We start from the raw sequence: 64,735 nt of genomic DNA on the forward strand, positions 1-64,735 counted from the left end.
TGTAACCATATATAAAGAAATACAGGCTGTTCACATTAGGCAATCCATTTTCATTTCCTTCCTGGGACCTTTTTCTCTCCTTGTTTTTTTCTCTTATGATTTCACTTAGTTTAGTTATTTTATTTCAGTTTTTAAAAATTGTTTAAAAATATTAATATACTAACATGATTTTACATTCAGTAAACACAAAATGTCTTTATGTTTTTAGTTATGTTTAATTCAAATAAAAATATGTATGAAGAAAACAGACTCTAAACATGCCATAGCTCAGGATCTAACTAATTGCCATATTTGGGATAGAGAAGGAATTTCCCCCCGTCACTTTGGCAGAGATCCTAGGGGTTTTTCACTTTCCTCTGCAGTGTGGTACATGGGTTACTTGCTGGTTTGAACTAGAGTAAATGGCAGATTCTCTGTAACTTGAAGTTTTAAATCAAAATTTGAGGACTTCAGTAACTCAGAGTTTGTGGGCCTATTACAGGAGGAGTGGCTGAGCTTCTGTGGCCTGCGATATGCAGGAGGTCAAACTAGATGATCATGATGGTGCCTTCTGGCCCTAAAGTCTATAAGTATAAATGTTAATATTGTTGTTGTAGTTTATGTGGGGGCAATGGGTGACAAAACACACTACTGAAAAACACAGTTTAAGATCAAAACAGCTCTCAGGCCTACAAACTCTTTTGCATTATAAATTAAATTGTGCTTCTTTCCTGAGCATGTATGGAGTTTATAGTGGCTCCAGGTTATTTACAAGCTTTCTTAATTGCCACAAGCGCTATGCATAGAGCAGCACATTGTTGCAGTGTTCCAGAACCAGCCCAGGAAGCAGGCTGTGACTGAGAGAGTCACAATCTGTCTCCTTGATTCTCCCTGCTGCTATAGGGGAACATGCACTTTGTCAGCCCTGTACCCAGTGCAGCATGTCCCTCAGCACACCAGTGCAGCTGCACTGTCCATCACACTGGGGGGCAGAGCCATGGCTCTTACCATTTCCCAACCCAACCCACCTACACAGGAGGGGGCAGCTCTGGGCAGAATGTTCCCCCCATCAGCTCACTGAGCACTTTACTCCCCTGTGTGGGTGCACAGGAGAGGCCATGATCTGGCCCTTTGTTGATATTCTGAAAACACACTGAAGATGTGAAGCATCTTATGAGTGCTAAGGATTTTTATTCAGGTAGCCATAGGAGTGTTCCCCTCTGAAGATGATGGTGTATTTTAGGGTGAGGTTGTGCATCTATGTCTAAACATGGCCTACGACAAAGAAGAAATGATCATTAAAGGCCCTTCTGCTTTAAAATCGACGCATCTCTGAAATAACATTTCCTTACAAACATGGACGTTTATGTATCCCCTCTACATTTCCCCTGCAGCTGTGGCTGGGAACCTTTGCGTAATCCTCATCATTACCTGCTAGCTCTTGTTTTGGCCAAGGCAGATATAATTATTCACATTCTGTTTCTGCATGGCTTGTAGCACATTGACACAATGCTGTGTGTGAATTGATATTCTCATTGTCCCCCTTTTTGAAGCTCCGCCTACTCTGACCAATGCTGCTTCTATTCATATGATAAACTGAAAGCTGCAGCCACTTTGTTTATTATTTAGCCTATTAGTTTTCAGACAGTGCCCTTGTTGACTGGAAGTGCTGTGGGAAAAGGAGCCTAGTTACAAAGAAGAGATTGAAGATTTTACATATTTAAAAAAAACCAAGCAACTAATTTGCAGCAAAAGGTAAAAAGAGTTTTAAATGAAGTTTTACAGTTGCTCTGGGCCACTGGAAATCTCAGCAGATAAATCTGACAGTTCAGAGTCTCCAGCCAGAGATTAGCAAAGAGCATGAAGTGGGATTAAGATGTGCAAAGCTTGTCACCTGCTGTGTTGCTGCAGGTTATGTCCAATATAATACCAGAACTTTGGGATATAAACAAACTACGTCTGATACTGTTAAAAAATGCAAAACAGAGACTCTCATCATGAGCGCTACTGCAGTCCTGCTTTCCTAAGCAGAAGGTGGCAAACTTTAGAAAGAGCCCCTAGAAAATGTCAGAACCATCTAGTTAATGAATCATTAATTTGTTTGCCGGTTGCAGTTTCTTAAGAAACTGCTGATGTGTTCAGGCTCCCTCTTTTTCCTCAGCAAAAGTGAAATTTGTTGATTATGAAGGCCTTTAATAGCATCATCCAAGCAGAAAACCAAAAGATTATATGTTAAATCAAGTCTCTGTATTGGCCTGTACTGCACTTTCCAATATTTGTATCTTATTTTCCCACACTTTGTATAGGAATGGGAAGGGGAATGTGTTTTCTTTTCATTTTATCTTTTCGTAGCAGGTGTCCTAGACATCGAATAACTGCTCTTCCTGTTCACCATGCAAGACCAATGAGCTCTCCCCTCACTAAGGCCTGTCCTACTGGAGTCATACATTTAACTTTTTATTCAAAAGCCATTACTTCCCCTTAAATCTCAGGATCCTGCTCACTAATGTAGCCTCCATCTTTCACTGTATGAAAGGAAACTTTCCCCCTCTCTCCACGGTAATGTCCCTTCTTCCTTTGCTTTTTCCTCTCCCCATTAATAGTGTCTAGATAAATGAGAAGGAAGAAGATTTGGAGTGAAACAAATATACTTTTAAGCTTGCCTCCATTTCTGGATGACACACCAAGATTCACTGGTGGATTCTGCTCATTCTGTATTATAAAAGATTTACTCTGAGACTATAAAGTTTAGGGTTTTGGGTGTGACCAGGTGAAACTTGTGCAATAGTATATATGTAACAGGCATACTCCCAAGGTGACTGTGTGTGGCATAAATAACTAGATGAGAAAGATAGCTCTATTGTCTGAGAGCACCAGATATACCATAGGTTGGTTGCTGGCTCCACGGTTGAATGTGATTTTTTAAAAAAACTCCTAACCAACATAGCTATGACAAAGAAAACATTAAAGTGTAGACGAGGCCTGAGTAAAGACGAAAAGAACTAAATATGACTAGCTTGGCTAGAGAGAAGTTGACAGATGTTAGAAGGATGAACCCACCAAGGACAGCGGGGAATTGTTTAGGGTGGTATTTTTGAATGGAATGAAAGTATGTAAGGGAAAATATAGGGGGAGAAATTTTTGATAGTGAGATTTATTAGGCTGTGGAGTAGTCTTGAGACATTACTTAAGATCTTTACAATAAGTCTGGACAGAACACTAGAAAATATACTGCTGGTGATCTCTGCATTGTGAGAGAGCTACACTTCTCATTTATGTGGGCCAAGCCTTGAGGTCTTTACTCAGTTTTTGTCAATGGGAATTTGTCTGAGTAAAAACCGAGTAAAAATTTTTGAATCTGACCCTAAGGGTTTATGATTTGCCAGCTCTTTATTGAATATACCTAACATTATGTATTGTTCAGTAGGGTCTCAGACATTCAAAGTGCTGAGCACTCCTGTGTGAGGTACTGCATGCCCTCAGCTCCCACCAAGGGCAGTGGGAATTAATGGCGCTCAGCACCTTACAAGCTCAAGCCATGTGGTAGATAATACTGTCCATGCTGCAATAATCATGAACACCAAAATAATGAATGGGAGATAAAGTAGGAGAAAGAAAAGAAGTTTCAGAAATGGTCAGCATAATTCTTCTGGCACTTTATGCAATTATTTCCAGCTGTGCAAAGTGCATGTAAAACTCTGTCATTCTGATTTGTTAGTATTTTATACACTGGAAAATATTACACAGGATGCAGGGCAGTAGAGAATCAGGCCCTGTATATTTACAATTGCAATAAATGCAACAAATTCCATTTCAAACCTTGTGTAATGGACTTTAAAGGAATACTATTGCTTTTCTGGGTTTCAGGATTTCTGATTAACAGTATAAGAATAAAACCTCCTGCCCAGAAGCTGCAGTACATTTCACCCTTGCTTATTAAAATTTTATTTCAGTCCATGTTATTGTGCTTTTGCTAGCCCCATAGCATTTATCTATTTTGTATCTTGTTGCTTTTATTCGATAACTGAGTGTTCCCCTGCTGTTAAAAATCCAGAAGAGTTCAGTTAATCCAGGGAAATGTTCCAAAAAGATTACTATTGTTTACTATTACAAGACTCATGATTAAATAAATTACCTGTTGAAATAGAGAGGAAAAATAGCCAATCCTTTTAAGCAAATCTCCTTTTAATAAAATTAAGATAAAATATACCCAGTGTGCCTATTTCTATGTAACAAGTTTGTCATGCTGTATATGGGCCTGATCCAGAGCACACTGATGTCATTGATTGTCTTCCTGTTGCCTTCAGTGGGCTTTTGATCAAGCCATATAATGCCTTTGAAATTTTCATCTGTTGTAAGTTGCCACAAAGAAAAATGTTCTCAATTTGGCCAGGGTCAACATGAAGGCATTTTAGGCATCTGTCTCCATTCAAGTAAATAAACTAATATGTTAGGTGAATAATATAGTATCTAATTCTCTGTAGAAACTTTTAAATGGTTGCCTGAAAAACATTAACCATTGTGCCAGACTGGGAAGACATTAAAAGAATTTGAATGAATAATGGTGGGAACCCAGTCCTTTAGGACCTGAATTATACAGATCTAGGGGAAGGGTGAGATAAGAGAGAATTACAAACACCACTTTAAAAGTTGTCTGAGAGACAATCAGAAAACCACTTAAACTATAAATAACAACAGCAAAGGTCTGTTGACTTTTCTTCTACTGAAAACCCTGTCATCAGCATCTGTTGACAGGGGCACATTTTCAGCTTTGAACTAGTAGACCATGAACTAAACTGTCTCTTACCTATGTATTATCACTGAGGTCCAATTCTGAGAATAGATTTTGGTCCAGTATTATAAAGGCTATTTGCTATCAGCACTAGAAAAAGGCTCTAAATTTAAAATCTGAACACGGCAAATTTGGAAAGTGTTTTGATCCAGATGCATCTTCTAGGTTTTGAATCTTAGATCCCAAATATGTGGGGTTGGATTCAAGCTTTTAGGGTTTGCACATACATTACCTTTTGCACACTGCATTTGCCCACCTCGTACCTTGCTCTCTTCCTTACACAGTCTATAATTCTCTCACCAAGAGCAGTCTTCAGGAAAGGAGTTTTAATAGGGTGACTTGGGCCTTATTGAGAAGTTCAGGCCCAACCCCTACCTATGCTTGGTTTTCCTCCCAGATCAGGTGACTATAGGCTACAACTAGGCCTGCTGGGAAGGAGGGAGTAGGATAAAAGATAGGCCCTGATGCTTGGTAACAGTGGGAGCTGGCAGCAGAAGCAGTCTGCTGGGAGGCTCTCTGCTAACTGAGGAAGGACTGGTTCTCTGCTGAGAAGAAGCTGGTGGAGAATAGCAGCTTGCTGAGGAGGTTCCTGAGTGACCAGCAGTGAATTTCTTTGTTTCATATTTCATGAACTGGACTCTGCCTGTAAAACTAACTGGGCTCTTGAGTAAGAGAGCTATTCACAGAGATAGCATTCAAACCATGTGCAGTCTCAGACTGACTTCCTGGTTCTTTCTCCAAATTATTCCCTTCTGCAACCTGTGTTCCTTCTTCCAAGCTCCATGCAGGTTGGTATATCTTTCCTTTTAACAATTGTTTGGCACTGTTGTGGCTTTGGTGCAGACATTTGTTGATCTGGGGTGGGGGGAAGGTGAGGTGGAGGTTGCGAGTGCAAAGCCCATCATAGAATCAGAAGATTAGGGTTAACTGTTGTCTGTTGAGTAACATCCTGTCAGTCCTCTGTCTTGCTCATATACCTTGTTTCTTCCAACTCTTCGTCAGGCCAGCTGATGGCTGAGGCTCTTCCTAAGTCCTGGCTTTGGCCCTGTGTGTGTGTGCTGTCTGTCTGTCCCTACTCCACAGTTCTTCAGTTTCATCTTCCCCCACTGTCCTGAGCCTGTAGCTATCTCATAAACCTGTGTCTCACTGCAACCTAGACTGTTGCCATTTGCCATTGCTTTTTGTGGCTATTTGATGGTTGGACCCAGACCTGTTCCCTTGGGAGTAGTGGTCTCTAATCTTCAGGATCCTTTGTTGTAGCAAGCTGCCTGCTTAGGTTCCTGTTCTCTCAACTGCTTCTGCACTCTGTCCATTGTTCCTTTGTTGGGTTTCAGTAGACTAGCCCTCATGTGAAGCAGAATCTTGCTTCTCTGACCCACCAGTCTCTATGCTGGGCTACTATCTAGGTTCTGGGAGGGTGTATTGCAATGGTCCAATATTGCCAGGTAGAAAATTCCTTCCAGTCTATTTTGTCTTTATTATCCGTCTCTTGGCTGACATTATGGCGAGCTCTGCATTATTGCTTTGTGGGTATTGAGGGGAAGACATGTGGTGCTTAAATTCCCATTTCGCACTAATTGTTTGGATTCTGCTGCAGTATACTGTGTCCCTTTGTCTGAGTATAACCCACACACCTTCTGGGTGTGTTGTTCTGTCCCATCTAGTGACACCGAGACCACCTCTCAAGAGAAAGAGTTAAATGAGTCTGATCTACAGCCTTAGCTAACAGCCAGTTGGCTTTTAGCTCATGCTTTAAGCTCCACAGGCCCCAGGTTTGATCCAACTGACAACTGGGGTCTGTCGGTGTTACAAGTGGGGGCTCGTCCGGGATTTCAACTGGGAAGTCTCTGAAGCTCGGGATGGGCTTCCTCAGCTGGCCAGTAGGTACACTCTTTGGTTCATCTCAGGCATGCCTGTATGCACAACTGTGAAGCATTTATCCATCTCAGGATATCAGCTATTAGATCTTCTGGGAATACTGCTTGGTCCCCTATAAACAAAATCTAGCGTTTCATGCACAACGTATCCTGCACCTGGTAGTAGGGGTAACTTCCAGTGGTGCTTGCTCCTTGCCATCTAGCCAGCCTTGGATTATGAGTTGTTTTACTGCTTTTAGCACCCCACTCTGTTTGATGTCTGTTGGATAGCCTAGAGCCTCCATCAGAGATGTGAAGATGTTGTAACATGTCGGTAGCTATTTCCTTTTCTACAGACATATATCAGAACATAAGAACTGCCGTATGAGGTCAGCCCAATCTGCTGTGCCTGAAGGTGACCTGATGGAATTGTTCCATGTCAAACAGCATAGCGGATAGCATCTTTTTCTATCTGAGTCCATCCCCTTTCTGAGTCTGTCAGGGCTCTACTATGCTATATAAATGCTGTGGGCTGCTGGCTTTGCATCAGTTCTATTCACAGACTTCCTTCTGACGCATCTCACTGTAGCTCTAGCTGCTCTGCAGGACTGTAGTACTTTAGGACTGGTGCCTTGCTTATGAGTGTTTTTTTTTTTTTTTACTATTTCAAATTTGTGTTCTTGGGTCTCTGACCAGACTGCATTATCATCTGTTAGCAGTCTCCTGTTAGGTAACTGACAGAACCATAACATGCTTCCAAGAGTGCGCAGAATCTGTAAAGATAGCCAGCAATATCTTTAAATCACTTAATTCCCTTCACATGCTAGTGGTCTGAGGATTTCTCTAATGGTGCTTAGTTTCTCAGGATCCAGCCAGAGTCCTTCAGAAGGCAGCAGCTCTCCTCAGCTTCAGCTTTTTTGTATTCTGCTTAATATTCCACTCCCAGCACCTGTCGAGGAGTTGTCATAGTTTGGTATCATAGTCCTGGATTCCCTCTTCCCTGACCTCTCTGTCTTCTACAATAAAAATGTCATCTACAGTCTTGATGCCTGGGAGTTCCTCTAGTACCTGATTCAGTTTACACTGAACACCTCTAGGGCTAGGCTGATGCCCAGAAGCACTGGTACCCAGTGGTGCAAGCCAAAAAGTGTTGCAATGGTGGTCAGGTGGCTGGATGGCTTATCTAACAGAATATGCTGGAACTCATCCTTGACATCATTAACAGTGAATGCTTTTTCCCTGGATAAATCAGGCAGTATGTCCTCAGTCATTGGTCATGGGTAGTGACTTCTTTTCAATGCCCCGTTAAGTGGCTTTGGACCAATGCAGAGCACAAGTTTCTCACCTCAATAGGCTGCTGATCTACTCTGTGCTAGTTTCAATAGGTGTAGTGATAACTCTTCTTTGCAGGTTTCCCAGTTCCTTCTTCAGTGGTTCACCAGGGCTAACAGTACTCTGCATTCAGTAGTCTCCTGGGCTGCACATGGGTGTGTGTGTGTAGGGGTCTATTTCTAACTTCAGTTTGCCCTCCAGATAGCCATCTCCTTGAAAAATGCCCTTATATTCTGTTAGAATGCTGGACAGTGACCGTTCTGCCTCTTCTCTCATGCTGAGGCATTCTCGTGTGTACTGCAACCAAATCCATGGCTTGCATTGCCCTGATACCTAGCAATGGATGGTACTGCTGTGTCAGCTGCTATAAACTCCAAGCAATAATGTCTCATGTTTTGTGGGTTTCTTATCAATAGCCTGCATGTGTCCTCTGGCCTCAGAATGGTTTCATTGTACATCACTAGCACTTGGTCACCTTTCTCCAGTCTAATAGAGCTATTTATCAGCGTTACTGGGATTACATTGCTGGTGGCTCTGCAGTCCATCTGGAATTAAATTGGTCATTGATCTAATAGCATAGTTGCAAATATGGCAGTTGAATGGCTGGCAGCCTTCTTCAATGTGTGTATATTGAGATTTTTTGGATCTGCTAAAATCACAGTGCAGATAGAGACTTTCAATGAAGAAGAGGTTAAATCCTCAGTCACTGCGTGTACTTCTGCTTTTTTCTTCCTGGGTAGCAGTGACATTGGGATATAAAATGGTTCTGTTTTTCACAGCCTTATATTGTTTCCCATAAGCTGGATTTTTTTTTCTTTTTGTCCTACGTGTCGCCTTTCACATGTGTGCCTGCATTTACAATCTGTCTCTGTCCTGCTTCCTGTGTTCCTTTAGCTTGAGCCTGTACCCTTGTTTTGCACTAGTCTCTGGCATTGTTTTGATCCTTCTCCTGGACAGTTCAGCTGTCCTTGCTATTTAGAGGCATTTCCTTAGGATTAGATCTGTTTTTCTCAACAACCTCCCCCATAAAATGGATTCATATGGCCCACAAACACTCCTGTCTGAATTAGAGAATTTTAATATCCCCAAAGTTATATATAATGCCAGAATTTTCAGCTCTGTGATGTTGGTATCTATTCCCTATTCTGCTTCTTTGTTTCAAGTAAAATAAAACAGTATCCCTCTACAGTCTCATTTTGTTTGGGGTCACAGTACTTGTCAAATATACTCAAACAGCTGATAAAGGTATTGGGCATTATTCCTGGCAAAAGTGTCCTACTCGCTTCTCATCCTTACCCCCCAATGAGATAGTATAAAAGCTTTAACTTCATATTTTCATCTTTATCCCTCATGGTCATTTCCGTATTGAGAACTGATTTTTTTCCCCCCACTGGTTCCATGTTTGTGCAAGGTTTTTTGTCTGGAAATCCAGCATTCCTGGTGGAACATAGCCCTCTATACTTGCTTGCTTGCTCTTTTTTTTTTTTTTTTTTATTAAGGTGCTGCTTTGTTTGCTATTTAGTCACACTTTCTTCCTTGCTGTGGGTATCACTAGATTGATTACTGTGACCATGTTTCATGTACCTCATGCTGGGTAATAAGATGAAAGGGCTCCATGCTTGTAAAACTAAATGGGCTCTTTATTAAGAGAACCATTTACAAAAATGCTGAAACTAGTATTCTAGCCATGTGCTTACAGAGTGACTTCCTCGTGCCTCTTCTTCTTCCCTCCTGGAACCTGTACTCTTCATTCCAAGTTTCATGCAGGTTGCTACACCCTGCAGAGAGGGAGCCAGGAAAGGGCTGCTTGGGAAAAGGTTGCGTGGGAAGGTGACCCTTGGACAGTACAGCAAGTTAATCTTGTGTTTAGGTCAGACCACTGGCCTATGATTTACATCCCAAGAACCTCTTAAGAGAAGGTGGACATGGGCCTCCTACAATGCTACCTAGAATGATGGAGTGGTGTTTGAATCGTAGTCAGTACCAGATGCTTTGAAGGAATGTGCAAGGAATGCCATTATGGACAATTATGTAATTACTTCCACATAGGAAGTTTCTTCCAAACCTCACAAGATAGTTATTTGCTTATGCCATGAAAACTGAGGGTTTATATCCCTTATAAAGCTTTATAGGTATGGATAGTCCCAATATCCATATAATTGTCTAATCTGCCTTTGAAGCTACTAAATGTTTGGCTTTAATTATGCCTTGTGGCAATAAACTCACCAGCTAATTATGCAATGTGTAAAATTATATTTCCCTTTATCACATTTAAATTTATTGTCTTTTAACTTCACCCAATGTCTCATTGTTGTTATTGTGTAATGAGAGAGTACATAGGAGTGCTCCCATTTACTTTCTCTATACCATTCATTTTTGTATGTCCCTGTATCATATCTTCTCTCTAAACTAAGCAATCTCTCCTTCTGCCACTAATCATTTTTGTTGCCCATCTTTGAACCCCTTTTATTTCTGCCATTCCTTTCTTGGGGGAAATGAGCAGAAATTAAGACACTTCAAAAGGAGCCTACATTGATATATAGGGTCAGATGAGTTCATGCTGTTTGCATGCTGCCCATAGTAAGGGCAGTGCATAGACACACTGAACCAGGAGGCATTGTGCCTCAGGCCTTGTCTTCACTTAAAATTTTAGTTTGACATCGCTACAGTGTTCAGGGGTGAAAAACTTCATCACAAGCATTTTAGCTATGCTGACCTAACCCCTGGTGTAGACACAGCTAAATCCATGGAAGAATGTTTCCGTCAACCTAGCTACCATTGCTTGGGAGGTGGTGTTCCTACAGCGACAGAAAAACGCCTTCCATTGCTGGAGGCTGCATCTACCCTATAGCTATGTCGCTACAGTCCCCATAGTCTAGATGTGGCCTCAAAATAAAAATCTGGTACTACTTCTGCTTTCAGAAAGAGAGCAAAGAAAGAGCACAGAAAATCACTTTCCTGTCTGTTTCACAGAGGGCCCATGAACTACAGTATCTCCCTCAGAGAAACCCAGTTACAGTGGGTTATATAACCCTTCTCACTATGAGCTAGATTGTGTTTTGTAGGCACCACACTGCCTGCGCCTCCTGTAGCTCCCTGCAATATCTCTTTAAGCATATTTCCCTCAGTGCAGCTTACCAGCTCTGCTGGTTGGTGTTTAGGAAGTGTGAGGCAGAGTGGTGATGGACAAGGGCACCAACTACTTTCTTCTTCTCCTCTCTCCCTTTGGATTTCTGGCAAGTACTTAGGGAGCAGTCCCTGTGCTGTTTGAACACAGTGACTGCAATTTGACTTTTCCACAGACCATCAAAGTGAGAAGACACCTTATTCTCCATCCCACCCCTTTGTGAACACACAGAAAGACAAGGCAGAATCTAGCTGAGGCAGTCAAGGAACAAGGATCAATTCCATATGAATAATGTGACCAGTCACAGCCAACCAAACCAGCTCAGTTTGAATATCTGCTATGCCAGTCATCCACAGAGAAGAAAATGTGATACGCAACTTCGGTAAAATTTCATGTTAAAAACTTTTTATTCACCTGTTTGTATGAATGACTATATAGAAAGTCATTAAAAGGGTATGTACTTCTTCACACTACTCTACATGCAACACAGAAACTAGGGGCTTGATTCTCCTTTTATTTAAGCTGGTTTTACAACAGTTTCCTTCATTTCAGAGGAGTTACTCCAGATTCATACCAGCAGGAATGGGATGAGAATCAAGCCCCTAAGCCTATTAGTGGCACAGGTACAACAGAACTGATTTTTAGAAGCTGGCTGCCTGTACAACATGACAGTCTGCTATTATAGGATAAACAAATAAAATTTCAAATAGTATTAAGTAGAGGAAAATGCAACAATGCTCTGGGTATATAGACTGGAGAGGTTTAAAAATGCAAAATAGCCTTGAGAAGTTCAGGTCTCCGATGTTCCTCTGTGGCTTGACTGCCTGTATTCCCTTTATCAAACTGTAAATCAATATCAATGGCAGTTTTCTGGCTTCTCCAACTTGAATCATTTCCCAGGTATACTATTACTAATAACATTTTCTAGCATGTATTAGTGTGACTAGGGAAAAGAGCAGAGTAATGATGATTTTTCTGACTAGCTCACAATAAGCAACTCAACTGCTATCTTTCCATCAGAGAGAGTCAAAATATCTTCTGCTATCCCTATTGAGCACATGTTCAGACAACCAGAGCCATGCCACATGACAGTAATGATGTGATCAGTCACAACCAAACAAGCTCAGTAGTACCTGAAAAGCTGCCACAACATTTCTGCAAGTATCCAGATGGTAACAATTCAACAATAACATTCACATTCAACAATAACTTTGCTTGCCTGAATTATTTTCCCCACAAAACTTTACTTTTTTTTCAGAAACATCATGAATTCAAAAGGATGCATTTTTTGTGTTCATGTTTTTGATAAATATTTTGCTCAGCTCACATAGCTGTACAACTTGAGTACTCTCTTATGGATAACATGAATCCGATACTATTCAACTTTCTAAATGTGAATTCCAAACTGAAAAAGTTGAAGTTGGTTCAGAATAACTAAAACGTGTTTGTCCTTCCCTAAGTTGCATTTCATGTATTTTTCTTCAGGAGGTGTTCCATAACTTGAGATATAAGACATGCAATGAAAAATAAACGTAATGATCCAGATTTATTTCTGGTGTAACTTAATCGAGTCCCATCAGGAATGAAATTAGACCTTAGTTTTCTCTGCTTCTAACCCTTAGGAAGGTGATTTAATTGTTTAATATTAAAGGTGTAAGCCTAAACCCCCACCCCCAAAATGTTAATCACTAAAGCTAGTTTTAAAAAAGTGAATTTTGAAATTAGAAAAACTAGGAAATTTTGTGACAAAGTTTTCATAAAAAATTTGCCCCATTTTTTAAACCACCTCCAGAGCTGTGAGATTTCAACATTTGAAATTAAAAAAAAACAACTTCAAAATAAAATTTAAACTTTTTAAATGCCCCGCCCCCTTTTTTATGAACCAACTCTATTTACTATCTTTATCCCCAAAACAGATTGTACTGCTGGCATCCAAACTGCTTGTTTCTACCTGGGGAAGGAAAAAGGGGGAACCGCATATTTAAGACCAGATTTGTCTGTATATATTCCAAGGGAAAATTGAGGAGAGTTTTCACTCAGGCCTGAATCTTCATGTTGTGCAGGTGAGTTCCCAGGGTCTTACTCCAATGTAATTTGTTAATTTCTGTCATAAAATATAATTTATATTACTTGTTGTCTGTAATATTCCAGTTAATGTATATCTAACTGTAATTGTGGTGTTGGGTTTTTTGAGTTGCAAAGAAAAAACAACTTTAACTGTGTTCAAATTTGGTGATGAAATATCCAAGTGTTTGTAACTTTTGAAGAGAAAATCATGATCTTACAATGCTAACACACATGCATAACTTATTCATGGGAATAGACCCAGTACATTTACAGGATCAGATCCCAATTTTTTTTAATTAACTAAAGTATTTCAAGAGGCTTTGGCTCAGCCCTAAAACCCTCCAAACTAAATTAAGAGTAAAATAGCCTAATATTTGGGATTCCAGGAATGAAACTTACAAATTTGTTAATGTGGAACAATAAAATACTGGGTACTTGGGAGATGCAATGCATATTTATTCAAGTGCACAAATTTATTTGTGCACAGTAGTTTACCAAGTTGTTCTAAAAGTTTTGTCTTAAGTGTTGTGAAACCTGTTTTTTAAAGTATATCTGAGTTTTTTATACATTCCCAGAGATGTTTTGCACCTGTGTTTGAACCTGACTTATGTGCACGTTGACAGTGATTACTATACCACAGAGTGCACATTGTATTGTAAAACAGAACTTATTTTTGAAGATCCAACTTCAAAGTCCAGAGTGGGACTATCTTAATTTGCTCAGAGGAACACATGCTTTCCCATTGAAATGATTCTAACTTTATTATATAAATACTTGGTCTGATCCTTTTCACACTTTTTGAAGTTAGGACACAGACCTATCCACTGTGATTAAAAATGGAGACCTGTACATGCCAGTGCCATAATATTAAGAACGGTGTGTTACAAAAAGATGTTTATCTAGGAATGGAGAGGTAAAAGTAGTTTATATAATTTATATAAGTTCTCAATCAATTTCTGAATAGATGGCTTAACTCCAAAGTCATTAAAACTATTGCTCTCAATGACTGAGTTTCTATGCTTTGGAAAGTGCATAAACCTGTGGCTTAAAAGTAAATATGCTGGGCCTGATTCTCCTCTCATTTACACCTGTGTGACTCCATTGACTTCAAAGGAACTACTCCAGTTCACACCAGTGGAAGTGAGAGGAAAATCAGGCCCATATAGCTGAATGCTTGGATAGGCTATTCCCAAGGTTCTTTCCATGACTTAACCAATTGGTTAACTTTTTAATTATGTAATCACTTGGTGAGAGTGAGGTACTACTTATTACCAGAGGTTGGTTCACAAACTGCCATTTTTCAAATGGGTCCTAGAAGGGTAGAAGTACCTAGATTAGGTCAGGAGTAGGGCTCTATGCTCACCTCTGCTGTGGGAGGAGTAAATAAATGTATGATTTTGTGTAAAATCCCAAAAATCAAACAAAGGAGGAAGCAAAGCTGAACTGGAACGTCTTTCCTCCTATCCCCAAGCCAGCAGAAACCTGTTCATAAGAATGAAGTCAGGGCTCCGTGAAGCTTCAGGGTGTGTGTTGCAGACAGGACAGGAAATCAGCCATTCTCTGTCATATGCTTCCCTCAGCACCAACCAGATATTCATACTGAAGTGTATGTTACTGCTTTCATCATTAACATTTGCTGCATGCCATCACCATCTTTGGAATTGAAAATATCGGGCATGTCGGAGTAGAGAAATTAATGACACCCTGGCTCCGAAGGGAGCTGAGAAACCTGGAAGCAAGGTTGGGCAGGACTGCAGAAAGGCAGGCAAATCAGCACTGAAACATCTTTTCCTCAAAGCTATATGGGGTCTGAAGGTTATATGTCCTACCTCCTCTGCAATCCTTTCTCCTTCCAGTACCATCTTCTTGAAGGGAGAACTTGTTGGAAACTCCACAAAGTTCACCTCAGGTTTTATCTTATGATAGTGTGATATGGTCCATAGTGAAAATAAATTTAAACACCATCACAAGTGAAAAGAAAAAAGAAAGACAGAAAGAATGAAACATCATCATCATCACTTTAAAGTTTGCTACTATGTATTTTTGTTGCTGGGATAGATAGAGTTAAAAACCATTTTATGTTGCTTAAGTTCCAAATCCACCCATGCAAACTCTAAAAAACAAGAAAATATTCAGTTAAAGGATTATCTTCCTTAATCAATACTTCACTGACTATGTTCAGAACTTGTCTCCTCTGGAAGATTAAGCCAGGTTAGAACATAACCTTGGGGAATCATGATAGCTAGAATGATATTAAACATGACTTTGTGTTAGTGTTTCCAGTAGGGTTTACCCATGACCTGACCTGATGTTGAACACTGCAGTCCCTGTCTATATTGATGCCAAAGTTGTGTTTAGCATCATGTTAGTTAATGTGACTTCTGAAGTTCATGTTCTAACATGACCTGATTTTCTAGTGAAGACAAGATCTCTCACTTGCAATTCTAACATAAAGATACATGTGAGATCACTGTAACAGAAATTCTTAACTCTGACCTCAGTAACACAAACACATTTACTATAGACGTAAGTGAACTATTTCAATGTTTGATATGCTATTTGAACATGGGGACAGTGTGGGCTCAGACACAAAAACTTCAGATACAAATAAAATTTTTTATGACCTGTAATCCCAGCATAGTTTGATTAACATTTTTTTAAACTTCACAAATATATCTGTAGCTATCTATTTAGCCTTCAGAGTTAATGTGGAAACTTTCAGCCCAAACCTATATTGCTAGGCAGCATTATTTAAGAGAAGGTGAGGGAGAAAAAAGAATGAACAAAACATAAGAAAACTGGATACAACCTTAGCTTTGCAGAAAATCTCATTCTATTTTAAGTGGAAAAAGTTGGAAAATTGGACAATCTTGCTGTCAGCATTGCAGGCAAAATTTATATTGCAAAAAAGAATTAATATCCTAAAGTCTGCTATATTCTAAATTCATTACTCAGTAGTCATAAATATATTTTACAACATTGAATAAATCGTTTCAGAACATATGTGGGATCAAAAGAAAAGACTAGGCCTTTTAGCATCCCAAAAGAAACTCTTGAAACACAATGGATGAAGAGATCCAAAAATGGAATGATAATATTACAACTTAGCACTAAATAGTGTGCACAGTCAGACCTAACTGTAAAATTAATAGCTGTGGAAACAGACCAACACTAACAATGGGAGGAGGGGCTTAAAAGCCATATTTAGACCTAACGGCACCTAAATAAATGTGTCCTGATTTTTCTGAAGTGCTGACACTTGCAATTCCCTTTATACATCAGTGGAAGTTGTGGGTACTACTCAGCACCTCTGAAAAACTGGCCACATTTATTTATGTGCCCAATCTTAAGCCGTGAAGTCTGAAATTTTTGGCCCAAATGTTTCCAGCTACTACCCATCAACTTTGCTTTCAGTTCAGTCATCAATGACAGTGGGTACCCTCACTGGCGATCTTTTCTGTGCGCAAGGAAACTTTGTCTCCAAATCAAACTTCTAAATGTGCAGCATATAAATGCTGCAAATTGTCCATATGGATTAATCCTGAGATTAAAATGGATGGTAGAAAGGATGAATAGATCCCAACAGGGATTTTGGAATTTAGACACTTTATAAATTAATATTGTTTTCCTGGCATTTGGACAGCTGCAAGTGGTATATAATAAAGAGATAAATCAACCATGGAAATATCTATAACTAAGAAATCTGTTTGATCAAATTGTGGGTTTAAATATGCCTATCCTCTCTGAACAACCGGAAATTATTAAAATGTTACTATATATAATATATATATATATACTGTATTATGTCAAGTCTATGGTGTGTGTGTGTGTAATATATATATATCATAGACTTGATATAATGCAAAATTAGCATTTTAATAATATAGATGAACTATCAATTCAACAAAGATGCTTAGAATTGCCTGGCACACAGAATTTAGGGTATATCTACACTGGAGCTGGAAGGTGTAATTTCCAGCACAAGGAGATTTGCCTGCACTAGCTCCAATGAAGACAGTGCACTAAAAATAATGTAGCTGAGATGGAACAAGTGGCAGGATGGACTATTCGCTCCAAGTTTGATCCCATCTGAAATCCTAGGTACATACTCAGGTGACTAGCCCCTTCTGACACCACAGCTACACTTCAATCAGAGATAGTGTGGGTATGTCTGCATGAGCTGGGTATTACGGCTTCCATCTCCTGTGTAGACATACAGTTTAGAAAGGCTATGGAGGAAAACATACAGTTTAGAAAGGCTATGGAGGAAAACTTTTGCAGGAAAACATACAGTTTAGAAAGGCTATGGAGGAAAACTTTTGCAATCACGCAGGACTAAATACAGTGAGTTCCACTTTACAGAATGCTATTGCCAAAACCAAAAAGAAACATGTTTTCTGAATCTGTAAAAGAAAATAGTTCAGAGCTATGTAAGCAGATGCAACACTTTTGAGGAACTTATCCTACATGTACCTATAATGAATACAGTGAAGGTACGTGAAGGTACATCAAGGATCAGTTTGATCCTTTTACTTCACTGGAGTTCTATCTGCTGACATCAGCTCTTGCTTTGACTTCAGATATGTTAAATATAAATGATGTGATGAACTGAAAGGTTCATCTAAGTTATAGAATTCTCCACTAAAAAGTGTATGTGCAAGTTACAGAACACCTGCTGCTGTGTCAATTATTGTTGGAAATAACAGAGAACTGACAAATTTATTTAACTCTCTGAAGAAATTTATTCTCAGTGTTTATTCTGAAAGTTTAAAGCAAAGGCGTGGCTTTACCTACCACAGAAATGTACTTACCTATTTGGTGAAATGCATTGGCTGTTTAACAGTGCACAATGATACTACACATATTTATGAGTGGAAGTGAGGAAAAATACTACTGTATATCCAAACTGAAACTAAAAGGGGAATTCTGAGGTAGGAAACCCAACTTACCCAAGTTTGAATTTAGGCAAGGTACTGGGGTTAACACTTCTGTTTATGTGAAATAATCTATAAGAACTTTAATGATCAAAGTAATCAGCACTTAGCTTTACATCTTATCTGAAATGATTACTGTGCTGGTGAAAGTACTATTTAATTACATACCAGGACATTGATTCAACACCTTGTCAGAGGAGAGAATGGCATCTACTGAAAAACGGAGGCTCTCAGTCTGTCTTACCATTCTGTGTGTATCTCTGCGCTGCAACAGGAGGTGTGAGTGCAGCTCATATAGGCATACCTAATCTAGTTACCCCAGCTAAAAATAGCAGTGAAGACACAATGACAGAGACCCAAGCGTGGGCAAGGAAAGCATGTAATTGTGTGTTCTCTGCTACTTTTAGCCAAGCTAGCTAAATTAAAACTAGTGCGGGTATGCCAACCCATGCTGCGATCACCATCAATTGAATGCAGACATCCCTTGTGGATCTGTAAGGTTTTTGGTTGTAAAGAATCAAATGGTACTCCCTTTGGAGACCATCATGTCACTCCTTAATCTTCCCAACAGTTAGAAGCCTTCTGGAATCCCTATTACTCTCCTGTGTTTGTAATTGGAAGGTAGACAGAGATGGCAAAATTCAGAAGCACTGAAAAACAATCAGTGCTGTGTACTGTACTTGAAAGCAGTTTATTGAAGCTTTTTAAGTACAACCTGGCAGTCACTCCTGGAAGTAGGTGTAATTATTAATTGCACACCAATTAATCACTTTACAATATAGGATGTATGTTTGTTTAATCACAAATTTATGTTCAATGTAACTCAGGAAAGATAAATAATTACTAGAGATACAGCCATCATCATGATAGCTCTCTGATCTTTCATTTAGCAGAAAAAAAGCCATAACGAGAACCATAATGGAAGCTGAAGCTAGACAAATACAAATTAGAAATAAGGCACAAATTTGACAGGGAGCATAATTAACCAGCTGTAAGGGGACTGTTGCCCCCTTACTAACATTCAGTGGGGGTGTTTTGGTTGGCTAGCTCCCAGTACTAAAAGGGGAAGGATCTATGGGAAATCAGGACCCTGAGACTGATAGTCCCCAGGAACAATGGGGAGAGGCCAATGCTCCAGCTCAGCCTGAATGATAGGGCAGGCAGGCAGGCTAATCGGAGAGTCAGGGAGGTCCCGTCCTCCGTGTGAGCTGGATTTGCCTGGGTCAGACAGAGTGGGGCGGAGCTAAGGAGAAAGCAGGGGCCCAAGCTAAACTGGGGAGCAGAGCTGGGCCAGAGCCAGAGGGACCAGAAAAGCAGCCCAGGAAGCAGGTCAGTGCCGGGAGCAGAGTCACAGAAGCAGCCTGCAGAGCAGACCTGTCCTGGGAGCAGAGCTGCAACAACCAGAGGCAGAGGGGCCAGAGAAGCAGCCCAGGGAGCTGGAGGCAGAGGTGCAGCAGTGCAGTGACAGAGTGGTGGAGCTGCGGCTGGAGCAGTCCGGAGTTGGGTGGGGTGAGCAGCTGGGGAGTGCGAGGGGGACCCTGGGCAGCGGGCCCAGCACAGGGAGACACCTCAACCAAGAGGCTCTGCAGGCCGGGCTTTGATCGTAACCCCGACAGGGTGGGGGCAATACTGGGAAGAAGGGTCCTATCACTTAGAGCCTGAGAGCGTGTGGCCACCACCAGAGCAAGTGTCCAACCCACAGCATCCCTGCAGCACAGCCAGGGCCTGAGAAGAAGGCCGGGGATTTACAAGGAACAGACTGTGAACTGCCCAGACATTCCAGAGACGCTGTTTGTGATGTTCCCTGCCACAGAGCGGGGTGATGTTTCCTTTAACCTTTCCCATTTTTCCTTATTCTTTTTAAAATTAATTTGTTGATTAAATAACTTGCATTTGCTTTAAATTGTATGTAATGGTCAGTGGGTCAGAGAAGTGCCCAGTGCAGAGAGAGTACCCTGGAGTGGGGACACCCTAGCCCCTGTCCTAGGTTACTGCAGCAGGGTTGGGGGTCGAGCCCCCAAGGAATCCTGGGCCCAGGTTTGTTGGGGTTACGAGGACTTTGCCAGACAGGAGAGTGGAAGGGGAGCCCTCAAGGGCAGGGAGGCCATTGGGTAAAGGAAGTGGGAGCGAGGACTCAGATCCTTTCGCTAGCCCACTTCTCCGGGGTAGTGCAGAAGCCAGGAAAGTTCCCCACAGTAGCGGGACTATTCCTCTGCTTACACACCTAAGGATGCGGTGAATTCTCCATCGCTTGAAATCTTTAAATCAAAACTGGTTATCTTTCTAACAGATACGCTATAGTTTAACCTGAAGTTATAGCTTAATGAAGAAATTATTGGTTGAGTTTGTCTGGCCCGTGTTATGCAGGAGGTCAGATAAGATTATCACAATGTCCTTCTGACCTTAAAATCTATGAATCGGTTGACGCTGTTTTTTTGATGTCCTAAAATGAAACTACTTAGGCTTTGTTTTGTTTGAAATGATGAATTAAGAATAGCAGGTGCTTTGCAATCACTATCATTTAGCAACATTAAATCACATTAAATATGAAAGTAATCTGATCTTATTGGCATTTTTGTTGAATTAACTCTATAGTGTGGTGACATATAATCTGCAGAACAATTCTTTTCTCTGAACCCTGAAGCTGTTGCTGTGGCTTATATTTACTGTTTTTATATCACTGAAGAGAATATTGTTTTGACTCATTTTTTGTGTGTTTCTCATGTACATATATTCAGAAGTCTGTGTTGTAAAATGGATGAGCATTCTTGTTAATTACATTTAATTATGCAGTTTAGAAAAACTCATTGTATTTGTCTCTTCTAACCGGAAGTATTGTGCGTTGTATTTGCAATAAGTTTGCTACAGGACAGGTTTGAAAATCTATATGACTGAATTAATCAGTGGCTCATTTCTGCAGACCTCCAGAATTGTGGAGGTTGTTGGACATGGCAATAATGAGCTCTGCAAAGTAGAAAGGAATATTTTATAACCTATTAATTCAGAAATACATTGCAACAAATAGCCTCTTGGTGATATTATAGCATAGTATAAACTATCACATAAGCTCTGCATAATGTGTATACAAAAGATACTTTAAAGTACAGGAGATGTGTGGCTTGTAAAACATAAGGAATCACAATTCAGTTTGCAAGCACAGCTATTTCATCTTGAATTGGATTTTGTTTGAATGCAGAAAATGTTTCCCTGTTTAAGTAAAGCCAAGAATTCTGATGCCTAAAAGGTACCTGCTGTTGTAGTATCTTTCAAGCACAAGGATTTCTTTTTCTAGTTTACGACAGTAAAAGAACTAGGTTTTGTAGTACAAAAAGCTGCAGTTTTTCAAATATGTACTGTTTGTGCACTCTCCCCCCACCTTAACCAACAGCCTGAAATATAGATCTCAGGGGTATCGTGCAGCAGTACCTGCTGAGAAGGATGAGCAATTATATGCTTCCCAAACAACTCTGCCTGCCAGTTCTTATATCTGACTCAGCATGATGCGCTGCTATAGAATCTGGTCTTATTGCCCCAGGATAACTGTTTTGTTCTGCCAAGGAGAGCAATTCCCAAATCTACAAAACTTCTCTCTGAAATGCTGCCACACTTGCACCGCCACTCTCCAACTCCAAAGGAAACTGCACTCGTTGATTATGGGCTAAATTCTGGGCCATTAAAGTTATTACAGATTTTGCCCTTGATTGTTAAATGGAATTCTGCTTGAGCCACAACTGAGCTGAATCATCTTATAAGCAGAGGAACCAGACCCATGTTGTATGGGTTCCTTCCCCACTCTGAACTCTAGTGTACAGATGTGGGGACCCACATGAAAGACCCCCTAAGCTTCTTTATACCATCTTAGATTAAAACTTCCCCAAGGCACAAAGTCTTTGCCCTTGGATTAGGTAAAACGCTGCCACCACCAAGTGTTTTAGACAAAGAACAGGGAAAGGACCACTTGGAGTTCCTATTTCCCCAAAATATCCCCCCAAGCCCTTACACCCCCTTTCCTGGGGAGGCTTGAGAATAAACAAGATGAGCACAAACCCCTTGGATTTTTAACACCCAAAAACCCCAATCAGATTCTTAAATCAGAATTTTATTAGAAGAACAACAACAACAGAAAAAGATAAGAGAACAACTCTGTACGATCAGAATGGAAGATAATCTTTCAGGCAGTCAGATTCAAAACATAGAGAATCCCTCTAGGCAAAACCTTAAGTTACAAAAAGACACAAAAACAGGAATACACATTTCCTCCAGCACAGAGAATTTACAAGCCAAAACAAAGAAAACCTAACGCATATCCTAGCTAGATTACTTACTAACTTCACAGGAGTTGGAGAGCTTGCATCCTTGATCTGTTCCAGGCAAAGGTAACACACAGACAGACAAACCTTTCCCCCCCCTCCTCCAGATTTGAAAGTATCTTGTCCCCTCATTGGTCATTTTGGGACAGGTGCCCTTAGCTTCTTAACCCTTTACAGGTGAAAGGACTTTGCCTCTGGCCAGGAGGGATTTTATAGCACTGTATACAGAAAGGTGGTTACCCTTCCCTTTATATTTATGACACCCCCCCCCCCAAATCTCAGCTAGGGTGAAACACTGACTGTGATTTCTTCCTGGAGCTCTAGGAGAAAACAGAGTTAATAAGACACATGCATCTCTAAATATACTACTAACTGTATAAAGACTAACAATATTTTCCACATCTCAAGGACGATTTTAACCAGTTGATTCTGGGAAAATTTCACGGGAGAGTGCATCAGCCACTTTGTTAGAAGCTCCTCAAATGTGTTGTATGTCGAAATCAAAATCTTGGAGAGCTAAATTCCACCAAAGAAGTTTTTTGTTATTTCCCTTGGTGGTATGAAGCCACTGTAGTGCAGCATGGTCGGTTTTCAGGTGGAAACGCCGTCCCCAAATGTATGGACGTAGCTTTTCCAGAGCATAGACAATGGCGTAACATTCCTTTTCACTGATTGACCAGTGGCCTTCCCTCTCAGAGAGCTTCTTGCTGAGAAACACAACAGGATGGAATTCTTGATTCGGTCCTTCCTGCATTAAGACTGCTCCCACACCACACTTGGATGCATCTATTGTTACTAGGAACGGTTTGTCAAAGTCTGAGGCCCTTAGCACAGGGTCAGACATGAGTGTCGCTTTAAGCTGGTTAAAGGCCTTTTGACACTCTTCAGTCCACTGAACTGCATTTGGCTGTTTCTTTTTGGTTAGGTCTGTCAGTGGGGCGGCGATTTGGCTGTATTGCGGTACAAATCACCTGTAATATTCGGCCAAGCCTAAGAAGGATTGGACTGTTTCTTTGACTTTGGGACAGGCCACTTTTGGATAGTATTCACTTTGGCCTGTAGGGGGTTGATAGTTCCTTGACCCACCTTGTGTCCAAGGTAAGTCACTCTGTTTAGGCCTGTTTGACACCTCTTAGCCTTAACAGTTAGTCCTGCCTCCCTTATGCACTCAAAGACTTTTTGTAGATGTTCCACGTGTTCTGCCCAGGAATCTGAAAATATGGCCACATCATCAAGGTAGGCGATTGCATATTCTCCCAATCCCGCTAGGAGCCTATCTACAAGTTTTTGGAAGATGGTGGGTGCATTCCACAGCCTGAAAGGGAGCACATTAAATTCATACAGCCTGACATGTGTGGTGAAGGCTGACCTTTCCTTGGCGGATTCATCTAGCGGTACCTGCCAATACCCCTTGATTAAGTCCAAGGTAGAGATGAACTGGGCCCGTCCCAGTTTCTCCAATAGTTCATCTGTGCATGGCATTGGATAGTTATCTGGGTGAGTTACAGCATTTCGCTGTAATGGTAGTCCATGCAAAAACGTATCTCCCCATCTGGTTTGGGAACTAGAATCACTGGAGATACCCATGCACTGCCAGAGGGGTGGATTACCCCCATCTGTAGCATATCCTGGATCTCCTGTTCTATAGCAGTTTTAGTTTGAGGAGACACCAGGTAAGGTTGGGCTTTAATTGGGTGAGCATTACCTGTGTCAGTGGAGTGGTATGCCCTTTCAGTCAGTCCTGGGGTGGCTGAGAACATCGGGGTGTAGCTAGTGCAGACCTCCTTGATCTGCTGTCGCTGCATACGCTCAAGGGTCATGGAGAGGTTCACCTCTTCCACGCCACCATCACTTTTCCCTTCATAGTAGACACCTTCAGGCCACTCAGCATCATCTCCTCCCTGGGCTGTAAACTGACAAACCTTTAATTCTCTGGAATAAAAGGGCTTTAGAAAATTAATATGGTACACCTTAGGCTTTCGGTTTGAGGTGGGGAATGCTATGAGATAATTAACAGCTCCCAGGCACTCTTGGACCGTGAACGGCCCTTCCCATGACGCTTCCATTCTATGGGCCTGGAGCACTTTTAAGACCATGACCTGGTTCCCTACTTTGAAGGACTTCTCTCTAGCATGTTTATCATACCAGACTTTTTGCTCTTCTTGAGCATCTTTTAGGTTTTCTTTAGCAAGGGCTAAAGAGGTTCAGAGAGTGTTTTGTAGGTTGGTTACAAAGTCCAGAATGTTAGTTCCTGGAGAAGGTGTAAACCCATTGCTGCTTCACCAACTGTAATGGCCCCTTAACGTCGCAGCCATATACAAGTTCAAATAGTGAAAACCCTAAACTGGGATGTGGTACACCTCTGTAGGCAAAGAGCAGCTGCTGCAACACTAGGTCCCAATCATTGGAGTCCTCATTTATGAATTTACGTATCATGGCCCCAAAGTTCCATTAAACTTCTCCACCATGCCATTTGTTTGATAGTGGTAAGGAGTGGCAACCAAGTGATTTACCCCATGAGCTTCCCAAGGGTTTTCCATAGTTCCTGCATCTGTAAGGATGTCAGAGGGCCAACCTACCCTGGCAAAAATGTCTGTTAGTGCCCAGCACACACTTTTATCCCTGGTGTTGCTTAGAGCTACTGCTTCCGGCCATCGGGTGGCAAAATCCATGAAAGTCAGTGTGTAGTGCTGTCCTCTGGCTGTCTTTTTCGGAAAAGGACCCAGAATATCCACAGCTACTCTCTGAAATGGAACCTCAGTGATGGGGAGTGGCTGTAGAGGGGCTTTGACCTGGTCTTGGGGTTTTCCCACTCTTTGGCACACCTCACAAGACTGGACATAGGTAGAAACATCCTTGCACATTCCTTCCCAGTGGAACAACTTTCCCAAATGGTCTTTGGTTCTGTTCACCCCAGCATGGCCACTAGGATGATCGTGGGTTAAGTTCAAGAGCTTGACCCAGTACTTAGTTGGAACTACCAACTGTCTCTGAGGATGCCAGTCTTCCTGGTGTCCACCAGAAAGAGTTTCTTTGTATAAAAGTCCTCTTTCTACAACAAACCTGGATCGATTAGAAGAGCTGAGAGGCGGTGGCTTGCTCCGTGTTGCCGTCCAAGCTCTCTGGAGGCTTTCATCTGCTTCCTGTTCGGTCTGGAACTGTTCCCTTGATGCTGGAGACATCAGTTCCTCATTGGATTGTGGACCTGGGCTTGGTCCCTCTGGAAGCGATGCAGGTGATGGGGCTGTTTCCGTTGACTGTGAACCGCTCTCCGTTGGTGCACTATGTTGAGGTTCAAGCTCCGGCTGAGCCTCTTGTGTAGGGTTATCTGCTGCTGCCAGTGCAGTTTTGGTGGGACCCTCTGGTGTTGGGGTTGCAAGCACTGGATTCCGTGCTGGCAGTGGTTCTGGTGCTGGTTGTTCCACCGGTTCTGGTTCTGGGACTGGCTCTGTCTGGGTCCCTGGGACTGGATCCACTACTGCTGTTGCAGATGTTGGCATGGGGTCTGGTTCCATCACATCTGACTGGGTCCTGGTAGAAGTCTCCGGAACAGAGGTAGGTGTGACAGCTTGCTTAGCCTGGCTGCAGGTGACCATTCCCACCCTCTTGGCTAGCTTCACATGATTGGCCAAGTCTTCCCCCAACAGCATGGGGATGAGATAATCATCATAGACTGCAAAAGTCCACATTCCTGACCAGCCATTGTACTGGACCAGCAACTTGGCTGTAGGCAAGTCAAAAGAGTTTGACTTGAAGGGTTGAATTATCACTTGGACCTCTGGGTCGATTAAATTGGGGTCCACTAAGGAAGCGTGGATAGTCGACACTTGTGCTCCAGTGTCCCTCCATGCTTCTTCTCGCCCACACTCACAGTTTCCCTCTGCTCCAAGGGTATCTGGGAGGCATCTGGGCCTGAGGACCTTTGGTGGGACCCTGGTGCAATGGGGCAGTTGGGGTTCTTGGGGCAGTTGGCCTTTTACATGCCCTGGCTTGTTACATTTAAAACATCGCCCATCTGCCTGGTCACTGGGGCAAGGTGGGTTTCTGGAGAATGGTGTGATGAGACTATAAGGTGTCTGGTGTTTTTCTTGGGGTGTAGTCGGGGCTTTGGGTTGCCCCCAGTAGTAGGGTGTGGTCTGAGGTCTGGTATCCGCTCAAACTGCGACCAGGGTTGTTCCTCTCTCCTCCCTCCACCCGTTTTGTTCCGGTTTGCCCCGCCTCTCTGGTGGTCTGGGATTGCTTGTATTGATCAACATAAGAAGCAAGACTTCCTGCTGAGTCCATTTTCTTATCCCATAAACACTGTTTTATATCATCCTTGGACATATTCAGGAATTGCTCCTGTATCATTAAATCCTGCATTCCTCCAAAGCTAGTTACATCCCGTTCCTTTGAGCCATTTATCAAACAGCTCTGTCATATGGTTTACATAAGCCCCATTACTTAGTCCAGGCCCTCTCTTAAGGGTTCTAAATTTTACTCTGTAAGTTTCAGGTGTAACTTGAAATTCTTTTAAAACCAAATCCTTGAATTTATCATAGTCAGAAGCCTCATCAATAGGCATCTTATTGAATATGTCCAGAGCTCTTCCAGTCAATTTTGCAACCAATGTGATCATCTTGTGACCATCAGGAATTTTATGGAGTGTGCACAGTCTCTCAAAGGTGAGAAAATATTCAGCAATATCACTGGATTCATCATACTGTGGACATAGTCACTCCCATTTGTGGATTGTTGGGGAAGGATTGTTAAGGTTATTCGGTATACTCTGCTGAGTCCTTGCCTTCTCTATCTCCAGTGCATGCTTCCTCTCTTTTCCCCTCTCCTCCATTTCTTTTGCTTTTGCCTCCTTAGCTCTCTGGTGGGCAGCCTCCTCTGCCTCCTTAACTCTCTGGTGGGCGGCCTCCTCTGCCTCCTTATCTAGTCGTTTTAATTCGAGCAGTCTCTGGTGTTCTTTTTATTTCTCTTCTGCTTCCAGTCTGGCTCTCTCCAGTTTCTGTAAGGCATTGCTTTCTGTCATCTTAGCCTTTCTGTTTTAAACCTAGCTATACCCGAGAGTTAGAAAGGAAAAAAAAAAAAAAAACCTGGCTTGTAAAATTTGCTGTGCTGTAACCTGATACCTTTGTCTCTGATAGCTCTTCCCTGCCTACAGAAAAATCCTTTTGTTATGTTTGTCCCCAGGCAAAGAGACAGAACCTGCAACTGTAATTACCTTTTAAAAAACTTTTTTAAATCCTGCTGTGCTTCTGGTTCAAAATGATCCCACCGCTCTGCCACTGTGTCAGGGTTCCTTCCCCACTCTGAACTCTAGGGTACAGATGTGGGGACCTGCATGAAAGACCCCCTAAACTTATTTCTACCATCTCATTTTAAAACTTCTCCAAGGCACAAAGTCTTGCCCTTGGATTAGGTAAAACACTGCCACCACCAAATGTTTTAGACAAAGAACAGGGAAAGGACCACTTGGAGTTCCTATTTCCCCAAAATATCCCCCCAAGCCCTTACACCCCCTTTCCTGGGGAGGCTTGAGAATAAACAAGATGAGCACAAACCCCTTGGATTTTTAACACCCCAAAACCCAAATCAGATTCTTAAAAATCAGAATTTTATTAGAAGAACAACAACAACAGAAAAAGATAAGAGAACAACTCTGTATGATCAGAATGGAAGATAATCTTTCAGGCAGTCAGATTCAAAACACAGAGAATCCCTCTAGGCAAAACTTTAAATTACAAAAAGACACAAAAACAGGAATACACATTTCCTCCAGCACAGAGAATTTACAAGTCAAAACAAAGAAAACGTAACGCATTTCCTAGCTAGATTACTTACTAACTTCACAGGAGTTGGAGAGCTTGCATTCTTGATCTGTTCCAGGCAAAGGTAACACACAGACAGACAAAAACCTTTTTCCCCCCTCCAGATTTGAAAGTATCTTGTCCCCTCATTGGTCATTTTGGGTCAGGTGCCAACAAGGTTACCTTAGCTTCCTAACCCTTTACAGGTGAAAGGACTTTGCCTCTGGCCAGGAGGGATTTTATAGCACGATATACAGAAAGGTGGTTACCCTTCCCTTTATATTTATGACACACGTATATGACTGTGATAGAGAAAAGTAGTCTACCTGTGTATTCTGCTTTGATCTGGTTTTTCTGTGTCTTTAAAAAGTTAATTATAATAATAATACCTAGCTCATATGTGGTACCAATAGATCTTTACAATGGAGGTCAGTATCATTATACTTATTTTTTACAGGCATGGAAATGTAGGCACAGAGCTAAGAAGTGGCTTGCCCAAAGCCAAGCAGCAGACCAGTGGCAAAGACAGGACTGGAACCCACGTCTCCTGAGTCCTACTTCAGTGCAACACTGATTCCATTATGGCAATCTTTAGGATGGAATTTCACTATAGGGGAAAAGGCTTTCAAAAATATTATTGGCTTAATATGGATATTGTTACATTCAGATTACCACTTGACATATGGTACATTCTATCTAGGATGTGGTGGGTGAAAACCTATCAAATGCAACAAATCTTTTTTCTTTGGCTGCTCCAGGAAGCCCCTAAGCGTCAGATTTTTCAAAACAGCTCAGTATCCACAAAAGGGCCCTGATTTTTCCAATGGACTATGAATCATATGAAATGTTTAGGGACTGCTTTATTCCTATTATGGAGCATTATTAATGAGAGTGCACACACTATTGCAGTGAGAAAAGGATGGTTTAGAAGGGCACAGAATTCTAACCTTCTTTACCTTTCTCTGAGAATCTGCATTGACCTGACATTTCACTTTGTTTGGCTGCCAGAGGAAAAGGCTAGTAGTATTCCCTCTGTTTCAAATTAGTGTTTGACATGAAATATGCCTGTTGAAACCTACTTATCGATTGTAGATCACTTTTTAGCAAACTGATGATAGCTTTTAGAGACAAGGAATGTGTGTCTTTCACCTGACTAAATTGTTTGGTAATGCCCCTAAAGTTGAAAAGAATAGGATTATATTTGTCACTGGAAAATTCCACTTCCTCAGAAATCTTTATGAGTGCTGTGAAACAAGTTTGCTCTAACCTTGCCTTATAAGTTATAACCTGACAAACCAGATTCCTGGAGCTTAAAAATGTTGGCTATGCCACAATGAATGGAGCATCACATTTCATGTGTTTTTATTTTTTGTTCTTTACGGGTCTTCTGCAGTACCACTGTTGATTGCCTGATGGCACGATAGAATTTTAATAGTTCCAATTTCAGGCACAATTTGTTTTGTGCTGAAGTGACACCCTATTTCAGTGGGGCTAAACTAATGCAACTAGTCAGGTGCAAAAAAGTTTAGGGGGAATTTTCAAGAATGGAGACTGCAATGACAGACATTTATTGTGTGGATTTACATATACAGGTATTTATATTTAATTTTTTAAAAGAATGCAATAAAATGTGAAATATGACGATAGTGATTCTTTCTCATCAAAATGGGTATTTGTTATCAATCACCTTAACTGAGTATAGTTGCAATGAAGTTTTACTGACTCGTGGGTGTGCTAACTATTTAATTACATTCTATGGAGTTTGCTTCTTCTATCCATGCCTTACCAAACTGTTCCAGTAACAGCACAGTTGCATTTGGGGATGAATAAATTATGGATGATATAATTATATATTCTCTGTCTTTACTGTAACTGTAATTATAATTAATAATGCCCATTGGATAGAAACTATTATCAGCTAGTGTTTCAATAGGAACTATTTTCTTGGTTTAATTTTGTGAAAGGCATTGAAAAACCATAAAAATAATTGCAGTCCTTTTTCAAGGACCTGAGTCTTAAAAACTAACTTTTGGTCTGTGTTAATTATGGCTGTGAAACATGGATATTCAAACAATTGATAATAAAGAAGCTACAATCCTTTGTTTCATGGTGTTAGAAGAATTCTGAAAATATCATGGATAGGTCACGTAACCAATGAAAAAGTATTGGCTATTACTGAAACACAGCAAACGCTAGCCAGAGTTCTTATGAAGAGAGAGATTTGTTTTGTCAGTGTACATTTTAAGAGGTTCAGCAGTCAATGCATGTTTATGTACGCTGGAAGGGAAAGTTGATGGCAGAAGAACACAAGGCAGAAAAAGGATATCTTGGATGGACAATGTTGTGAGGAAAATCCACAGCCAAACCAGGGATGCTCAGTCCCTTGTCTCTCCAACAGAGGACAACTGAATGGGGGTGCTCTGCGACTGCGGGGTCTATTTCCAATCCACCCTCAAGTCACACCTCTGGGCAGAGTTCCTCTGGGCTATGTCCACTGCTTCCCTGGGTGCTTTTGAGGAGCAGTGGGAGCTGTCCAGGGTTCTTTGCTTGGTGTCCCCCTCTAGATCCCTGATTTTATACCTGTGACCGTCACTTCCATCTCTGTTTTTCATTGGTTGTCCCCCAAAATTATTTGATGCCTGAGCCTAGTGACTCATCCCTTAAACTTGGGGTGGGGGTGGAGGAGGCTATAGATTTGGGCAGGCTTATGCCCACCCATCCCCAGTGCCTCAATAAGTGTTCTTCCAACAGAGCTGTGGCGAGTCACCAGTCAGGCATGCAGCAACAACTCAGCTGCACTAACTTACACTTCCCACAGAGCCTGCAGTGACTCATCCTTTGGGCATGTGGTGGCAGCATATCCTGGAGTAGAGGGTGGGTCAGATGGCCCCACGCTCAGGTATTCCCCCAACCCTGCAAGAGTTCAGTCTGTGCAACCTGTGCAAGCCTGCAGGAACCCTCCTGCAGGCTTGCAGTGTACTAGACTTCCTAGACTCCCAGCCTGCTCCTGTTCCTTTTCCTGCCCCCACCTTGCCCAAGCCCTGTTCCAGTCTTATCCTTGCCCTACCCTGACCTTATTCCAGTCCTATTACTGACCCATTCCAGCCTTGTCTCCGCCTCCTGACCGCCTCGGACTCTGACCACCTGGCTTCAACCTTTGGCCTGTATCTGGACTCCAGCTACAGTACTGATTTTGGCTTGGCTATGGACTCTTGGTTCTGACCTCAGATCTTAATCCCAGCACTACCCTTGGCTCAGTCCCGGCCCTATGTCTGGCTTCAACATTCACTCCAACCACTAAGGCTGACTATTGGGAGGTATTGCCTGACAGATGTGGTATCTTGGGTGGCTTGAAAGGACTATTCATTCTCAAAGAGATCAGCAGAGATTCATACAGAATGGATTACCATGGTTGCAAGCCTCCACACAGATACCACATCAGAAGAAGAGTACCTAAGTTGAGGAATAGTCAATATCTTATGGGAGGTATCTTTTAACTCCATTTCATGTTGATGGGAATGAAGGGTACTGTACACTTTGCAGGGTTAGATACTCTGGCCAAGATTTTCAAAGGGAGGAGTCTGATATTGGGTGTACAAAATCATACCTTAAGGGAACCTGATTCTCAGAAAATACTGAGCACTGACCATCTGAAAATCAGGCCCTGTAATGTCTCAAGTTAAGTACCCCAAAAGTGAAGCACTCAAAATCATTAGACATTTGAAAATCTTGACTTTTATCTTCCCATGCAGAATTGTTTACAATGTGTGTATTACTGTATTGTGTTCTGTGCTAACTAATATTTCCTGAATGATTGAAAGCACTATGCTTTTGGTGAAGCATGAAATGAAAAAAAGAGAAGCAAGATCTTGTCCTAGTATTGCCAGGACTTATTGCTGAAATGCTAGAGAACTTTGGTAATGTTTCTTATGCAAAATGAGTTTGCAAGGCTGATGATGCTACAAACCCTTTCCCACATTGATTGCATCGCAGAAAATGCTGAGGACATAACTTGAACAAGAGATGTGCTAGGCAATCTGAAAATGAGATTGCCATAAGTAAAGCTTCAATTCAGCACATGCCTAGCTTTAAATTCATAGTCCCACTGAAGTCAATAGCCTGGATTCACTAAGTCTGCTTTTTGCTGCAGAATTGTAAGCAGAGCAGGTAACTAGAGATCAACAGACAAACTCTCAGTTGACATATAACTGGCAGAGTTGATATAGCCACCTCCTCCAGCAGTTGCTCCCATAACTTCTGGTGTAAAGGGAGGGGAGGAAAAGGTATTCTAGGGATCAGGTTGCGGAAGAGGACATAGTGGGGTAGAATAAGGCTTCTCTGCAACTGATCCTCCATGGGTGAGAGGTTTCTGAAGGTTCAGATTAACTTCAGTGAGGCTACTCATATGTGTGGATAGAATTAGTCATGTGCTTAAATACCTTTCTGAACCAAGCCCAAAGAGGCAGAAATCCTGTGTTGTCTCTGTTAGTAGACTGTAAGATCTTCAGTACCATGTACATCAAAATATATACATTTATAGTACTTTAAATAAATGCTTTATAACATCAAAAATAGATTATTTTATTTTCCTTTCCTCCCGTTTCTCATCTCTGGACTTCCTTCCTCACCATACTCATGCACGGTATTCCTTCCCACTCTTTGTGCTTTGAAAAGCTATGATCTATAGGCAGATTCCTTCTTAAAACGCACTCTATCAAGCAGTTCTTTCTAAAATAATCCATACATTTAAGAAGTGTGTATTTAAACCAAACATTTTTTAAAACACCTGTGAATGGCTGTCCAAACGAACCATGTATCTGGAATGAAGTGTCAGACTGACTTAGATTGTAAACTCTTTGAGACTCAGACTAATTCTTCCTTTGTTTTATTCCATGTAGGGGCACTCAATAAATAATAAACATTATAACTTTCCTTGTTTCTTCTTTTTTGTTATGTATATCTTTTGGTATTGGTAAAATTCAAATGAAGTGCAGCAAGCCATATTCCAGTCAGATTATAGAGACTATGATGTCAACTTTTGGCTTATCAGGAAGAAAGTTTCATTGTGTAAAATGTATAACATGACATTTCTTGTGGTGGTAAATCCATATAAAAACAGGCTGGAAAATTATTTGCAGTCTCTTAAACTGGGCACCAATATTGCTAAATGGTTTGCTCCCAGTTCTGCTCTCAAGTACACCAAGGTAAATGGGAAGTATCTCCGCTGAATCCAGCGATGTTACTCCAGATTTACACAAATGAAAGATCAGATACTGAGCTCAGTTACATTTTTCAACAACATGTCCTGGTTTATACAAATTATTCTTACCACGTAAACCCTCACACTGCTAGCCTAAACAAATCTGGGACCAACTTACTTAAGCCAAACCCCTCCAAGGTGATTCAGGGTTTTTACACCAAATACCTGGCAATGTAGCATGCAATTGGTGGTAGTGGACAGTAAAATCTTCAGAATATTTGTGTGCTCTCAAAGGAAATAAAGAAACAGTCTAAAAATATTGGAGGGACTCCCCACTGTGCGATGGCTCTGTGCGCTGCTGTGGACTTTAAAAGAACCTAAGCTGGTCTAGGATGGTTGTGGCAGAGCAGAGTTCTGGCATTCACCCTTTGCAGAGAGATGTGTAGGGCTTGGTGGCCCATGGTTCTGATCTAGCACATCTGTGCCAGCAGGGAGTTCCCCTCCTGAAGAGGAATTCTTTGCTGGCCAGTTGATGCCATTTTTTCCAGCCTCTCTGTGCTTTCTGAAGTGCATGAAGGGGCCAGAAACTGAGTACAGAATCCAATCCTATATCCCTGTAAACTGGTACAGTTTGACCTCACTGGTAGTGTTTGTGCTTGAGACATCCAAGACTGCAATTGCAGTTGTTTGTGTACGTGAAAATTGATTCACAGTTGGCAGAGCTGTGGGAAAGCTTACACACTGTGCAGCAAGTGCCTGTACTATTCCCAGCTCTAGCCAATGCTGTCTGTCAGAAACACCAAATTCAACCAACCGGAAAGCAAAAAGAATGAAGTTGTCCAATTCTTTTCTATCTCTAGTCAGTTGGCTGGTGGAAAAGCCTAATTTTTTTCAAAGGAATGTAAAGCAGAGTTTCTTTAAAAAGAGATTTAATGTGTTGGATATGGCAACAGAAGGGGCACGAAAAACACAAGGACAAAGAAACAGTAACCACCAGACAAGGAAAAGAGCTGCATGCATGACCAATTGAGTCAGTCAAAGTCTGACCCATTCTCAACAGGTCCCTCACAAAATTCTCAGCACAGAAGCATCAAATATGCGATCAGTTAGTAGTTCTTATTTCCTGCATTTCTTTGTCATACTTTCTTAGTTAGCATTCTTTTTTTAAAGAAAGGTATTTTAAAGAACTTACTACTGTAAAGAGTATTGTATGGGTGGGCATTTGTCTTTCTTTGTAGGGATCAGCTGGGTGCCTGAGGCATCAGAAATGAAACATCAGAAGAACTCCCAGGAAGCTGACTAGTTTAATAATTTTTGATCTTTTTTTGCTTGCTTGACTTGAAACTATGTTGTATTCAAGACCTTTCTTTTTTTTCTTTTCTTTTTCTTTTCTTTTCAATACAGCTATTATTATTTTTGTAAAGAGAATTTCTTGGTGTATATTGGCAGTGTTCTGTGGAACAGTCACAGTACATTTATTCTGGTATGCCCAAAACAGCGCCCTTGTTGTTGCAAGTATGTCATCGTTTTCATTACAGATTTCCTCCCCCCCCTCACCACGCCCCTTTTGACAGATATCACTGGGCTGTTAATGTCCTCTTTAGATTGAAACTTGTTAACAAGCCAACATTATTTTAAAATAAATTTGATGTACACAACGATGTAAATGTTATTTATGACTAGAGTGAGGCAAAAGAGTGAATTGTAGAGGTTCAGATATTTTTGTTTCATAAGCTATTAAAAGCAGCATTATTTTCCAGGCTCTTGGGGGGGGGGGGGGTTTCTGATAGTGCGATGCATATATAACTCCCATGTGCATTCGAACAGCAGTCAAACAATTCAAGAAATATAGCTGGGTCCATAGAAAGAAAACCATTTTGTAGTTACAAAATGTACAGTGAATAATGATCTACATTTCGTGAGTTGAGATCTTGCAATAGGAACCATTAAGTCACATGAAATCAGTGTAAATGTTTTCTTTCCGTATCCGGGGGGAACATGTATAGTTCATATAAATACAACAGCAATTGAGCACAGAACACTGTGGTTGAACAGTAAAAATGAGTGAAACAATGAGTAAATTTTAATACATTGTTTAATCCTTTGCTTTTTTATATAGGAGGTTGAATGCCTTATTATATTTGACAATGCATGTGTCTGTTGCTTAAAATGTTATGGGCTAATTTATGCCTGTAGTATGAGTATGTGCTACCTGAGGAGTATCAGGCTCTCGCTGCCTGATAACTCATTGCACCTCTTTTGAGGATTTAAGATACTTTAGCACACAACGCCAGCTGGTCTGGTTGGTGCAGGATGTGAGGGAAGGAACAGACCCATGGATCTGCCCACTTGCTCATAGGGTGAGCATCAGGTGCACAGCATCTGTTCACTCTCCCTTCCTCTGCTCCTGAAGCCATGTCAATAGACGGCATTAGTCCAGAGAGGGGCTGCAGGTCTGCATTTATATAGATCCAGTGGCCCCAGTACCCTGATGATGCATGGTGGTGACTGCTATTCCAGGTGAAAGCTGAAGTAGCAGCCACTGGAGAGGGCATTCCCAATAGTCCCATAAAAAGCACTTTGGCCACCAAGGGAGCACTCTGGGCCATCAACTTGTGCTTGAGACTCATTTCCTTCTTCACTGGTGATGGCTTCCAAGACTTGAAGTCTTTAAATCAAGATTTGAGGACTTCAGTAACTCAGCCAGAAGTTATGGGTCTATCGCAGGAGTCAAAGGGTGAGGTTCTGTGGTCTGTGATGTGCAGGAGGTCTGACTAGATGATCACAATGGTCCCTTCTGGCGCTAAAGTCTATGAGGGCTGGATCCATTGTTGGGAGAGATTGTCAACACTGCTTCAAGTGAAGCAAGCAGCCTTTCCTCCCTCCAAGAAGAATGAAACAGTCTCATGATGCTGACAATCTTGCCAATTATCATTTTTGAATTCTTCATTTTTGTTTATGATGACTGAAAAGGTTGTGACTGGACACCTCTCATGGTATCTAGTGGCCTCAGCTCTCTTTGACTCTTGTCAGTTGGATTACCAGACTGGGTATGAAACAGAGATGACTCTGGTAGATGGTCTGATCCTAGAGATGGATGAAGATCAGGTGTCCATGCTGATATTATTACATCTGTCAGCCGCCTTTGATACCATTGACCATGAGTGGTTGATTAATTTCAGCAAAGGTGGATGGGTCTGCTCTGGGGTGGCTCTGGTCATATCTTGGTGAGCACTCTCAGAATGAGGGTACTGGTCAATTGCTCATCCTCCCTGACGATGCACTCTTGTGCAGTTCTGCCAAGTTTCATCTTGTCATACCTCTTTTTTAACACGTATATTAAGCCATTTGGAGGGTTAGTAGTGGGTTGTAGTGTCTTCAGTATGCTGATGATATAACCTACTGACGAGTGTGTTTATAGGTCCTTCTCTATGCTGATCTGTAGCTCCCAGCTACAGAGGTTGGGTTCTTTAGCTCAGCCAATGGCAGCTCATGTTTTTAGCTCTGGAAGTCTTCAATTCACTCACCAGTGTGTCAGCCAAGATGGTATCTGTATATCTTCATTTTTGCTGACCCATGCAAAAGCTGTCCATTGTATTGTTCAGAATCTGGAAGATATTGAGTCATGGATGAAAGCTACCCTGCTGAGACTCAATCCAGAAAAAGCTCTGAGGTGATGTTGGTTGGTTGGTTGGGAGGAGCAACAGCAAAAGACAGTGGAAATTATGTTTTCCACTTTGATTTAGGTATGCGTCCACTTTTGGTTGCAACATGGGAGTCTGGTTAGATTCCTGGCCTTTAGTATAAAATAAGGTAGTAGGCTCAGCCACATAATCTTTTTTCTATCTGTGGATGGTTAAGAAGTTGTTCAGGTGTCCATTTTGTTTGGATGCAGACCTTGTAATTGCCATCCAGGCCTCTGTTACCCAAAATTAGACTTCTGCAATGCACATTGCATGGGGCTACATCTTAAAACTATTCAGAAGCTGCAGCGAGTGCAGGATTGGGAGCCCACTTGTTAATTGGTGTCTTTCTGTGATCATATTAAATCTCTGCTATACAATCTGCATTGGATATCTAATGGTATCTGGGTTGATTTTCAAATATTGATTTTGACCTATAAAGACCTAAATGACCTGGGACCAGCCTAAGAAATAATTTTCTTTCTCTCTCATTACGTAGGGTTGCAGATTAAGTTAGTAGAGGTGTCTGAACTGACGTCCTTTCAATATATGGGTATGTCTACACAGATGTATGTTCCTCCAACCCCCAAGATCAAGCAGACATACCCATTGAGCTAGCACACTAAAATAGAGTGTATCCATGGCAACATGAGCAGTGGGAGGGGCTAGCTGCCCCAAGTATGTATCTAGCAACTTTGATGGGCATGCACTCAGGGCGGCTAATCTCTCCCACCACTTATGCTGCTGTAGCTACTCTCTATTTTTGGCAAGATAGCTTGATGAGAGCACAACTATATCTCCTCAAGCTGGGAACACAGCTCAAAGTGTAGATATGACCCATGAGAGAAGAAGCAGCTGGCAGCATGTTCTCTGTCAGGACCCTTAGCCTTTGGAAGTACTCCCTCTCCTGGTCCATAACAACCCAAGTTTGTTAGCCTTCAGGGCATGCTGCAAGGCCCACTTTTTTTTACGGTCTTGTGAGGAAATGGTTGTTCCTGGCTTTGTGTGTGGGGTCAACTAGCTGCATTCCTATTTATATTGTATATTTATATCATCGCTGTGTATTTGAGTTAATCTAAGGAAATCCATGGGTCTGTTTATTTTAGGGCATTTTTAAAGGTGCTGTGGATGGATCTTCTTTTATTGTGTTCTGTATAAATTTAAATATACCGTTCCATCTAAAAGCCCCATATCCTCACCTTCCATCCCCACCCACCAAAACAAAAAGAGTATCAAATAGATGGCTTTTACAGCATGCTCAGAACATTTTAGAAAGGATAATCAAATCTGACCCCTTTTAAATTCTGGCAAAGTTGCTCAAGTCAGAATTTCCAGATCCAATTTGCTTGTATGGCTTGATCAGATCTAAATCTGGAAGGGGGTCTATTTTCCAGTTGTAATTCAATTGCCACCAAACTAAGGCTGTTCTTATGTCCATATTACATTTCTCTGAGATATCAAGCAAACATTTAAGAGTTGTACAAGATAGGTGAAATACAGTTAGTGGCAACTCTACTCTTGTTAAGTACAAAAGATATTGTTATGCTGCACTTTTCAGCCTGTAGGAGATTATGTATGTGTAATTCCTTCCCTGAGAGCAAATAAAAATCCACACTCCCACGATCAAAGCTATAAAAGTGACTGCAGTATGACATCTTGGTATTCCATCTTTATTTCTCCCCTCTTCCCCCCAGTAACTGCCATGTCACATTTACTCCATTTATAAAATTATTTTATTTCTAGCTATCAGCGCTGGAAGGTCATCCTGGTGTCTGAAAATCAAGTGTACTTTCTGCTTCACATGTCAGAACCCACAATAAAGATCTTGGAATAAGAATTTAGACCCTACATTTAAAAGGAACTTGATGCAAATTCAGGGGTCTGCCCTCATTCAGCTCCTTTCAGGATTGGGGCTTAATAGCAGGCAATTCAGACTAGGATTTTCAAAGGAGCCTGAGGAATTTAGTTACCTAATTCTGGCCTTGAAATTTGCAGATGTTGAGTGCCTAGCTTTCTTAGGCACCTGTTAAAATCCTAGCCTCTGTCAATAATGTCTGAGGCAGAAAAGAGTAAAGCTTACGCTTTTGCAAGGAACAATCCACAACACTAGTCAGAAAATGTAGCCAGCCTGTCTCCTCACAAACTGTCTATATTGTTTTACTGATTAGTACTGTTAGGTCAAGCAAAGGTTTCAGCCATTCCCCGGCTGACATAATCCAATGGCGACAAAACCCAATCATACCAGTGAAGCCCCGCATACCCCGCTTAGTGGTAGGAAATGGGATATTTATTATAGTTTCTATCTGTTTGGAATCCAAACCACTTATTCCAGGACCCAACGTATACCCGAGGTATTTTACCTCCTGTAGGGCCAACTGCAGCTTAATGGGACTGACCTTATGTCCTTTGAGTGCCAATTGATTGAGCAAATAAATAGAGTCCAGCTCATTATCCTCTCGAGTCTTTGAAGCCACCAGAATGTCATTAACATAAGTCACCAAAGTAGAACCAGCCGGCATCCTTTAAGTCCTCGGCTAAAACTCTGGCAAACACACCCGGTGCTTCCACATAACCTTGAGGCATTCTAGTCCAAGTAAGTTGTCCTGGGGATCCAACCCCTTTATCTTTTTTCCCCAGGACCCCCCACGTAAATGCAAAGAGGTATTGTTTTTCTGGGGCCGCTGGCACCGAGAAGAAAGCATTTGTTAAGTCCACACATGTAAACCATTCCGCTTCAGGCGACACCATTGACAAAACAGTACTCTGGTTTGGCACCACAGGATGTTCTGGGATCACATACTGATTGATGAGTCTTAAATCCTGCACCATTCTATACACAGGTTTTCCATCAGAGCCGAGCTGTGGTTTCTTTACAGCCAGAATGGGAGTATTACAAGGAGAGACACATGGCACTAAAATTCTTAAAATCCTGCACAAGGGACTCAAGTCCTTGTATGGCCTCAATTTTAAGAGGATATTGTCTCTGAGCAGGTGGAGACATGTTGCTCTTTATCACTGGATTTAGAGGCGAGGCAGATTTCACCAACCCCACATCATGTTTTCCTCCCCACACGATAGGGTTAACCTCATTCTGGACTCGGAGGGGAAGTATTTCACAGTAGCTACCAGCTAATTGTGTTAGTAGATAAGCTTTTTCTCCTGGAAAGTGAAGGGAAATGCTTTCAGGAGTACAGGAAAATTGGGCATGCAATTTACACAACAAGTCCCTCCCCAGTAGGTTCTCTAGACCATTCATTAATAAGAAAGAGTGCTCAACAGAAATAGGACCTAGAGTGGCCGTACAATTGTTAGTCATACAATGTCGGTCAGGTTTTCCAGTGACTCCCATTACACATTTTTCCACTTCACTCTTTGGTGCCACCCCCTTAGGTATAGCCGAATGTGTGGCCCCTGTGTCCACTAATAATTCAAAAGTCTCTTGTCCTATTTTTAAGGGGACCACTGGAAATCGAGCATCACATTTAAATTGTATCATTCCAGCTTCATAAACCTCAGGGCCCCATAAACCCCTCCCTTCATTCATGGTCCACAGAGAATTGACCTACTATCTCAGGCCTATAGTCAGATTTTTGTCTATATGGACATTCTCTTTTCCAGTGTCCTTCCTCACCACAGTAATGACACCCACCACATCCCGTATCCATACCACCTCCACGCCCCCCTCGTCCTTTAACAAATCCGCCCCTTCCCCTACCAGTGGGTCCTCCGCGGGAACCGCGATTCTACCCACGGCCCCTTCTTCTGCCTCCCGACATGGCCACTGCCAACAGCAACACTTGATCCTTCATATCTTTTAGTTTTTCCTTCCTTTTCTCCTTTTCCCTCTTTTCTTCCCTCCCATTATAGACTCGGGTTGCGATACTGACTACTTCAAGTAGGCTTTTTCCTTGCATTCCGTCCAGGTGTTCCCTAAACTTTTTTGCAATGTCCTCTGCACACTGTGCCATAAACACTATCTTGATCATTTCCTTTCCAGAGTCTGATTCTAAGTCTAGGTTGCTATGTTTCCTCACCTCATTTGTTAGTCGGGTACAAAAATCAGAGGGGTGTTTGTTAGGGAGTTGTATGCATGCCGTAATCTTACTCCAATTCGGAGTTGTCAAGGTTCCTCCCCCACTCTGAACTCTAGGGTACAGATGTGGGGACCTGCATGAAAAACCTCCTAAGCTTATCTTTACCAGCTTAGGTCAAAACTTCCCCAAGGTACAAAATATTCCACCCGTTGTCCTTGGACTGGCCGCTACCACCACCAAACGAATACTGGTTACTGGGGAAGAGCTGTTTGGACGCGTCCTTCCCCCCAAAATACTTCCCAAAACCTTGCACCCCACTTCCTGGACAAGGTTTGGTAAAAAGCCTCACCAATTTGCCTAGGTGACTACAGACCCAGACCCTTGGATCTTAAGAACAATGAAAAAGCATTCAGTTTTTTACAAGAAGACTTTTAATAAAAATAGAAGTAAATAGAAATGAAGAAATCCCCCCTGTAAAATCAGGATGGTAGATATCTTACAGGGTAATTAGCTTCAAAAACATAGAGAACCCCTCTAGGCAAAACCTTAAGTTACAAAAAAGATACACAGACAGAAATAGTTATTCTATTCAGCACAATTCTTTTCTCAGCCATTTAAAGAAATCATAATCTAACACATACCTAGCTAGATTACTTACTAAAAGTTCTAAGACTCCATTCCTGGTCTATCCCCGACAAAGACCAGCATATAGACAGACACACAGACCCTTTGTTTCTCTCCCTCCTCCCAGCTTTTGAAAGTACCTTGTCTCCTCATTGGTCATTTTGGTCAGGTGCCAGCGAGGTTACCTTTAGCTTCTTAACCCTTTACAGGTGAGAGGAGCTTTCCCCTGGCCAGGAAGGATTTCAAAGGGGTTTACCCTTCCCTTTATATTTATGACACGCCCCCCAAATCTCAGCTAGGGTGAAACACTGGCTGGAATTTCTTCCTGGAGCTCTAGGAAAAACAGAGTTAATAAGACACATGCATCTCTAAATATACTACCAAGTACATAAAGACTAACAATATTTTCCACATCTCAAGGACGATTTTAACCAGTTGATTCTGGGAAACTTTCACGGGAGAGTGCATCAGCCACTTTGTTAGAAGCTCCTGAGATGTGTTAGATGTCGAAATCAAAATCTTGGAGAGCTAAACTCCACCGAAGAAGTTTTTTGTTAGTTTCCTTGACGGTGTGAAGCCACTTCAGTGCAGCATGGTCGGTTTGCAGGTGGAAACGCCGTCCCCAAACATATGGGCGTAGCTTTTCCAGAGCGTAGACAATGGCGTAACATTCTTTTTCAGTGACTGACCAGTTGCTTTCCCTCTCAGACAGTTTTTTGCTGAGAAACACTACAGGGTGGAATTCTTGATCTGGTCCTTTCTGCATTAAAACTGCTCCCACACCACGCTCGGACGCATCTGTGGTTACTAGGAACGGTTTGTCAAAGTCTGGGGCCCTTAGTACAGGGTCAGACATGAGTGTCGCTTTAAGCTTGTTAAAGGCCTTCTGACACTTTTCGGTCCACTGAACAGCATTTGGCTGTTTCTTTTTGGTTAGGTCTGTCAGTGGGGCAGCGATTTGGCTGTAGTGCGGTACAAATCATCTGTAATAACCGGCCAAGCCTAAGAAGGATTGAACCTGTTTCTTTGACTTTGGGACAGGCCACTTTTGGATAGCATCCACTTTGGCCTGTAGGGGGCTGATAGTTCCTTGACCCACCTGGTGTCCAAGGTAAGTCACTCTGTTTAGGCCTATTTGACACCTCTTAGCCTTAACAGTTAGTCCTGCCTCCCTTATGCACTCAAGGACTTTTTGTAGATGTTCCAGGTGGTCTGCCCAGGAATCCGAAAATATGGCCACATCGTCAAGGTAGGCGACTGCATATTCTCCTAATCCCGCTAGGAGACCATCTACAAGTCTTTGGAAAGTGGCGGGTGCATTTCGCAGCCCGAAAGGGAGTACATTAAATTCATACAGCCCGAGATGTGTGATGAAGGCTGACCTTTCCTTGGCAGATTCATCTAGCGGTACCTGCCAGTACCCCTTGGTTAAGTCCAAGGTAGAGATGAACTGGGCCCGTCCCAGTTTCTCTAATAGTTCATCTGTGTGTGGCATTGGATAGTTGTCTGGGCGAGTTACAGCATTTAGCTTACGGTAGTCCACGCAAAAACGTATTTCCCCATCTGGTTTGGGAACTAGAACCACTGGAGATGCCCATGCACTTTCAGAGGGGCGGATTACACCCATTGCTGCTTTACCAACTGCAATGGCCCCTTAACCTCACGGCCATATACAAGTTCAAATGGGGAAAACCCTAAACTGGGATGTGGTACAGCTCTGTAGGCAAAGAGCAACTGCTGCAACACTAGGTCCCAATCATTGGAGTGCTCATTTACGAATTTACGTATCATGGCCCCCAAAGTTCCATTAAACTTCTCCACCATGCCATTTGTTTGATGGTGGTAAGGAGTGGCAACCAAGTGATTTACCCCATGAGCTTCCCAAAGGTTTTTCATAGTTCCTGCCAGGAAATTAGTCCCTGCATCTGTGAGGATGTCGGAGGGCCAACCTACCCTGGCAAAAATGTCTGCTAGTGCCTGACATACACTTTTATCCCTGGTGTTGCTTAGAGCTACTGCTTCCGGCCATCGGGTGGCAAAATCCATGAAAGTCAGTATGTACTGCTTTCCTCTGGCTGTCTTTTTCGGAAAAGGACCCAGAATATCCACAGCTACTCGCTGAAATGGAACTTCAATGATGGGGAGTGGCTGGAGAGGGGCTTTGACCTGGTCTTGGGGTTTTCCCACTCTTTGGCACACCTCACAAGACTGGACATAGGTAGAAACATCCTTGCCCATTCCCTCCCAGTGGAATGACCCCCCCAAACGGTCTTTGGTCCTGTTCACCCCAGCATGGCCACTAGGGTGATCATGGGCTAAGCTCAAGAGCTTGGCCCGGTATTTAGTTGGAACTACCAACTGTCTCTGAGGATGCCAGTCTTCCTGGTGTCCCCCAGAAAGAGTTTCCTTGTATAAAAGTCCTCTTTCTACAACAAACCTGGATCGATTAGAAGAGCTGAGAGGCGGTGGCTTGCTCCGTGCCGCCGTCCAAGCTCTCTGGAGGCTTTCATCTGCTTCCTGTTTGGTCTGGAACTGTTCCCTTGATGCTGGAGACATCAGTTCCTCATTGGATTGTGGACCTAGGCTTGGTCCCTCTGGAAGCGATATAGGGGATGGAGCTGTTTCTGTTGACTGTGAACCGCTCTCTGCTGGTGCACTATGTTGGGATTCAGGCTCCGGCTGAGCCTCTTGGGTCGGGTTATCAGCTGCTGCCAGTTCAGGGTCGGTGGGGCCCTCTGGTGTTGAGGTTACAAGTATTGGATTCAGTGCTGACACTGGGTCTGGTGTTGGTTGTTCGGCTGGTTCTGGTTCTGGGACTGGTTCCGTCTGGGTCTCTGGAACTGGATCCACTACTGCTGTTGCAGACATTGGCCTGGGGTCTGGGTCCATCACCTCTGACTGGGTCCTGATAGAAGTTTCCGGAACAGAGCTAGGCCTCACGGCTTGTTTAGCCTGGCTGCGGGTGACCGTTCCCACCCTCTTGGCCTGCTTCACATGATTGGCCAAGTCTTCCCCCAACAGCATGGGGATGGGATAATCATCATAGACTGCAAAAGTCCACATTCCTGACCAGCCCTTGTACTGGACCAGCAACTTGGCTGTAGGCAAATTGAAAGAGTTGGACTTGAAGGGTTGAATCGTCACTTGGATCTCTGGGATGATTAAATTGGGGTCCACTAAGGAAGCATGGATAGCTGACACTTGTGCTCCGGTGTCCCTCCACGCGGTGACCTTCTTCCTGCCCACACTCACAGTTTCCCTCCGCTCCAAGGGTATCTGGGAGGTATCTGGGCCTGTGGACCTCTGGTGTGATTCCGGTGCAATGAACTGTAATCTGTTGGGGTTCTTGGGGCAGTTGGCCTTTACATGCCCCAGCTCGTTACATTTAAAACATCGTCCAGCTGACGGGTCACTGGGGCGAGGAGGGTTGCTGGAGAACGGGGTGGTGGGACAATAAGGGGTCTGGAGGGTTCTTTGGGAGGTAGGTGGGGCTTTGGGCGGCCCCCGGTAATAGGGTGTGGTCTGGGGTGGTCCCTTCTGGTCTCCGCTCCAACTGCGACCAGTTTTCTTCTTCTCTGCCACCTCCACCCATCTGGCTCCAATCTCTCCTGCCTCGATTACAGTTTTGGGCTTCCCGTCTAGGATGTATCTTTCTATTTCCTCAGGAACACCCTCTAAGAATTGTTCCATTTGCATTAGGAAGGGCAAATTTTCTGGAGATTCAACACTTGCTCCTGATATCCAGGCATCCCAATGTTTCACAATGTGGTAGGCATGTCGGGTAAATGACATGTCTGGTTTCCACCTTAGGGCTCTGAACTTCCGACGAGACTGCTCGGGTGTTATCCCCATTCTGACTCTCGCCTTGGATTTAAACAGTTCATACTTGTTCATGTGTTCTTTAGGCATTTCAGCTGCCACCTCAGCTAAGGGTCCACTGAGCTGCGGCCTCAGCTCTACCATGTATTGGTCAGTAGAGATGTTGTACCCAAGGCAGGCCCTTTCGAAGTTTTCTAGGAAGGCCTCAGTATCATCACCTGCCTTGTAGGTGGGGAACTTTCTGGGATGAGAAGTGGTACTTGGAGAAGGATTACTAGGGTTTGTTGGGATATTCTGCTGAGCTTTATCTTCTCCATCTCCTCCACATACTTCCTCTCTTTTTCCTTCTCCTCCAGTTCTTTGTCCCTTGCTTCCATAGCTCTCCTGTGAGCAGCCGCTTGATGTTGTTCTCCTTCTCTCGCCGCCTCCCTTTCTTGTTCCTTCTTCAGCCGCATGAGTTCTATCTGTCTTTCATGTTCCCTTTGTCTTTCCTCAGCCTGAAAATTGGCTAATTCAAGCTGTAGTCGAGCCACGGATTTTGTCATTCTAACCTCTCTGTTTTTAACTAACTTTACACCCGAGGTTTAGAAATAAACAAACAAAACTTGGCTGTAAAATTTTGCTGTGCTGGAATAGAATATCTATTCTCTGATAGTGATTGTCAGCCTACAGAAAAAGACAATTCCCTTGTCTCTGCTCTGGGCCCAAATTAAAGCAAAAAACCTCCAACTACTTGGAAACCTGCTTACCCAGCCCAAAGAAAAAGCAAAGGGGTAGAACACACACCCCCTATTTACTTTTAGGAAGAAAAAAAAAACCTCTGGGTTGGAAGACTGTGAATTTCCCTGCAAGAATTAAGTACCCTGCCTCCAGGCAAAGAAAACCTGCAATTCACAAAGATAATCCCCTTTTGTCTCTGCTTGGCCACAAAGCAGAGAAAAAACAAGCTGCTTTCAGTTTCAGCTGCTTTCTGGACTTCCTTTCCAAAGGAAAAAAAAATTTCCTTTTTAAAATCTGTATTTCTAGTTCAGAAAATCTCAACTGGATCTCAAAATGATTTCAGGTTAATCCCACAGCTATGCCACCATGTCAAGGTTCCTCCCCCACTCTGAACTCTAGGGTACAGATGTGGGGACCTGCATGAAAAACCTCCTAAGCTTATCTTTACCAGCTTAGGTCAAAACTTCCCCAAGGTACAAAATATTCCACCCGTTGTCCTTGGACTGGCCGCTACCACCACCAAACTAATACTGGTTACTGGGGAAGAGCTGTTTGGACGCGTCCTTCCCCCCAAAATACTTCCCAAAACCTTGCACCCCACTTCCTGGACAAGGTTTGGTAAAAAGCCTCACCAATTTGCCTAGGTGACTACAGACCCAGACCCTTGGATCTTAAGAACAATGAAAAAGCATTCAGTTTTTTACAAGAAGACTTTTAATAAAAATAGAAGTAAATAGAAATGAAGAAATCCCCCCTGTAAAATCAGGATGGTAGATATCTTACAGGGTAATTAGCTTCAAAAACATAGAGAACCCCTCTAGGCAAAACCTTAAGTTACAAAAAAGATACACAGACAGAAATAGTTATTCTATTCAGCACAATTCTTTTCTCAGCCATTTAAAGAAATCATAATCTAACACATACCTAGCTAGATTACTTACTAAAAGTTCTAAGACTCCATTCCTGGTCTATCCCCGACAAAGACCAGCATATAGACAGACACGCAGACCCTTTGTTTCTCTCCCTCCTCCCAGCTTTTGAAAGTATCTTGTCTCCTCATTGGTCATTTTGGTCAGGTGCCAGCGAGGTTACCTTTAGCTTCTTAACCCTTTACAGGTGAGAGGAGCTTTCCCCTGGCCAGGAAGGATTTCAAAGGGGTTTACCCTTCCCTTTATATTTATGACAGGGGTAGCCTCCCCCGCTGCCCTCAGTCCATGTAAAATAGCTTGTCGGTATTAACTCAACCCATCTTTTCCCCTATCTGTGTTTGGATCCCAATTAGGCTCAGCGGTGGGCATAGCTCCCCAATCTTGTTGAGTTTGGTGAAATGCTGCAGCTTTTTCTTTGACTTTCTGACGTTCATCCTTGGTTAGAAGGGTGTCCATCAACTGATTTATATCTGCCCATGTCGGTAAATGGATAGAGAAAACAGTTCGGAACATTCTCTCTACGGCCTCGGGGTTATCCTGAAGGCGAAGCATAGAATGCTGGCAATTTAATAAGTCTGCAGTTGTAAATGGAGTGTGGGTAAGCACCATTTGAGGCTACCCATTACTTTGTGGAACAGGGTAAGCTCGCAAAGGAGCTTGGATAACTTTTGAACTTGCAGGGGACCCAGAAAAAAGGGGTCCCCTGAAAGTTCCAGGGATATCTCCTAACGAATCAGAAGGGCCCACTCCTTGGACATAGTTCCTCTTCTCCCCTGTATTCCCAACCTCCACCTTTGCTCTTTGGCTCTGTCTCTGTGGTATCCCCACTGGGATATACTCATCTTCTTCTGTCTGAGTTTCTGGGACATAGGGCTGTGGAGATTTGATAGATTTTTCCATACACACAGCTTCAAAGGCCATACGTCCTTCTTTTGGCTTATAGTTATACCATACAAACAAATAATCCATTTGTTCCGGTCTAAGATCAACCAAAATATCTCTTAAGGAATCCATCCTATCTGCGGAAAACGTTCCACAGGCTGGCCAATCTTTAGTCGGGGATAAATGAGTGGTGAAGGCTGGCCATTGAACCTGACATAAATTTTTCATTTTTGATTTAGTTAAACCAGTAGTTCCAGAGATTCCCTTCCAATCTCTGAGTATCAGAGACAACGGGGCATCCCCCAGGCATTTACTGCCAAATTGTCCCATCCTAGGTGGAGAAAGGGACTCAAACCCACAATCTCCCCGCTCTTAGTATCAAGCAATCGCTTACCTCTCCAGGGACTTGAACCCTGAAGACCTGGATCCTACTCAATGGGTAGGTGGATGTTGCTGGATTTCTACGGGCTTCAGCTGGTTCGCAGAACACTCCTTATCGCCGATGCAGGGATCAGATCACCGGCAAGGCTCCTTGAAACCGGAGGATGCGCACTGCGTTGCTTTAGAGTCTGATCCCACGCCGGAGAGTCAGACATGTCCCGGAGGAGTCACCAAATTTGTCGAGGACTCGAACCCCGAAGGACACAGTTCGTTGTCTGACCGCAGAGAGACAGGCAACACCAGCAAGGTCCAAACACAAGTTCTTTATTGAGGAGTGCACACAACAATAGAGAGCGGCCCATCTCCAAGGAGAACCAGCTGCCTCTTAGGTAAAACTAATAGGTTTTTATAGACAGTTCCGTCGTGTCACAGATTATTCATGAAGCAGCCCCCCCATGTTAGTTAAAAGTTCTCTTTCTCTATTATGCATGCATACCTATCCCTTTCTTGTATATAGCTTTTAGTAAACCATAATGCCTCACCAACTTTCTTATCAGTATGGGTGTCAACCAGGAGACGAGGAGTTAAGAACAGACATAGAACAGAAACTGGGAGTGGAGACAGTGTGTCTCCTTATCTAAACAAACCATTCTCAGAATATCTGGTAGGAAAATGCAGGAATGCGGGCCTCCCCTTTTCTCACTCCCTGCAACTTAAACAAGTATTCTTTCATTCTACTTATCTTATTCAGAGACTTTCCCAGCAACCCTTATTGGCCTGACTTTGGTTCAGTTGGCATAACTGCTTCATTTTTAATTTTTCTCACCTAACAGTACAATAGTTCCAATTGATGGTGCAAACTGTTTCCTCCAGATTGCTCATAAAGTGTTTGCTACAAGTATTCAGGAGTGTATTTACTATCTGAGCTGTGTAATTGGTCACATGACATTGTTTCTTTTCCCTGATTGGATGATCTAAACTGCATACAAAGGGATTGCTAGGACTCCCTGGTTTGGGAACAACCTGGAAAAAGATGGGAAGGGTTTGAAGCACTCCTCTGTCCCAGTGTAGCTATATGTTTCACACCTCTGAATGGGTGTGGAAGAAGGCATGTGTCCTCCTGCTACCTTGGGTAGAAGTGTTCTTAGTAGGGCTCCATACTGTTCCTATCAGACTGTGTCTACAAGCCACAAATGAGGCCTTAGTGAATTTGTTACTTCTGGACTGCTTCTGGCAATGAAGAGTGCAGTTTTCTCTTATTTGCAAATCTGTAAGAGACCTTCAGGAATCTGAGAGTGAGAATTTCACTCTTAAATGTGGATTTACAAAGGTTTTTACAGACATTGAAGGCTTAACAAAATGACAAGGAAGTTAATAAAGGATGCCCAGTTGATTTTTATGCCTGGAAGACAATAAGATGACTACGGAAAGTAAGGCCGTTCTGGAGCTAGCTGCTGCCATATCATTAGAGACTGAGAAAGTATGCAACAGAAGAGAGTAACAGTTTGTCATTCACATGACAAATACTTCAGTTTTGAAATCACATTAGGAAAGCAATCTGTACAGTATAGTCTAGTCATATGCCACTGAAAGTGAACATGGTGTTTTCTTTGATTTCTTCTTCAAATTAGAAACTCTAACTTTGACATTAAGAAAAAAACAACAGAACATCAAATAAAAAGGCAAAGCAAGGATCAGCATCATTTGATGCTTTATGCTGCCGAAATAATGTTACTAATAGGGCTTGTGATAGAGCATGGCCAGAGGGCAGCAGGAGAGTGTTTTTGTTTTTTTTTTGAAGCAGAAAAGAATTTTATTTCTGTAACACTTACAAAGAATCACCAGAAAGGATAAAGCAAAACTATGCAACAAAACAAAAGCAAACACAAGGTATAACACAGCAGCCTTCAGGAGGGAGAAGTGTTCAGGCTAGCCTGGGCCCAGAGCACGGGGGCTTCCTCGACACTCCTGGTCTTCCACCCTCCTGAGTTACCTGGTGGCCTAGAGCGGGGGGGCTTCCTCGACACTCATGGTCTTCCACCCCCTCGAGTTACCTAGTGCCACGCCCAGTGTCACCGATTATTCCTCTCCTGAGAGTGCCCGACAAGATGGGCACGGCTGCGGGGTGGGCGGTTTGGGGGTGGGGGGAACATATACCCACGTGTGATAGGACCCCTCCTAGGTGACAGTAATGATGGTATCCACAGCGGCAATGGCTGGGGCTGGGGTCTCTCGCTCTTCCCGTCAATCAAAGGGTCAGACAGAGGGAACCGGATGGGGTCACTGAGCAGAGAAACCCGGACAGCACCCACCGCTCCGCGAAAGCATCAAGGGAGTCGGTGGACGCCGCCCAGAGGAACTCCGCGTGGATACGTGAATGTACTGAGGATCAGAAAACGGCCCTACAGTCGCAGGACGCTTCATTGGCCAGCCTCCCCTCTCCGGTTTTATAGATGGCTGTTCTAGCTAGAGCTAGGAGGAGGTTAACCAAGAGATCCCACGACTTTGTGGGGCCACGGATGGGGAGTGTGTAAATAAAAAGGTGAGGGGAAAAGTGTAGCCAAAAGCATAATAAAATATTCGTGAGGAGCTGGAAAAGGGGCTGCAGCTTGGCACACTCTAAATATACGTGCTCCAGGGTTTCCCTCACATTGCAAAAAGGGCAAATATCCGGGATGGGGGTGAACCGCATCAAAAACACGCCCGTGCTCACAGCTCCGTGAAGGAGCCGCCAACTAATGTCCCCGACGGGCCTCGGGACCAAGGTGGAATACAGGCTGGCCCACCGGGGTTGCTCACCCTCCAAAGGTGGCAGGAAGTTCCGCCACTTTGTATCGGGGCGGGACACCAGGGTGTGGGCATGAAGGGTGTGAAGCGTGAGTGTGTATAGATATTTCCATGGCGCGATTTGGAAGCTGACTGGCTGCAGTTCATGCAGCCGGCTCGCAGTGAAAGGGTGAGGGGTTTGTTGGGATCTACGGGGTAGGGCCCAATGGAAAGGTCCGGCGGGCCTGGGGTAGAGGGTGGGTGGGGTGCGCCCTCATGCAGGGCTCAGTTGAGATAAGCCCGAGCAGCGGGTGTCAAGGTGGCCTTCACCTCCTGAAGTACGCGCAGGGGGGTACGAGGTCTGGAGAGCCCCATGCACCGAGCGAGCGTCACGGGATCCAGCCAGTCTCCCCGGTCGTAGTCCAGGAGGTCTCCAACTCTCGTGACTTCTGCCAGGACCAAACTCTGGTGCACCGAGCGGGACTCCGCCGCCTGCACACGGAGCTGGGGGTTGTGTAGCAGGAGCTCCGCGAGGAGATCTGCTCCCACAGTGGCCGCCACGGACCTGGTCGTTAGAAACAGTTTCCAGGTCCAGAGGGGGTCCTGGTAGAAGACCGGCAGCCCGGAGAGGTCTCGCGGAAAACCCCTCGGACAAAGATAAAAGAGCTGCCGGTCATATCGGAGCCCTTGGAAACAGCGCAGGAAGGTGTGCGCCAATATGCTCCACGTCGAACTACCTGCACTATAAAGGAGCCTCTGCAGGGCCTGGAGGCGGAAGACACGGACCTGAGTGTGCAGACACTTCAGGCCCTGCCCTCCTTCCTTCAGGGGTAGATGAAGAACCCCAACAGGGGCCCAGTGCATTCCTGACCAAAAGAACTCTGGAATCGATGTCCAGAGGTCGGTCAGGAAACCCGGGGCTGGGACCAGAGTGTTGAGCCAGTATCAGAGCATGGACAGGACTAGTTGGTTAAGCACCAGTGCTCTCCCTCGGAGGGAGAGACATCAGAGTAGCCTCGTCCATTTCCGGAGCCGCTCTATCACCCCGCCTTCTAAATTTTGCCAGTTCTCTGGCAGAGAAGGGTGCGTGTCAGAAAGGTAAACGCCTAGGTAGAGCAGTGGGCCTGCGCTCCACCGGATGGTCTGAAGCGCGGGTGAGAGGGAGCTCACCTGCCGCCAGTCCCCCACCGCCAAGCTAGAGCTCTTGACCCAGTTGACTCGGGCGGAGGAGGCTGCCGAATAGATGGCCTGGCAAGCCTCCACCTGCGCCAAGTCCCCCGGGTCCTGGACCACGAGGAGCACATCATTGGCGTACGCCGACAGGACCAGCTGCAGCTCCGGCCCCCCCAGCACCAACCCTGTCAACCTCCTGCGGAGGAGACAGAGAAGGGCTCGATCGCCAGAGCGTACAGCTGGCCCGAGAGGGGGCACCCCTGCCTTACTCCTCGCCCGAAGCTGACTGGTTCGGTCAGGGTCCAGTTGAGCCTAACCAGACACTCCGCGGAAGCGTACAGCACCTGGAGAAAACTCAAAAACTGAGGTCCGAATCCAAACGCCTGCAGAGTGCCCAGGAGGTACCCATGGTCCACTCTATCGAACGCCTTCTCCTGATCAAGAGACAGGAGGGCGAACGGCAGAACGTCTCTACGCCCGAGTTCCAAAAGATCTCGGACTAGAAATAGATTGTCAAAAATGCTGCGACCCGGGACAGTATAGGTCTGGTCTGGGTGGATCACGTCCGCCATCACGGACCCTAGCCGCAGCGAGATTGCTTTCGCTACGATTTTGTAGTCCGTGCTAAGGAGTGAGACGGGACGCCAGTTTCGTAAATCGCGGAGGTCCCTTTCTTCGGCAACAAGGCGAGCACTGCTCGCCTGCACGAAAGGGGGAGGACCCCGCCCTGCAAAGACTCAGCCCAGACGGTGGCTAGGTCTGGGCCAAGGATGTCCCAGAACGCGCTTTAGAACTCCACGGTCAGCCCATCCATGCCCGGAGATTTATTGGTGGGCATGCGACGGAGGGCTTCCGAGAACTCGGCCAGGGTGAGAGGCAGCTCTAGTCGGTCTCGGTCGCCCACGCTGACCATGGGGAGTTCCTCCCAGAGCACCCTGCAAGCACCAGGATCGGTCGGATATGGGGAGAAAAGGCTTGTGTAGAAGTCACGGGCCCTCCCACACATCTCCACCGTATCCGTGAGGGGGGCGCCTAGAAGGCAGGTGACGTGTTTCTTGGCCCCCCTCATTTTTTTCAGGGTGTAGAAGAAATGGGAGCCGCGATCCATCTTCCGAAGGAGGCGGATGCGGGATCGAACAAAGACACCTAGGGCCCGATGGTCCTCGAGGGCCCGGAGCTCCTCCCGCTTCTCCCGGCACGCTCCGCAGAGGAACGGGTCCTCGGGGCTGGCGGCCAGACGCCTCTCCATCTCTAAGACCTTCCGTTCCAACTGCTCTATCGCTGCATTCCTCCGTCGGCTGGTGCCCCGGGTGTAGTCACGGCAGAAGAGCTTGGCGCGCACCTTCCCTAGATCCCACCATCGCCGCGCCAAGGGAAAGGCACGCCGCTGCTCTTGCCAGGCCAGCCAAAACTCCCAGAAGGACGTCACGAAGCCCTCATCCTCCAACAGGCTGTTTTAAAGTGCCATTAGGCCGGTCCCGGCCTCTCTGCACGGAGGGAGGCTGTTATGGTGGCTAGATGATGGTCGGAAAATGGGGCCGGCCGAATGTTGGAGGAGTGGATAAAAAAACGGGATAAATAAATACGGTCCAACCGAGAGCGTTGTGACCGATGGGCCTCCACCCGGACAAAGGTGAACGTGGAAGTGTCATCTGGGTGGTGGTCACGCCAGACATCTACTAGGGAGTGATGTTCGACTATTTCTCGGAGAATGTTCGCAGCGGTCGGGCTCAGCTCGGCCCCTGAGCGGTCCTGTTCCTCGAGGGTGGTGTTAAAGTCCACTCCCAGGACTAAACACTCGTGAGAATCTAGGGTGCTGAGGAAGTCAGACACCCGCTGATAGAATTGCGGCCGCTTCGGGCTCGTTGTCGGGGCATAGATGTTGACGACGTTGACCACGAGCCCCTCCATATGGACTCGGAGATGCAGCAGGTGGCCCGGCACGGCCTCAGTGACCCCTAGCACCTCGGGCCGTAGGTTGGGGGAGAACAGGGTCGCCACTCCAGCTTGTCGAATCGTGAAGTGGCTGAAGTAGACCCTGTCCCCCACTCTAGCCGCCAGCTGTCCTCGGCGGTTGGATCCGTATGGGTCTCCTGCAGGAAAACCACAGAGTACCTCCCTTCCCGAAGGTAAGAGAGCACCTGGGACCTGCGGAGAGCCATCCTACAGCTCCTGGTGTTCAAAGTTGCAATAATGAGAGGCGTCATGCGGAGGGCTGGAGGGGTGGGTGTTCCTTGTTGGTGGGGAGTGTTCACAGCCCCCGGTGCGTCACACAACAATCCGTGACCCATCCCGTAAGTGAGTAAATCGTCACGGAAGCTGCGGGCCCGCCCGTAGGCCGCGGCACCGTGCCTTCCTTTCCCTTTACCCTCCTTTATAAGGGCCCTTGTGACCTGGAGGATTTGATCAAAGTCCCCCCATAACTGGAGAGCTAGCTGTACCCTGTTGCGGGAGCCACGGATGTCTTCTAAAAACTGTCGCAACGCTTTTCGCAGCTCATGGGGGGGGTGGGGTTGCAATTTCCGGGTTATTCCCTGGTGGGGCTCTTCGTGCAGCCACATGGTCCACTGAGGCGGGCAGGCAGGGTGCAGATCACCAACGGGGCGTCTGACAGGCTAAAGTTATTAGGTCCGTCTCAAGCCTTGGGGTAGAAGAGGATGGCGGAGGGAAAATTGCAGCTCCTAATGGGTCGCGGCAGGAAAATGCAAAGACTGCTCCTTGGGGGGGATCCACAAAAAACGAGAAAGAAATAACCCCAGGGGCGGCAATAGCATTGCAGGAGGAGGTGGATTGGGCAGGGACAGGGGTGGGGGTGGGTGCGGGGGCAGAGGCGAGGCTCTGGGCTTCGGGAGGCAAGCAGCTGAGAGGTGGTGCCTCCCGAACAGATTCGAGGGTTAAGGGGGTGGGGAGGGGGCTCCCAGTGATGCTAGGCACAGGCTCTGTGGTGGATTTGGCAGCCATGGCTTCAGGTGGTGGACCACCTTCTGCAGGGTGCTCGCCCAGGAAGGCGGTTCGGGGGAGGGAGCATGGGGAAAGGGGGACTGGGGTAAGGTTGCCCAGATCGAGGCCAGCCGGCAGTAGGTCATTCTCTCCCTGGGTGACTGGGGTCAAACCTAGGGGCTCGATCTCCTCATACATGGAAGAAAGGTAGTCTTCTGCCACCCTGGGGGACTCCCCTCTGGCGCCCGCTGCGACGGTCGCTTCGGGGTTCGCGGGGGGTTCGGGTGATATTCGGGCAGAAGGGGCTTCCTCAGGGGTCTCGGAGGGGAGGGTCTCCTGTGGAGGGGAGATTCTACCTTCCAGTGCTATTTTGTCTTCCCCTTCTGACACCGGCGGATGGATCTCACTCGTGGGCATAGCGGAAGGCTCAGTGTCAGTGCCTTCCTTCCTGGTCTTCCGGGGGGCCTCTGCATCGGATGGGTGCAGCAGAGCTCGGGCCTTCCGCTTGCCTCGCTTTCCCTGAACTAGGGTCCAGTCTCCATAGCATCGTCTGGGGGCTGGTTAGCAGGGGTCGTGTCGGGGGGCAGAGGCGATGGTTCACGGGCTCGGGGGGGGGTAAAGGTGAGGCAACATGAGGCGGGGTGGTTCTCCTTGGGGTGGGCCCTCTCCTATGCCCGGTAATATCTTTGCTGCACCCTCCTCCATAGGCTCTTCTGGATTGTTAACAGCAAGGGCGGGGCTCCCTCCCTCGCCTGGGCGTTGTAGGGGAGGTGTCTCTTGGGAGCAGTGGTGGATCGAGCAGGAGGAGAGGTGGTTCAGATCTCTGGCGGCCAGAGGCGCCGGCAACGACGGAGCCGATGTCCTGCCGGGTCTCGGGTGCCCCTCCCTGCCGGGCCAAGGGGCAGTCTCTTCGGACATGCCCCTCTGATCAGCAGAGGTAGCACTGGGCCTCTCCCATGGAGTAAAAGACCCGATAGTGGGCTCCTTGGTAGAGGACTAGGAAGGACCCCTCGAGCGCCTCTCCGTCACGTGCCGCCGGCGGCAGTAGAAGCTGCACTTGCCGGCGGAACGAAAGGACGTGATGGAGGGTGGGGTCCTTGCAGCCCAATGGGAGAGGGCTGATGACAGAAACGGGTTTCCCCAGGGTGGAGAGAGCGGGTAACAGGGCGGCATTGGGTAGAAAAGAAGGGACGGAGGTCAGCACTAGGCGGAAGCCCAGGTCTTCTAGCAGCTCCAGGGGGACAAACACCCCCCCCCCACACCGCCAGGCCCTTCTCCACTGCCTCCTGGGCAGCAGCCTCCGATGCTAATAAAAAGACGACCTTCCCGTACATTTTGGAGGCTGCCACAATAGCCGTGGGTCCTACCACCCTCGCCAACGTCTGCACGTACGTCTCCACGTGGGGCGAGGCGGGCACCAGGGGGCAACGGACACCATGCTTCCTGGTCATGGTGGGAAAGGAGCCTCGGCCGCTATTGATGGTAGCGGAGGCGGTGGGTGGGCGAGGTGACGAGGCGGCAGGCGGAGGGGGGCTGCCACTGCCCGAGCATATGCCCTGGGGGCCGGGGAAGGGACGCTCACAGAGCTGGTGGAGGGAATAGCGGGGAGGGACGCCATGGTCGATGATGAGGCCACAGCTGTGGGGGCAGCCCCTGCTATGGAGGGCCTGGTGGTTTTAGCAGGGCCCTTTCCTTTCTTCACACCCTGGCCTTTCCAGCCAACCGGGGGGGCTTTCCTAGAATCTGGGGGGGGCGGTGGGCGTAGCAGCGGTAATAGTCGCCCCGGTGCCTCTGGCTGCTGATGCCCCAGCGGTGGCGGTGGCAGGTGTTTTGGCAGCAGTGGTGGGGAGGGGGGCTTGGGGGTTGGGCAGGGGGGTAGGTGGGGGAGAGGCCTCACCCCTCTCATTCCCCACCATCGTGAGCAGGGAGAGATGGGGAGACACCGGAAGGAGGAGGGGGGAGGGGTAGGAGATTAACCACTTCTCCCTGTTGGGCTGCAGGCGGGGGGGGGGGCAAATGGGTCGGACTGGACAGGGGAAGGAAACAGGAGTTGGGGTCAGGTAGTAGGGGCAAACTGTTGGGTGGGCAGTCCGCGGGTAGGGGTGGGGAATGCGGACCCACGCGCGTTTATCCAAAGAGTCTTGTTTGGTCGGCTGTTGTGTCTGGTCTGGATGATGGAATTCAAAGCAAGCAATTGAGGCTAGAGGCAGATGGCAGGTTGCCAGCAGGGACAGACGGCTGGGGGCCGTGACGGTTGTAGTAATGTTGGGGGGGCACCGATGGATCGGGGGGGCAGCTCCGTGCCACACCCCTGTGCCCCTACAAACGCAGGTAAGACACAGTCAAACTCCCCACACACGAGAGTATCGTTCAAAAGTTACTCAGTCTTACAGCCCCCTCCACGATGATTTGTAGCTTCCCCGGGCAATGTCTCTGTCAGCTGTCTTCTCTCCCGGTCTTTGTGGAGCATTCCAAAAATGCCAAGCAAAGATAAGAAGACGATTAATTGTGGGTCCACAAACAAACAGCAAAACGGTTGGGTCTGGGGGCATCCACTCCCCTCCTCCGGGGAGCGGGTTGGCAGTCCTCCCCCCTTCTCCGGGGGTTGCAGCTGAAGCAATAGCAGCGTCCGAGGGCAGGCGTGGGGGGCTGGCAGGCAAGCTGGCAGCCGACCAGCACTCAAACGGCAGAAAAAAAAACAGCAAAAAAACCAAAACAAAACGAAGAAAGAGCGTCTGGCCCGGTCCGGCGGTGGGGGGGGGGGCGACTAAAACAGTGGCAAAAAGCAAGGAAAGCCCAGGCCAGAGGGCAGCAGGAGAGTGTTAGAAGGGAGCCTTGTTCCCTGTAGAGGGAAGAAAGTTTGCTATAAATTAATTAAAGCACACAAAGCCAATTAAAGCACCTGAAGCCAGTCTGAAGCACATGATAAAACCCCCCTGCTTCAATCAGACAGGAGGAGGAGTTGAAGCAGAGTGGATTGGTGTTGGAGCAGAGAGCAGTTTGGAGGAGTTGAAGCAGAATGGATTGGTGTTGGAGCAGAGAGCAGTTTGGAGGGAAGCAGAGGAGAGTTTGGAGAAGTGCTGCGGTGGGCTAAGAAGACCAAGACCCTAGGTAAAGGGACACCTGGTCTGTGCAGAGGGAGGACAGGAAGCCCCACAAGCTTAAGGGCAGGAGAGGGAAGTAGCCCAGGGGAAGTAACCGCTAGTTGTAGTGGTTTACCGCTATCCCTAGGGCCCCTGGGCTGGGACCTAGAGTAGAGGGCAGGCCCGGGTCCCTCCCTCTCCACTCCCCTCCTCTAGGACACTAGTGGGGCAGTTAATACCCCAGTTCAGGGGCAAGAAACAGTGCCCTGAACCCCCCCACCCAAGAAGAGAAAGCACGAGACCCATCATAATAGTGCCAGCAATTTGCCACAGGCTGTAAAACAATTAAAAAATTAATTGCAATTAATCATGAGATAAAAAAAATTGTGATTAATCGCACTGTTAAACAGTAATAGAATACCATTTATTTAAATATTTTGGATGTTTTCTACATTTTCAAATATATTGATTTCAATTACAACATAGAATACAAAGTGTACAGTGCTCACTTTATATTATTTTTATTACAAATATTTGCACTGTAAAAATATAAACAAAAGAAATAGTATTTTTCAGTTCACCTCATACAAGTACCGTAGTTCAATATATTTATTGTGAAAGTACAACTTATAAATGTAGATATCTTTGTTACATAACTGCACTCAAAAACAAAACAATGTAAAATGTAGAGCTTACAAGTCCACTCAGTCCTACTTCTTGTTCAGCCAATCACTAAGACAAAAAAGTTTGTTTATATTTACAGGAGAACATCCTGCCCACTTCTTATTTACAGTGTCACCTGAAAGAAACAGGTGTTCACATGGCACTTCTTCAGCCAGCTTTGCAATTTTGTAGCCAGCGTTCTATTTACGTGCCAGATAGGCTAAACATTTGTATGCCCCTTCATGTTTCGGACACTATTCCAGAGGACATGCTTCCATGCTGAACAGTTAGGATCCTTAATTAGTAAATAGGGCTGTCAATTAATCACAGTTAAATCAAGCAATTAACTCAAAACAAATTAACTAAAAAAAATTAATCATGATTAATCACAGTTTTAATCACACTGTTAAAATAATAATAGAATACCATTTACCATGAAATTCCACGAGATGAAACTCAGTCTGCTCAGAGCTATTCCCCAAGTTTGTTTATATTTATGGGATAAAATTCAGCCTGCTTGTTATTTACAGTGTCACCTGAAAGGGAGAACTGGGGTTCGCATGGCACTTTTGTAGACAGTGTTGCAAGGTATTTACATGCCAGATACGCTAAACATTTGTATGCCCCTTCATGCCTGTTGTATCAACCAGGCAAGGTACTAACAAGCTTCAACAGAACTTTATTTTCAAAGTGGAAACCTCTTTACCAAGCTGCTGCTGCACCCTCTGTAGCTTTCTCCCAGCCTCTCAACTCCTCCTCCCTCCTTCCTAGTTCCTGTCCTTTCAGACTCCCGACAGCCAGTGCTCCCAATTCTAATCATTACAAGCAACATCTAAACACCACAGTGCCACCGTTCCAGAGGACATGCTTCCATGCTGTTGAACGTTTCACTCAACAATGATCCAAAGCACTGAGGCCTGGCACACATTCATTTTCATCATCGGAGTCAGATGCCTCCAGCACAAGGTTGATTTTCTTTTTTGATGGTTTGGGTTCTGTAGTTTCTGTGTCTGAGTGTTGCTCTTTTAATTTATAGAAGACTTCTGACAGCACATTCCACACCTCGTCCCTCTCAGATTTTGGAAGGCACTTCAGATTCTGAAACCTTGAGTCAAGTACTATAGCTATCTTTAGAAATCTCACATTGGTATCTTCTTTACATTTTGTCAAATATGCAGTGAAAGTGTTCTTAAAGCAAACAAAGTGTGCTAGGTTGTCATCCAGGATTGCCATAACATGAAATATATGGCAGATTGTGGGTGAAACCAGAGAGCAGGACACGTACAATTCTCCCCCAAGGAATTCAGTCACAAATGTAATTAATGCATTATTTTTTAATGAGTGTCATCAGCATGGAAGCATGTCCTCTGAACTGGAGGCCGAAACATGAAGGGGCACACAAATATTTAGCCTAGCTGGCATGTAAATACCTTGTAATGCTGGCTACAAAAGTGCCGTGCAAACGTCTGTTCTCCCTTTCAGGTGACACTGTAAATAAGAAGTGGGCAGAATTTTCTCCCATAAATGTTAACAAACTTTTTCTTAGCAATTGGCTGAACAAGTAGTAGGACTGAGTGGACTTGAAGGCTCTAAAGTTTTACATTGTTTTGTTTTTGAATGCAGTTATGTAACAAAAAATATACATTTGTAAATTGCACTTTCACAATAAAGAGATTGAACGACAGTACTGGTATGAGGTGAACTGAAAAATTCTATTTCTTTTGTTTCTTTTTTACAGTGCCAATATTTATAATAATATAAAAAATAATATAAAGTGAGCAATGAACACTTTGTATTCTGTGTTGTAATTGAAGTCAATATATTTGAAAATGTAGAAAACATCCACAAATATTTAAATAAGTGGTATTATATTATTGTTTAACAGTGTGATTAATCATGATTAATTTTGAGTTAATTTGTTTTGAGTTAATCGCTTGAGTTAACCGTGATTAATTACAGCCCTAGTTACTAATTAAGGATCCTAACTATTCAATTCCAGTTTTTTAAATATTGTTTCAGAACGGTAAAATGTCAGGATTCAGAACAACTGTTTTTGTGTCTGTTGTTTTTGTCCCTAGCTTAATTTTGTCCATCCTCAATTTTTGAAGACTAGAAATTATTACTGCTATTACAGTAGCTAGGCACATAATATGATGTAAGCAGTGTCAGGATGAGCTCCACCCTGACATCTGGTGGTGAGGTGTGGCAAGTTGTGGAAAAGAACTTCAGGGGCCAATCTCATTTGCAATCTCATTTGCACCCACCACGCCTAGAATGAGACCATAGCTGCCCAAATGGTCACTTTGGCTGCTGTGGGATCCCCAGTGTCTCTGTTATTGGGGCAGGAAGAATAAATTGTTATTACCCTGATTATGGGAACTGTGCTTGGAACTGTACGTGGCCTTTTGTTATGATGGAGGGATTCACCATCAACTAAGTAGCACTCGCTAGGCAAGGGTCATGGGTTCCAAAACTGTGTGAATGGAGAGAGGCTGGTGAACAAGTATTAATACTTGGTGGCATGGGCCCCTTGGTGAGGGCTTTACATGCTAATTGCACTTCCTCTTCTCTCCACTGTGGAATATCAGAGCTAATTTTGATTTCATTAGAAGTCTACTTACAAGCTGCTGAGCTCACTTTGGGCTGACAGTGCACCAGCACTGGGGCTCCCCTACTACAAGCTGAATTCACCTAAGAGCTGAAATCACTGAGTGATGTGTTAAGTAGTGGGGGAGCCTGAAGATATGTTGTGGAGCAGTTTGCGGGACGGCTGGAGTGCCTTGCGGACTGGCTGGTGAAGCAGTTCGACGCGGAGCAGTTTGTGGATGGCAGGAGCTGCTTGTGGGCCGTGGAGCTGAGCGAAGGAGTTTGTGGGGCGGCTGGCGGAGCGGAGCGCCGCTATGGAGTTATGGGGCGGTCAGCTTCAGATCATGTAAGGTGCCTTTTACCCCCGTCCCATTTCCACCCAGGTTGGGAGGTAAAGCTCCGCAGATAAACTTTCGAACTCTGGGGCTACCCTGACCAGGGACAGAGACTTTTGGGGCATTGGACTTTTGGGACTTTGGGTGATTTGGGGTTGCTGGACTCAAGAACCAAAGGGAAAATGGCATGCCCCAATTTGCTTGGGGTGGGGTTTTTTTTTTGCTCATGGGTTGTGTTATGAATCCTGTTGGTGGTGTTTCCCCAACATAATGCCACATTGTTTCTCTCTGTTATTAAAAGGCTTTTTGCTACACTCAGACTATGTGCTTGCGAGAGGGGAAGTATTGCCTCTTGGAGGCGCCGAGCGGGGGTGGTATATATTTGTCCCAGGTCACTGGGTGGGGGCTCGAGCCGGTTTGCATTGTGTTATTGGAATGGATCCCCTAGATATTGAACCCGGCCCTTGTTGCTGCCAACTCTGACGGGCAGAAGGGTTACAATAACATGACTCCTCCTTCCACAGAGTTTACAATCTAAGTTTACAGTCTGGTGTTACATAGGTTAGTGATGTGTGTATCTGTGTGGTTTCAAGTCTTTTTAAAATTTTTGTTGTGATATAAATAAATATCAGCAATCTCCTCCGCAAACCTTCTACCAAGTCATTATCAGATTACAAGGCTAGAAAGCATCATCCTTTCTCATCAGGGAATAGCCCTGAGCAAACTAAGTTTCATCTCATGGAATTTCATGTGAAGCTAGAGAGATACCACTTGTCTTTACTGTGCTACCACAGTCCAAATCTCCTGCTAGCCCCCGAGGAGAAACTCTCCTGCAGGAACCATGATTCCAGGACATCTTCCAGTGACAGCTTCTCCTGAAGCCCTCCAAAAGGAGGGCTCCCCAACCCAGAGAGGAAAGTGGAACAAGCTAATAGAGCTGTAGTTGATCTATACGTACAAAGATTCTCCTTAACCATGATGTCCAAATATTCCTAGAAAAGAGCAGTTGTGGAAGGAATAGTCATCAACTTGCATTTACTCGCAAACTGGCTATTATCTGCCATCAGTAAGTAGACACAAAACATCCATATTGATTAATTTTCAGGAATGGAGGGTGCGGGCAGCACCCTAGAGAGAAAATCTTTGAATGCTAGAGGTAGCTAAGTGCAAGAAGTAGTTCTGGACACATGACCAGAATGACTATTGGAGGTCATGACTAGAGCTGTTTGAAAGTCAGAATTTCTGTTCTGTGAAAAATTTCAACATCTTTATATTTGTTTTCACTCTGAATCAGAACAAAAACAAAAAATCTAAACGTCACACAAAATGAAATAAAAAAAATTGTTTCCAGTCAATCAAAATATGCTGTTTTGATAAAACATTTCATTCTGATTTTGACTTGACTTTATATTATAATTTATAATTTAATATAAAATAAATTTTGAAACAAAAAGGGATTTTAAAATGAAAAATTTAAATATTTCATTCTGATAAGGTGAAAATGGAACATTCTGATCTCATCAAAATGCTTTTTTTTCCCAATTTTTTCAATGAAACTTTTACCAAAATTGACATGTTCTCGTGCAAAGTTTCAAATTTAACAAAATGGCATTTTCTAATGGAAACATATTCATCAGAAAATTTTCAACCAGCTCTAGTGATGACCAAAGCTGTCCCAAAGGCAGAGAAAAAGGGAAGAGCTGACCGGATGCAAATGGGAAGGAAGAATATAAATCTGGAACATATTTTAAGAAATCTCTATGCAGTTATGTTGTCAGATTTAGTGAATTTAATACTTAGGTCTCCCTCTGAGGTATCCGAATGATAGAAGTTTGTGAATGATAAGTTTGTGAAATAAAGCCCTTGGTAACATACTAGACAAGACACAAGCCTCGGTAAGTGTAGGTGTAAGGTTAGTTTCACTTTGAGCATTGCAGCAAGGTGTCATATCTGAATACCCTGAAATGGAGGGAGCTTTGTGATGTCTTCTATACTGATACAATTTCCCCTTTGAGTGGCTGACTTAACATGTATTATTCCATATGACAAGAATTGCAATTAGATCCCTAGAAAATCTTGATCTATGAAATTAACAACTCTTTAGAGGTGTAAATGGAGAAAGTCTATATAGCTTCTTTTCAATTTTAGACCAGTGCTGCCAAGCTGGGAAAGCAAAAGGATGCCCTGTAAGAAGATCTGGGGAATAAATAACTTTATTGCAAACACCAGAGTGAAATGATAAAATCCCTGCTTTCCAACATGGAACTGTATGATTTTAACATGATATGAGACCCTTTTCTAACCTTCATATGGCAAATTCTATGAAATTGGGAAAAACTAGTGGTGCTTTTGTAGAGATGAGCATAAACTTTAAATATATGAAGAAAAATATGAACATAGAGTCATGTGCATTGTTTTATAATATATTTTAAGGTATATAGTTGGTTTTTATTATTATGTTTTCACAATTATAACAGCCTATTATGTGTTTAGTTGTATATGGACCTGACCCCATTTAAGTTAACTGCGAAAGTCCTGTTGACTTCACTGGGAGTAAGATTGCAGTTTATGGGCTAGATTCTCTAGTCTGCTGAGATTTACTGGGTGGAGGAGAGAGAGAACAGGAAACCATGACTCAGTTCTCAAATGCAGCAGTTTTGGCCCCAGTATAAATCAGAGCATCCAGCTAGGCTGCTCTAACTTATGCCAGCTCACTAAGGTC

At 44.3% G+C, this 64,735-nt stretch overlaps 1 long non-coding RNA gene across 1 annotated transcript; it reads left to right on the forward strand.

Annotated features, from left to right (window-relative positions):
* Nucleotides 1-1,647: 1,647 nt before the first annotated feature.
* On the forward strand, nucleotides 1,648-30,275 carry LOC142072007 (uncharacterized). The gene is made up of 3 exons (XR_012668289.1): nucleotides 1,648-1,734; nucleotides 13,003-13,149; nucleotides 28,653-30,275. It is a non-coding gene; the product is annotated as an uncharacterized LOC142072007 (long non-coding RNA).
* Nucleotides 30,276-64,735: the final 34,460 nt, after the last annotated feature.

Source organism: Caretta caretta, chromosome 5, assembly GCF_965140235.1.
Source record: "Caretta caretta isolate rCarCar2 chromosome 5, rCarCar1.hap1, whole genome shotgun sequence".
Taxonomy (NCBI): Eukaryota; Metazoa; Chordata; order Testudines; family Cheloniidae; genus Caretta; species Caretta caretta.